This window comes from Amblyraja radiata, chromosome 10 (genome assembly GCF_010909765.2).
Source record: "Amblyraja radiata isolate CabotCenter1 chromosome 10, sAmbRad1.1.pri, whole genome shotgun sequence".
Classification (NCBI taxonomy): domain Eukaryota; kingdom Metazoa; phylum Chordata; class Chondrichthyes; order Rajiformes; family Rajidae; genus Amblyraja; species Amblyraja radiata.
The window spans coordinates 48,595,690-48,667,778 of record NC_045965.1 but is presented as its reverse complement, the minus strand read 5'-3'; the positions used below and the strand labels follow the sequence as shown (position 1 = coordinate 48,667,778).

Sequence of the window (72,089 nt, the reverse complement as noted above, 5' to 3'; positions counted from 1 at the left end):
GAACTCGAAAAGGCCGAATGGTGTTATGATGGCCGTCTTGGACACGTCGTTGGGGTGGATGGGAATTTGATTGTAGCCGCACACCAGGTCGACCTTGGAGAGCACTGCAGTCCCGGCCAGGTGCGCATTGAAATCCTGAATGTGGGGGACCAGGTACCTGTCAGCGATGGTGGCATCATTAAGCCGACGATAGTCTCCACAAAGGCGCCTTGGGAACCATATGGAACAGGGATGCCCATGGGCTGTCTGAGCGGCACACGTAACCCAGCGACTCCATAAGGCGGAACTCCTCCCAAGCTAGACGGAGATTGTCCGGTGGAAGACGCCGCGCTCGGGCTTGCAGGGACGGGCCAGCAGTCGGAATGTGATGCTCCACCCCATGTTTCGGGGCGGAGGAGCAGAACTGCGGGTCGAGGATTTCAGGGAAGTCTGCCAGTACCCGCGAGAATATACCATCATTTTGTAATCAATGATTAGGTTTAACAGTATTTATTTACTTTAACTCAAAACCCCCTTAAATTCGACACTCGTTTTATACAGAACAACTTCAAAAAGATTTGTATTTATATCATGTATTTAAAATTATAGTGGGTTCATATGGTTGTAATTACCCTCACAACTGAGGGTAATTACAAAAAAAAACTAAAGGTTATTTGGTTGCATTCACTTTCTATTCCAATTTTAAATGCCAGGGCTTAAAAAGGAACATGCGCATTTCTTGACCACAACCTTGGAATCAAGATTTGTAGACCTAAATGCTTTGTTCTTTTTACCATTTGAATATATTGGAATATATGTCTCTTTGTTTATTGTATCTGCAAAACTATATTTCTGCATTTCCTTGTATATTCCTGCATTTGAGTGGACATCTATCTGTCCAGTATTGGTAACTCAAGACTCAATTGCATAACGCGGGGTGATCAGAATCTTTTTATTTACAATTACGCCAGAGACTTGGAGCATATTGTCATGGTCATTTTTAGGACACTCGAGCTAGGCCACTGGTCTTCATCAACAATGAAACATTTTACCCCCTACCTACAATAATGCATCAAAAATGACCCTAATTACTCCTTGATAAGGAGAGCTCATTTCACAATCTCATGAATCTAAGACACTAGTCGCCATATTAACCTCCAACCCATAACATTTTATGGAAACACATGAAACTGCCGATTCAACTCTTTAATTTGCAGCTATGGTAACTATGATCCAATGATAAGTCATGTAACATTTGGGTGGGAGATTGCAACCTTCACGTGGTCCGCCCTGTTTCGACGAATGCAATCAACCTGGCGTGCACAATCAAATAAGATCAATTAGAACAAGTTGTCCTACAACTTTAGACTGTGCACGCCATACGCAAGAAGAAAATGTAACATTCTCCTTCAGATGATAACACCCTATCAGCCTGAAAATAATAGTTACCTTTGCGACTGGTGTGGCATTCTAATATATTAAGTGCTATGTTATGCCCTTGGGAATAAAATCAGGAAACACTTTCTGACAGATATACCACCCTCTCCTCTAAAATGCGGATCCTAAGAAGAAATGGAAATGAAAAGTGAGACGGATTAAATTTATCTGGTAAATGTATCCAGGGATTGTACAGAAGCTAAGGCAGAGGTTAGTGATAATCCATTTGAATTCAGAGATTAGTGATAATTCAAATTAGAACAATCTGTAAGGCTTAATGGTCTTGCCCTGTCTCTAATGCCCCCATATTCCCATACCCTCCCATATACTCCTGAAGCCACATACATTTCTTCACAGTTAATCATGCTGCCTATTGTTGAGTCATATGCAGATTTTGATGTTGTGCCTTGTTTCCGAGCCCAGGTTATTTACCTATATTAAGAGCAACTGTCCCAACACTGACCACTCAGGTACATTTGAGGCAGCATGGTGGCGCAGCAGTAGAGTTGCTGCCTTACAGTGCCAGAGACCCAGGTTCGATCCTGACAATGGGTACTGTCAGTACAGAGTTTGTACGTTCTCCCTGTGAATGTTGGGTTTTCGCCGGGTGCTTCTGTTTCCTCCCACACTCCAAAGAGGTTCTGGTTTGTAGATTAATTGGCTTCAGTAAAAATTGTAAATTGTCATTAGTGTTAGTGTACGGGGATTGCTGCTCGGCGCAGACTCGGTGGGCCGAAGGGCCTGTTTCTGCACTGTATCTCTAGACTACACTAAAACTAAACATTGCCATTATGTCACTCCAATCTTGGTCAATCTCAGCTCAGCACAGTTTCAAGTAGTTATAGAGATCACTGCAGAAGACCTTAATTACCAAACTAAGAGATATTATTGAGACACAAAGAGCTGCAAATGTTGGAATCGTGAGTAAAACCCAAAGTGCTGGATGGAGGTGCTGGGGCTCTCTTAGAAATAGAGGCACACCCTCATTAGGCTTCCCTGATATTAATTTTGGGCAACCAAAATGTCATTTTTTAATGGTAATATCATACATGTCAAGGTATTTATTTTCCAGTAATGCAATAAGGAGATGAAAATGTTGTAAGTACCCGGTATATGTAAAATTAAATGCAAGCTTAAGGAACATTTCCTCAATTTCAGTCTTTGGGCATTTTAATGTTATTTCTAGTCATGTTGTAAAATGAAATCTGATTATTAGAGTGGTATTTGATATAATTTAATCAGTTCTTGCATCATTACTGATTCCTTTCCTCTATCTGTAACAGTGTCTTCAAGGTTTGGATCATGACTTGCCTAACAAACTGATCAAGAGGCTTCAACTCACCACATGTCAGGCTTTTGGCTCAATCTGACTTCCAGCTTTGTACACAATATAAATGGCACATACCCACAAGCGTAATAAACTCACAATCGGAGGAGGCGTCCTTCTTATGTCCGGAGCCATTTGTTTTGCCTGGTGGAGTGAAAAAGAACCACATCCTACAATAAGTCCAGAAACGTCAATCAATGAACACGTGGAGAGCAAAATCCCACCATCCACCTGGTGCCTGTTCCTGAGATTAATCAGTGTGCTATTCTGCTTGATTGGAGGATTCTTGCTGTTTTCTGGCCTCCTGTTGTCTGGAAAATTCAATAGGCAAATGTCCAGGCGAGGCAGACAGATTAATAGACCAACCTCATTTGACAACTCAATGGAATGGAGAGCCATGTATGTGCACAGGTAGGGTAAACAGCAGATTGGTCCGATTTCAGAAAGAAAAACATTCAATAAGTTGATTGCCATTATTTGTGAGGCACTGGTTTTTTTCAACAGTCAAAAATGATCAGATATAAGCAATAATAAATGCTAGTCTTGACATTGGAGCAGAAAATAAACAATTAATAAATCAATAAAAAATCACCCTCAAAGAAATACGCAGAACTTGCTACAAATGCTTCTTTAGGGTATAATGATGATATCTACAGAGTAATTGCTCAAGTAATAAAATACTTAATATAATACTTAATAATTAATAATAAAATAGAATACTTATTTTATTGCTTCACTTTCTGAAGTATATGATAGAATAGATACCTCAGAAAGTGAGGAACATTCATCACTTTCATTAATAGGAGAGGCATTGTGACACATAAGCACAAAGAATGATAGTCTACAAGCCCCAATAAGTTTTCTGAACTGGGAATAGTCAACTGTCATAGAAATATATAAAATGCTCACTTTATCTGTTTGGATCAGAGCTTTTAATTAATTATTTGGCCACATGCGGGTTTTGCTGGAAGTTACTGGTAGCTTCAGTGATAAGTATCCCAAGACCTAAATTTTGAAGAATTGTCCAAGAAAGTCATTGAGGGTGGTAGATGTTGTCTATATGGATTTCAGCAAGGCCTTTAATACGGTTCCGCATGGTAGGCTGCTCTGGAAGGATAGTTTGCTTGGGATGCAGGGAGAACTAGCTTATTGGATCTAGACACAAGGAGCTGCAGATGTTGGTTTACATAAAAAAGACACAAAGTGCTGGAGTAACTCAGCAGGTCAGGCAGCATCCTCTGGAGGACAGGAATAGGTGATGCTTAGAGTCGGGACCCTTTTTTAGGCTGATTGTAGTTGGAGCAAGAAAGCTGGAAGAGAAGTAGGGGGAGGGCAAAGCAAGGCAAGTGATCGGTGGACACAGGTGAGCAGGTTCCCCGTACTTGATCTCTCTGCCTCCATAACAGGTAACATACTGTGGATTGACATCCATTTCAAAGGCACTAACTCCCACAGTTAACTGGTCTACACCTCCTTCCACTCTGCCTCTTGCAAAGACACCATCCCTCGCCTCTATCCACTTTGGAGAGGGGCAGGGGCTTTGTCCTACTGGTAACTCCCCTCCACCTTTCTGTCACCTACTCCAATCAATGTGAAGAAGGGTCCCGGCCCAAAACATTGCTTATTGTCCTTCAGCGATGCTGCCTGGTCCACTGAGTTACTCCAGCATTTTTGTGTCTTTCTATAGTTAGTAAGGTTGCATATGATATGAAAATTGGTGGTATCGCAAACAGTGAAGACGGTTATCAAGAATAATAGCGACATCTTAATTAGTAGTGTACGTGGGCCGAGGAATGGCAAATAGAATTTAATTCAAGTAAGTGCAAGATGTTGCATTTTGAGAAGTCAAACCAGGGTACAACTATCACAATGAACGGTAGTGCCTTGGGGGGGTGTAAAATAGTGAGACTGAGGAAAACAAATCATAGTTTCCTTAAAGTGGTGTCACAGGTAGACAGAGTGCTAATGAAGACTTCTGCCCTTCAAGATATTGAGTACAGAAGTTGGGATGTTATGTTATGAAAGTAAGCATGCAGGTACAGCAGGCAGTGAAGAAAGCGAATGGCATGTTGGCCTTTATAACAAGAAGAGTTGAGTATACGAGCAAAGAGGTCCTTCTGTAGTTGTATAGGGCCCTAGTGAGACCACACCTAGAATATTGTGTGCAGTTTTGGTCCCCTAATTTGAGGAAGGACATTCTTGCTATTGAGGGAGTGCAGCGTAGGTTTACAAGGTTAATTCCCAGGATGGCGGGACTGTCATGTGCTGAAAGAATGGAGCGGCTGGGCTTGTATACTCTGGAGTTTAGAAGGATGAGAGGGCATCTTATTGAAACATAAGATTATTAAGGGTTTGGATAAGCTAGAGGCAGTTAACATGTTCCCGATGTTGGGGGAGTCCAGAACCAGGGGCCACAGTTTAAGAATAAGGGGTAAGCCATTTAGAAAGAAGACGAGGAAACACTTTTTCTCACAGAGAGTTGTGAGTCTGTGGAATTCTCTGCCTCAGAGGGCGGTGGAGGCTGGTTCTCTGGTTACTTTCAAGAGAGAGCTAGATAGGGCTCCTCAAGATAGCAGAGTCAGGGGATATGGGGAGAAGGCAGGAACGTGGTACAGATTGGGGATGATCAGCCATGATCACATTGAATGGCGATGCTGGCTCGAAGGGCCGAATGGCCTACTCCTGCACCTATTGTCCATTGTCTATTGTTGCAATTTTACAATACGTTGGTGAGGCTGCACTTGGTGTATTGCGATCAGCTTAGGTCTCATTGCTGTGAAAATATGTCATGAAGCTGGAAACAGTGCCAAAATGATTTATCAGGATTTTGCCAGGCCACAAGGGACTTTACTCGTTAGAACATAGTAACTGAGCGTTAGAAAATCGTGAGAGGCACAGATATGGTGCAAACACATTGTCTTTTTTTGCCAGAGTTGGATGATCAAGAACTAGAGGCAATAGATTTAAGGTGAGAGGGGAAAGATTTAATAGTAACCTGAGGGACAAATGTTTTGAACAAATGTTATGTTTCAATATTATGGAATGAGCAGTTGAAGAAGTGGTTGAGGCAAGTACAATAAAAGAGCAAACATTCTTATAAAACTTAGCACAATTAATAACATGTTTGTGGCTGCAGGAATCAATACTTTAGAAGCTATCCTAAGAAATCATATGTATAAATTCATTTGCAGGATAAATGACTCTAAAAATGTGATTATTGTGGCCTTGTCAAACATAAGGTTTAGCACTACACGCTACGAATCCCAGTTGTGGAGACACTGGAATTGCAGTCTCGTCGTAGGACATTGATCATTCTTTTTTATTCTGGATTTTAATTCATGTATTGTGAGTTTTTTAATATATAATTTATGATTCTTTTATGTGATATACTAAGATTTTATACGTATTTTATGATGTTTTTATATGCAATGTATTTCTATGTAATGTTGTCTGAACCTTGAGTACGAAATAAGGTTTATTATTATTATTATTATACCAAAACACTGTATGCGTACAATTTGTCCAATAGTTTAAACCCCCATTGTGGTTATGTACCCACATATAGGATGTATATGTGTCTCACTCAGTCCGAAGAAGGATCTCAACCCAAAACATCACCCATTCCTTCTCTGAATTGAGAATTAATTACTCCAGCATTTTGTGTCTATCTTCGGTGTAACCCATCATCTGCAGTTCTTTCCTACACCCACATATACATACGGTGTCTTTATCCGTATATTGTAACACTAACAGTCAATTTATTTTCACTACAATATTCCCAGATTATTAATATAAAGACCAATAAAACTATTTATTCACACATCATTATTCCATTAAATTACCGATGTATTACAAAGCAAAATCTCAATTTTCGTCACAAACATTTTTTGTTTATGTACGTATATATATTTATTGCTCATATTCTTATGTACGTATATATATTTATATTTATTGCTCATATTCTATGTTCGCTCTTCTGGGGAGATGCTAACTGCATTTCGTTATCTCTGTACTGTACACTGCACAATGACAATAAAGTTTGAATCTGAATCTGAATCTTGTTCTTTCTTTTCTAGAGCTTCTTTGTACAATCCGGCACTCGACTCCAGATCAGTGATGGTGATGCCATCTGACAGTCGTCTGATTCCTGTGGCTCCCAAAGACCTAGATCTTCCTCCATCGTACGAAATGGTATCGGAGATTGGCAGGGTTCAGCTTTTACCCTGCACGCACACCCTGTCTGACAGTGCACTTCCACAGAGAGCGCCAACTCAGACTGTGCAGAAGGAGGAACGTTGGTCAGGCTCTCGAACATCAGACACCAACAACACCCCTCCGCCCAGTTACAACAATCTCGATTTACACGTTTGATGATGCCTGGATGGGCAAAATTCTCAGTAACCTTAAATAAAGCATTTCAAGGATTTCATTGAGTAGTCTTTTCACTTGGACATTCAGTAAGGATTTTTTTTCTCTACCTTAGCCATTTATAATTCCAGTTTCAGATCATCATTAAAAAAGGCACAACATGGTGGCATAACTCAACATCTCTAGAAGACAGAGGTAGACGACGTTTCAGGTCGGGTCTTTCTTCAGACTCTCCAGTGTCATAATTGTCTTTTCTTTACAGTTAAAGCTGAAATATTACTTAGGGTAGACACATTAGGGAGGTCACGGTGATGCAACGGTAGAGTTGCTGCCTTGCAGCGCTGGAGCTCCTGACTACGGGTACTGTTAGTATGGAGTTTGTACGTTCTCCCCGTGGCCTGCGTGGGTTTTCTCCGAGATCTTTGGTTTCCTCCCACAGGCCGAAGGGCCTGTTTTCAGCGCTGTATCTCTGAAACTAAAACTAAAATGCTAAAGTAACCCAGCAGATCAGGCAGCATCTCTGGAGAAAAGGTAGACAAAGGAAGATCAGGTAGACATCACTGGAGAAAAGGAATAGGTTTTCTTTCGGGTCGATACTCTCTTCAGACCCAAAATGTCTTTTCTCCAGAGATGCTACCTGACCCGCTGAGTTACTCCAGCATTTTTTGCCTATCTTCAGTGTAAACCAGCATCTTGCAGTTCCTTCCTACACATATTAATTAGTGTGTTTTTTTCCTTCACAATGTTTCACTGCCATTGGTAACGCTAACATAACTTGGGTATCTTGTTAGATGTAGGTATTATGCTATATGGTCATAACATAGCTAATTGTATTCATATGATGTGTAGTGGAGTAGCATTTTGTCCAGAATTTATTTTTACCTTTTGCTGTTTTAACAGTTCGTTGTGAGAAAATGTAATTGCTATTTGTCTTACAACAGTTCAACCTGACTTCAATGAGTAGTCCATTGAAGTTCATGATGAACACAGTCAGGAATGACAAAATGACCAGTCAGCAGTTTGAAGCTCCACAAAGCTCTTACTTCTACAATCCAGCATCACGCCCGCAACTTCCTGTTTTCCAATAAGAAGCTTAAGGCTGAATGACTCCCAATGAGTCCACTTCTGGCGGTTGACTTGGCATATCATTTAAAACATTCAACTCTCACTAAATGGATGTCTCGCGATTACCATGCCTCTATTTTCTCTATTTTCTGAGGTATTGACATTACCTTATCCATCAAACTTAGATTTTTATATGCTGCTCCTCAACATTTCTCTTTAGAATGTGAAAATGAAGTTATGCTATATTCTTGGCGAAAGGCCACAACATCAGAGCGGAGGACATTGGTGGTCGAGGAGGTGCGGCGACAGGAGGAGGCCGCAAGAAGTGCAAAGGCGGTCTCTCTTGCCAAACAGGGGCAATGGATGCAGTGGGAAGGTGTGGAGCGGAGGAAGATCAGCTGGAAAGAACTATGGGAAATGGAAGCAAGCAAGATCAGCTTCATCATCAGAGCGACTTATGACGTGCTTCCATCACCAAAGAACCTCCATCAGTGGTACGGCGAGGATCCAACCTGTGCTCTCTGCCCAACTCCAGCGACCCTCAAACACATCATGGTAGGCTGCAAGACCAGCCTCACGCAAGGGAGATACACGTGACGGCATAATCAGGTACTAAAAAGCCTGGCATCAGCCCTTGAGAACAGGCGGTGTGCGACCAACTCCTTGCCTCCGAGAGCAAGCAACCCCCCCCCCCCCCCCCCCCCCCCCCCCCAAGGGCAACAACCTTTGTCCGAAAAGGACAGAAAACATCTAAACATCCTTCCACCAGATCAGAAGAAGGAAACCTATGCAGGGCCCGCGACTGGAGGATGCTGGCGGACATCGGCCGACAACTAATTTTTCCACCTGAAATTGCTTCAGGTCAACCTCAGGCCAGACTTGGTATTCTGGTCCCCTTCACAGAAGACTGCTTACATCATAGAGCTCACAGTTCCATGGGAGAACTCTGTTGAGGAGGCCTATGAGCGTAAGAAGCTGCGCTACGCAGAGCTTGCAGCAGAGGCAACGCAGCGTGGCTGGAACACCAAAGTCTATCCAGTTGAAGTGGGATGCAGAGGATTTGTTGCGTCATCTACCATCAGACTGCTGAAGGAGCTTGGAATCCACGGTCAGGCTCTGCGGAAGACCATAAGATCACTCTCAGAGGCGGCTGAAAGAAGCAGCCGGTGGATTTGGCTCAAGCGGAAAGACCCATGCTGGGCCCCAAGTACGTCAGGGTGAATCTTTGGGACGGTTTGACACGGGACACGCACTGAGGGCTGATCATCCTGCAGCGGGCCGCCCTTGTGGAGGGTGTATAGTGTTAAAAGGCCGAAACACCCAGTGATGCAAGGGTACACTACTGATGATGTGTCCTGTGCCCAACTGTCCTGAAGGTTACCCAGGCCTAGATATACGTATCCCCCCCCCGCCCCCCACTGATGTTGAGCGTCTATCACTCTCAACAATCAACGAATGTCGTGAAATGCTCCCCACCTATTGGCACAAGGGACTTCTTAACATCTTGTCCTGTGTATTTGATTCTTTGATGGCATGATGACTAAAATAAAATAAGGTAATATGATCAGATAAAAGTAAACGTTTCATTTAAATATCTTTTATTTTCCTCTTCCAAAGCACTTGTGCATTTTACACATTGTACATGATTTCACGTGTATTTATATTATGTCTAACAGTCAGTGTGTATACATAATAGTTTAACAATGAAAGGGACTTAAATTTTGGAAATTTTGGTGGTTAAGTAAACAAATATATTAACCATGAAGAGTCCACTTAGAGTAAATTATTTCCCAGAATAGAAGGATTCAGCCATGATCATATTGAATGGCGGTGCTGGCTCAAAGGGCCAAATGGCCTACTCTTGCACCTATTTTCTATGTTTCTATGAATAAGAAGTGGGGACACATATCTAAAGTAATTGGCTCAAGTATTCACTTGGTGAGCCAGAAATCCTCCTACGATTTAAGATTTCCAGGACAAGGGGTCACAGTTTAAGGATAAGGGGGAAATCCTTTAGGACCGAGATGAGAAAAACATTTTTCACACAGAGAGTGGTGAATCTCTGGAACTCTGCCACAGAAGGTAGTTGAGGCCAGTTCATTGGCTATATTTAAGAGGGAGTTAGATGTGGCCCTTGTGGCTAAAGGGATCAGGGGGTATGGAGAGAAGGCAGGTACAGGATACTGTTGGATGATCAGCCATGATCATATTGAATGGAGGTGCAGGTTCGAAGGGCTGAATGGCCTACTCCTGCACCTATTTTCTATGTCTATGTCTATGTTAAGCAAACCTTAGATGAGGATACAACTGTGCACAACAAGAGCTGGAAGGCTGGGAGTTCTTCATCTATGGGCTGAAGGGCATCATTATGTCCCATAAGTCTTCTATAATTCTAATAACAATTTTAAAAGCAGTTCTTCAACCACTGGAAATCACCTAAGAATGTTTTACCTGTGTGACTTTCTCAGGATCTCAAGGAGAGGTCAGTGGTGTAATGTACTAGATTCCTAAGGCAGGCTCAGAACCCCACAACATCTGTCCAACCGTATCAGATATATTGATAGATTGGTTGAAAGATGCAGCATGGAAACAGGCCCTTCAGCCCATCGAGTCCATGCTGACCATCGATCACGCAATCAAATGAGTTCTATGTTATCCCAATTTCTCCTTATATACTGCGCAATAAGGGCCGTTTACAGAGGCCAAATAATGTACAAACCTGCACATCTCTGGGATGTGGGAGGATACGAGACACTCCGGAGAAAGCCCATGTGGTCACAGGGAGAACATGGAGAGTTAAATTTAGCTCTTAGAGTTAAAGGAATCAAGAGATATGGGGAAAAAACAGGAACGGGGTACTGATTTTAGATGATCAGCCATGATCATATTGAAAGACAGTGCTGGCTCGAAGGGCCGAATGGCCTACTCCTGCACCTATCTTTGTGTTTCTAGGTAAACTCCACACACACAACACCCAAGGGACAGGTTGAACCGAGGACTCTGGTGCCGTGAGGTAGCAGTTCTACCAGCTACGCCACTGAGCCGCCTAGTATTGTCTAAGGGACGTATAAGAAAATCACAGCATCCAGGAGGAAAGCAGAGAATCCAGGGGTAAACTACTACTGTCATGGGAAGAACATGCAAACTCCACACAGACAGCACCAGTGGTCAGGTTTAAACCCGGTTCTCTGGTGCTATGAGGCCGTGGCTCTACCACTGCGCCACTATGTTTTACTGAGTCTTCTACCTCTCCAACTATTGAAGGGTTTGGCAGAGGTTATCAATAAACAGATACATTCTGAAAAATGCGTCGCAAGTATTTAACATTTTGTATTTATGATCTGTCTTTTCCACATATTGCATAATATTTCAAATAAATAATAATTTGCAACAGCAATTATCCAAGTCAATCATTGATATGAGCCAACTCTTCTGTGCCTTGTTTAGATTTCCTCTGTGATTAGAGACCACAGTGTTATAAAAATTCAATATTATAAAAAGTGCATGGAAGTGATGCAATAATATTGCAAGAATGAATCAGGATCTATGCAGTTGTAGGTGTATACTATTTGTACTTGTACCGCATCACTTAATATTACATTATATTCCGTATAGTAAACACATTTCAGCACTGGGCAGCACAGAGTCTGGCATCTGAAAATAAATATGAGTTAAACCACAGATTTCTGTCTTTTGGTGCAATAGGGAATGACAAGACGCAACAATGTGCTGCAAGTGATCTTTCAGCTGGGATAGACTTAAAGAACTTACATGGAAATTGTGTTTAGAACTATTTTGATCACTTTAATATTAATCACATGGTATCTACAGTTGGGTGGGGGATACCAGCACCACCATATATATCATCACCTATCCCACACCGTTGTCTTTGAAAAGAAGTTGTAGACATACTATATGGTATTTTGTTGTTTACTGGAGTAGACAACTTTTAACCAGTGTGAAGAATAATATTGCAAGAATGAATCAGGATTGTAGGAGCAAAATGGAAAGGACACCTGGAGTTTTTTGGTGGGCACCAGTTTAATAAATTGCCCGTTACATGGAAAACCAACTCCACATGGTCTTTCCATTTGGCTCCCACAGTAGTTGTAAACAATTTTAAACGTTTGATGCTGAAGTCATTTCATAAAATAAAAAAAACTTGACCACAATAGCAAAATCAGTGTATACATAACATTGTTTAAATAGAAACATAGAAACATAGAAAACGGGTGCAGGAGGAGGCCATTCGGCCCTGTGAGCCAGCACCACCATTCATTGTGATCATGGCTGATCGTCCCCTATCAATAACCCGTGCCTGCCTTCTCCCCATATCCCTTGACTCCACTAGCCCCTAGCGCTCTATCTAACTCTCCCTTAAATCCATCCAGTGACTTGGCCTCCACAGCCCTCTGTGGCAGGGAATTCCATAAATTCACAACTCTCTGGGTGAAAAAGTTTTTTCTCACCTCAGTCTTAAATGACCTCCCCTTTATTCTAAGACTGTGGCCCCTGGTTCTGGACTCGCCCAACAGACAATGTTCATGAGAAAAACACTAACCATAGCAAATTTAAAAGAAAATTCTGCCCAAATATATATGTTTAGTTTAGTTCAACCTGAACTAGCCGTTTATCAGTTCCAACATGGATAAAGTAAAATACAAAATTTATGATTAACTCAACTATGTAACTCAGTAGCAAATTTTAATCATCTGTGGTTTGAACGAATAAGAATGATAGTCCTGAAATAAATACTGTAGGTAAATGTGTACCCAAAGGGCAAAAAGAGGAGAGCAAGGTTAAAAATGTTAAAGTGTTCCAATAGTTTTAATGGTTGCTATAATGAAAGAGGCAGTTACAAAATATGCAGCACAAACCTGGCTGTTGTAGTCAACGGCAATAGAAATCATTCAAAGCTCTGGAGCACTAGAGAATGTATAAGTCTGCATTCTTAATACAGCCCGTTAATAAAATGCTAGGAATGTTTTACAAATGCTGTTCGACCCACCTGAGCATTTCGAGCATTTTCTGTTGTAACTTGGATTTCTGGCATCTATAAGTTTTGATTTTCACCAAAGGCTGACTGCCCTCATTTCCAGTTGAGTCTATGAAGTCTGTATTGTACAGTTGCTCTTCTAACATTCAGATGAAAATGAGGGTGGAATCAGTGCGTAAAGAAACCCTAAAAACATGACTATTCTTTGCTGATTCCACTATGGCAATTACGCCTTAAACCAGTGATACAAAAGGTCACTCACAGAGCATGTGACAAACTGTTTCAGATAATAGTCGGTGTACTCTAAGTCAATTGTTTACCATTAAGGGCCTATCCCACTTGGGCGACCTATTCCACGAGTTCTGGCGAGTTTGCCCTCGACTCATACTCGCAGCATGGTCGACACGAGGTCGTAGGAAATCTTCATAACTCTCCTTCATGCTCGAGAGTGGTCTCCCAGTGTACTCGAGGTCTCAGCTAGGTTGCGGCGTTTTTTTCAATATGTTAAAAAATGCCCGCGAGTAAAAAAAGGTCGCCATGGAAAAAATCGATACTTTTTTTACTCGTAGGTTTAGTCGTAGTAGGTCGTAGTAGGCCGGCATGTTAGTCGTAGGTAATCGAGGGTAGTCAAAGGTAGTTGTAGATAGTCTTGATCATAGTCGAAGGGAGGTCGAAGGAGATCGAAGGAGGTCGTCTTCACTCTCCACTATATAGTGTTCAATTTTCCCGAAATTAGTCGTAGCTAGTCATAGCTAGTCGAAGCTGGTCTTCTACATAGTCGAAGGAGGTCGAAGGAGGTCTTCTACATAGTCGAAGGAGGTCTTCAACATGTCATTTTTTTTAACTCTTCCAAACTCGCCAATTAGGTCGCCCAAATGGGACAGCCCCTTAACACCAGGCAATTTACCGCTGTGTAGATGCCTCACAGATGCAATCTGGGCTAGCATTTGGTGCAATTTAGAAAACTCTCTATTAAAACCACATGCATGTAATCTCTGAAATGGAACCATCCCAGTACCTTTAACACTTCTAAACTACCTCAATTATAGCTGTGGGGCTTATATTTAGTGTGAACAAACAATAATTGGAGAGAAGATTGTCAGAGGTCTTCAATAGCCATTATGAATGTTTGGTTTTGACTGCATTTATCTCACTGTTGAAAAAGAGAAAAAATAAGAAAAAATAAGAGGATCATTCCATACATGCATTAAATTACCATCTTGAAGCAAAGGTGCGCCAGAAGCAAAGAATTATTCACAATGCAGCTACTTGCAAAACCCAGCTAATCAAACAAATTCTCCCACCTGTGGAAACATCCTTTCCACATCCACTCTATGCCTCATAGATATCAGACTCATGTCTCTGACCTCTGTTGAGGTCAAATTCGGAATATTGCGTCTAGTTCTGATTGCCACATTACAGGAAGAATGTGGGGACTTTGGAGAGGGTGCAGAAGAGGTTCATCAGGATGTTGCCTGGATTGGAGATCATTAGCTATAAGGAGAGGCTGAACAAACTTGAATTGCTTCCACTGGATTCAGATTCAGATTCAGATTAGCAACCAGGGAGCAATGCAATTCCTTGTTCATATGAACTCAAGAGCAAAAGGGCAGGAGACAGAGTGGCAACCTGACAGAAATATATAAATTGATGAGAGGCATAGTTAGGGTAGGTGATCAGTGTCTTATTCTCAACTTTGAAATGTCAAATACTCAGGACAAAGGTTTAAGGGAAGAGGGAGCAAGTTTGAAGAAGATATGCATTGCACGTTTTCCCACAGAGTATAGGGAGGTTGCACGGCAGTCAGGTCACAACCCATGACCCGTACTGTTGCTACGCTACGCCAACTGGAGTACACGCGATGAACTGCAGGTAAGCACTGACCATTGTTTCCAGCGTAGCGGGTCCGTTAAAACCCGCCGAAATGGTCAATTTTTGCGCTGTAACTAATTATGGAAATCGGGATAAGCGTGAGAGACATGTATCCTCCTTCAGAATTCCGAAAGTGAGGAGAAATGATGGTAGAATAGAAGCGAGAGCTGAAGGGACAACAACAACCAGAGTGCTTAGCGAACATTGGCCGTTTGCTCACTGCATTTCATCAGCAGTAAGGCATTATTTGTGTTTTTTCTTGATTCCTTTGGCATCTAACAAGTTTCAGAAGTGACAAATCTGACTGTAAAATTTAAAAATCGCCCATGGTTCACAAGTGGGTTTTAACATACATAAATCTGGCTGTAAATTTTGCTTCAGGGGCGTTTTCTTTTTGTATGTTAAAACCCACTTGAGAACCATGGGCAATTTTAAAATTTTACAGCCAGATTTATCACTTTAGATACCAAAGGAATCAAGAAAAAACACAAATAATGCCTTACTGTTGATGAAATGCAGTGAGCAAACATGATAATTCCCAATATTTTCAATTTCGATATCTGCACGGCCAATGTTCGCGAAGCACTTTAGCTGTTGTTGTCCCTTCAGCCTCGCTTCTCTTTACCTTCATTTTGCTTCAAGTTTGGAATTCTGAAGTTGGATACGTGTCTCTCACGCTTACCCCGACTTCCACAATTTTTTACAGCGCAGAAATGGAACATTTTGCTGTTTTTTAACAGGTAGGAAAGTACGCATTTTGTGTATTAACAACATACACCGGAAGCTGCGATGTCCTCCAGATGGATTGAGCGGCTCCGTACGTCAAGCCCTATGACCAAGTGACCTTACGTGCAACCCCCCCCCCCATAGATGGTTCTGAAATATGTTGCGAACGAGGTAGAAGCAAATATAATAGCAACATTTAAGAGGTACTTAAACATGAACATGGACAGACATACATTAGACGGATATAGACCTTGAGCAGATAGATGGGATTAGTGGCCAGCACAGACCTGGTGGGCTGAAGGGCCTGTTCCTGTGCTGTGCTGAGATGTGCTAAGTTGTATGTTTTCTGTTCTTTGCTTGGTTGTGGGCTCAAACCCATAACCTCCCTTCTCTCGGCAGTTTTAAAAGGGTAAGACATTTAAAAATCGCTTTGGGTTCAACATTACAGCTCTTAAGCAATCGGAGATGGTCTGATAAACATACGGCAGCTTTATTGTTATTATAAATACCCAGCAATGGAAAAAAAGTAAAATCAACCAATTCATCTCTTACCACGGTACGTAATGGGAAATATCTTATTCATTAAATTATACAAAACTAGCAATAAATCAGGCATGAGTTGCATGGTTGTAATTTTTGATTCAGATTGCTGGGCATGCAGCACGTACATTAGAATTAGAAGTTTGAAAGGTTAAATATTTTGAATGCAAATAGCTTATTAGCGACATCAGGCCATTTACACTTCCGCAAACCTGGGCACTGAATATGTTTTCTTTTCAAATGTTTGCTCCAGATAAGTAAACATTCATGAAACAAAAGTGTAAAAACTCTATACATTTGTAAAGCTGAATTTGTTCATTTGAATGTTACATTTTCAATTTTTGTTTGGAAACGTGGAGAGTAATTGAATACATTTCCAAATGGTGAAAGCCTGCTGGGAAGGTTATAGGTACGCGCAATAAAGCTCCAGTGGTATGTATGTAAGCTCACAGAGGTGTTTGTGTTCATTGGAGCCGACCGGACCAAACCGGAGAGGAAACCAGTTGTTTAATTTAAACTTGTAACCCAATCAATTTAAAGGTGGGAAAATCATCAACATCTGCCCATTGTTGAGATTGGAGTAAGCCAGATCATGCTGCAGGTTCTTAACCTCGGACAGGCGTAGTCTATTTGTGAACGTGAAGACAAACTACAGGCTTCACTGAAGTGCTTCCGACACCCCACCCACTGGCCAGTTGAAATGGCAGAGGACAAGACGTTTTGCTACAGTCTTATCGTTCTGGGATTCTTCCTGATAATGGTTGGGATGTTCATCATGAATGTGGATAAGCCTGGGGTCTATGCCACCTTCTGTTCCATTGGGATCTTGATGATCATCGTCGGGATCATCTGGAGCATTTGCCAGTGTTATGCTAAGGTATGACAAAGATCTAATCCTTCAAAAACAGTGTGGGGTTTTTAAATGGAAGACCAGGAGTTGCTGGAATATTTCCACCAAGAGAGAGGACACATTTTGGAGAGAAGGTTAATGAGGATAGGTACAAGAAATAATGAGTTTAAAGAATGAATACTTACGGTAATGGTGTAAGGAAAGTTAGCAAGCAAAGCTTTTTCACCAGGATGAAAATTATCACTGTTCTGACTATTTATTTATTTAATTTGCTCTGATTATTTTTTTGAGGGGTCGTATTATCTAAAGGCTGTTCCTCAAAGAAATGAGACCAGCAATTGGTGTATTATTCCAATAGCTAAACCCTTACTCTTATAGTTTTTGCTTCCCATATTGACAGTGATAAAGCTTGTTATCCTACCTCTACAACGAAGGCTTGTTTAGTATAAACTGTCTCTTTAAGACTCAAATGTTCAAGTGCAAACAGGGGCAGTTTTAGTTGGGGCATCTGGAAAAACTTTGTACATTACTGTCTGAAGGACAAAAAGCATGTTCTGTTTCTTTGTATTCAAATATTTCAGTAACTACATGCAGTAGCTTTTTAAATATTGGAAAACATCCTATTTAGATTGTTTTTGGTATGACAATTGAGTATGATTTGCCTTTTTAAAGAAATATTTGCATGACTAATTCTTCTAAGTTGGGGGCTGGGGAGAGCAACAAAGCATTAACAGCACCCACTCACAGCAGTCCAAATGCCATCTTATACATCTAATTCCCATTCCCATAAGTACATTAAATAGTGTTCACATTTTCATCTTGTCAGATCAATGGGATCAATGCCTGTTATGGCAGGCCACCCAGAGGAGCTTCCTGAGACTAGGAAGAGCAGGTCCTGTGGTTTAAGGATAGCTGCTTGGCTCTTGTTGAGAAAGATATTAGGGCGGCACGGTGGCGCAGCAGTAGAGTTGCTGCTTTACAGCTCCAGAGACCCGGGTTCAATCTTGCCCACGGGTGCTGTCTGTGCGGAGATTGTACATTCTCAATGTGACTGCGTGGGTTTTCTCTGGATGCTCCCACATTCCAAAGACATGCAAAATGGTTTGTAGGTTAATTGGCTTATGTAAATTGTCCCTCGTATCGGTGATCTCTGGTCAATGTGGACTCGGTGGGCTGAAGGGCCTGTTTCCATGCTGTATCTCTAAACAAAACCAAACTAAACTAAATATTGGGATTGGGAACATTCTGGTGTTGGCAAGGTACTGACTGGATGCCAAACATCTTATCATTCCATCCAAGCAGTGAATCACATGGACATCCTTAATCCCAAAGGGATGATGATCATCATTCAGTACTTTTGTCACCCACTCTCCTCAGTCCCTCTATAGCACAAGGAAGGAATCAAGGTCAAACCAATAATGAAGGTCAAATGACATGAGCCTAGGAGCTGCCTGAAAATCACCATCACTCCTCCAGCAGCAGGGCCTAGGCCTTCATGTATCCATCTTATACCATAACACTGATGATTAATAAGTTAAGAGTTTAATTCAGGCTAGTCTTGCATCGTGTTACATTAACACCAAGACTGGAATAAGTGAGTGGCACTGATGTTCTTGATCTTAGGGAGGAACAGTGGCACAGCTGGCAGAGTTGCTGCCTCATGGCGCCAGAGACCCGCGTTTGATCCCGACGTCGGATGCTATCTGAATGGAGTTTGCACGTTTTTCCTGTGACTGTGTGGGTTTCCTCAGAGTGCTCTGGTTTCCTCCTGCATCCCATACACCTGCGGGTTTGTAGGCTAATTAGCAATTTGTACACAAATTGCCCCTTGTGTGCAGGGAATGAACAAGATACATAGAACTAGTGTGAACAGGTCGGTGTGGACTCAGTGGGCTGAAGGACTCGTTTCAATGCTGTATGTCTAAACTAAACTAAATTAAACCTCCTAACATAATGAAAGGTGAAAGTTTTTAATTTAAGCAGAATATTGGTTTAAAATGACTTTTATTTGTGATTTTCTGATAGCCAGTTTTCTTTTGTAGATCAAGCCTTCCGCAGCCTTCACACCAGACACGGAGCGCTTGTTCCAGCTAAAGCATCAAATTCCAGGCTCCATGTCGGAGTGTGGGGTGCCTCTCAAAACAAGGTAATTCATCCTGAATGCTGACCATCAATGTTGAAATTCTTTGCTGCAGATTTCTGTAGTAAATCTGGAATTTGTGCAAAGGGGGAGAAAAACTGGCAAATGAGTTCCTTGTATTGATTTTTCAGCCACAGTTAGTTTAAGTGGCAGCATACTCATAATTTATGTTCTGTAACTTAGTGCAAGAGAAGGCAGCACAGTGGCGCAATGGTAGAGTTGCTACCTTACAACGCCAAAGATCAGGGTTCGATCCTGACTAAGGGTGCTGTATGTATGCAGTTTATATGTTCTCCCTGTGGCCACGTGGGTTTTGATCCGGGTGCTCTGGTTTCCTCCCACACTCCAAGAGCGTGCAGGTTTGTAGGTTAATTGGCTTTGGTAAATTTGTAAATTATCTCTAGTGTGTGCAGGATAGTGCAGGCATATGGGGTGATCGCGGGTCTGCGCGGACTCGGTAGGTCGAAGGCCGTGTTTCGGCACTGTATCTTTAAAGTCTAACGACAGTTAACAAAGCTTTGTGTATTTATGAATGCACAAGCTATGGAACTATATAATCTATATTACTAAAAGTCTGATCTTGACCACTTCCTGTTGTTCTGTATATTGATTTTAGAAAAAACGCTGCCACTTACGGCTGTGATTTTTGACCATCTTACTCAGAGTCCCCCTTCGCTGCCCAGGACAAGAGGATTTTTCCCATCAATGAAAAATAAAAGAGTTATTAGTGTTTAAAAAATGTTGAGATTCTCTCTCCTGAAGGCCACGCCCCTTCCGGAGGGACTATAAAACCCGGAAGTGTTGAGTGCCTCAGTCAGTCTCTGCAAGATGGGGGAAGCGAGAGGATCACCTCTCTGTCTGAGCAGTGAATAACACTGAACACATGTCTACTAAAATGTGAGTGTGGTTTTACTGACCTTGAGTGCCCTTAATGTGGTTTGAAAATGAAAATGTGGTTGGTTTGAAAAAAGCACAGCAAATGGTTGGTGGTGGTTGGTTTGAAAAAAGCACAGCAAATGGTTGGTGGTGGTTGGTTTGAACTAAAGCACAGCAAATGGTTGGTGGTGGTTGGTTTGAACTAAAGCTCAGGATTAGAGGACATGACTTCAAACAAGAGGACATGACTTCAGAAATAAGGGACAGAAGTTTAGGGGTAACATGAGGGGGAACTTCTTTACTCAGAGAGTGGTAGCGGTGTGGAATGAGCTTCCAGTGGAAGTGGTGGAGGCAGGTTCGTTGGTATCATTTAAAAATAAATTGGATAGGCATATGGATGAGAAGGGAATGGAGGGTTATGGTATGAGTGCAGGCAGGTGGGACTAAGGGTAAAAAGTTGTTCGGCACGGACTTGTAGGGCCGAGATGGCCTGTTTCCGTGCTGTAATTGTTATATGGTTATATGGTTATATGATTATTAAAAGTCTAAACTTGACAACTTCCTGTTTGCACTGTATATTGATTTTAGATAAAACGCTACCACTTACGGTTGTGATTGTTGGTCTTCTTACTCAGTCTCCTTCCGCTCATCAGGTGCAGAGGATTCTTCCTATCAATTAAAAATAAAAGTGTTATTAGTGTTTAAAAAATGTTGAGAATCTCTCTCCTGTCAATCATGCCGTGAAGTGCCACGCCACTTCCGGTGGGAAGGGGGTGGGATTATAAAACCCAGAAGTGTGGGTGTGGCTCAGTCTCTGCAAGATGGGGGAGGGAGAGGTCATGACTGTCTGAGCTGTGAATCAACTGAACACACTGAATGTCTACTGAACTGTGAGTGTGGTGTTTATGTGGTGTTTTGTTGGTTTTATGGTGGTTTCACACTGCTTGAAATGGTATGAAACTGCATTTGAATGTGGTGGCCTTGCACGCTGCATGAAATGGTATGAAACTGCATTTGAATTTGGTGGCCTTGCACCCTGCATGAAATGGTATGAAACTGCATTTGAATTTGGTGGCCTTACACCCTGCTTGAAATGGTATGAAACTTCACTTGAATTTTGTGGCCTTGCACCCTGCTTGAAGTGGTACGAAATTGCACTTGAATTTGGTGGCCTTGCACCCTGCTTGAAGTGGTATGAAATTGCACTTGAATTTGGTGGCCTTGCACCCTGCTTGAAGTGGTACGAAATTGCACTTGAATTTGGTGGCCTTGCACCCTGCTTGAAGTGGTACGAAATTGCACTTGAATTTGGTGGCCTTGCACCCTGCTTGAAGTGGTCGGAAACTGCACTTGAATTTGATGGCCTTGCACCCTGCTTGAAATGGCATGAAACTGCACTTGCATTTGGTGGCCTTGCATCCTGCTTGAAGTGGCATGAAACTGCACTTGAATTTGGTGGCCGGCACCCTGCTTGAAGTGACATGAAACTGCACTTGAGTTTAGTGGCCCTGCACCCTGCTTGAAGTGGTAGGAAACTGCACTTGAGTTTGGTGGCCCTGCACCCTGTTTGAAGTGGTAGGAAACTGCACTTGAGTTTGGTGGCCCTGCACCCTGCTTGAAGTGGTAGGAAACTGCACTTGAGTTTGGTGGCCTTGCACCCTGCTTGAAGTGGTAGGAAATCGCACTTGAATTTGGTGGCCTTGCACCCTCGTTTGAAGTGGTATGAAACTGCACTTGAGTTTGGTGGACTTGGACCCTGTTTGAAGTGGTATGAAACTGCACTTGAGTTTGGTGGACTTGCACCCTGCTTGAAGTGGTATGAAACTGCACATGAATTTGGTAGACTTGCACCCTGCTTGAATTGGTAAGAAACTGTACTTGAATTTGGTGGCCTTGCACCCTGCTTGAAATGGAATTTCAAGGAATAGCCGTGAGTCAACTGCCAGCCTACCAGCCGTGAGTGAGCTGCCAGCACAACAGGCTTGAGGGACTGAGCTGCCACCCCAATAATCCATTTGGCCCACAATGTCCATACTAGCCCTCTGGAAACCAGTCCCTTCAGCCCACAACACCCATACTAGCGGTCCAGAAAGCTCCCCCCACTGGCCACAATATTGGAATTGCTGGCGAGGTGGAATATTGCGTTGGGGGACCAGCCCTCCCATGTGAACATGGGACCAAACGGGTCCCACTTAGTCTAGTATTTATATAAAAGCCAATCAAACCATTATCAGCCTCTTTAAAGATAAATCTACTCAATCTAATTGCTGTCTCATTTCCCATATCTTTAAGGGCCTGTCCCAGTTGGGCGTCATTTGAGCATCCTGTAATCCTGGGACGCCGCGAGCTCACCGCGTGTCACTGCCTACGTCACCAAGTCTTACTACGCGCATGCGCACGTAATGCACGCAATGCGCGCGTCACAACGCTCGCGTCTTGCGTCGTGACGCGTAAATTATGTCGCTTAAATGACGCGCAAATAACGCCCAAGTGGGACAGACCCTTTACACTTTTTTCTTCCTTTATAAGACTGCGGTTAAATCTGAATCTATCATTCTATTGGGCAGTGTTTTACAATTGCAGGTAAACCATTGGTATCCATGCATTGCCTTAAGTTATTTTGCCAAGTACAAAGGAATGGGGTGTTAAAATGGTTAGAAACCTGAAAGCTCCATCAGGCTTTGGTAGACAGGTGAGCAAGTGTTCAGCGAAACGATGGCCTGGTCTACAAATAGTCTCGCTGATGCAGAGGAGGCCTTATCGGTAGCACCGAATGAATTAGATTTTATCTCTTCTCCATTTTAACTCCCCTTCCTATTCCCACGCTGACCTTTCTTCCAATTTCAAGTGATACAGGAAAAAAAGGAAAAATTCTGGAGTAACTCAACGGGTCGGACGGCATCTCCAGAAAACACAGATAGGTAATATTTTGGGTCTGAATCTATCCTTCAGACTTTGAACATTACTTATTTATGTTGTGCAGATTTTCCTGATATCAGTCTGAAGAAGGGTCCTGACCTGAAACATCACCCACCCATGTTCCCCAGAGATGCTGCTTGACCCGTTGAGTTACTCCAGCACTTTGTGTCCTTGTACCCAGATATCATTGTTCGTTTTGTTTTTTTCCCCCATTTTTTCTTGTAGATCTATGATTAAATTTTGTGATTTAGACCAATGAGTGGACTTACATTATTCATTATTTTTGTGTCCATTTATTAGCCCTTTAGGACTTGAATTCTATTTCCACACAGTGAGTTTGCTCACTCCGGCAATCATAGAAACATAGAAACATGGAAAATAGGTGCAGGAGTAGGCTATTCGGCCCTTCGAGCCTGCACCGCCATTCAATATGATCATGGCTGATCATCCAACTCAGTATCCCGTACCTGCCTTCTCTCCATACCCCCTGATCCCTTTAGCCACAAGGGCCACATCTAACTCCCTCTTAAATATAGCCAATGAACTGGCCTCAACTACCTTCTGTGGCAGAGAGTTCCAGAGACTCACCACTCTCTGCGTGAAAAATGTTTTTCTCATCTCGGTCCTAAAGGATTTCCCCTTTATCCTTAAACTGTGACCCCTTGTCCTGGACTTCCCCAACATCGGGAACAATCTTCCTGCATCTAGCCTGTCCAACCCCCTAAGAATTTTGTAAGTTTCTATAAGATCCCCCCTCAATCTTCTAAATTCTAGCGAGTACAATCCGAGTCTATCCAGTCTTTCTTCATAAGAAAGTCCTGACATCCTAGGAATCAGTCTGGCGAACCTTCTCTGCACTCCCTCTATGGCAATAATGTCTTTCCTCAGATTTGGAGACCAAAACTGTACACAATACTCCAGGTGTGGTCTCACCAAGACCCTGTACAACTGCAGCAGAACCTCCCTGCTCCTATATTCAAATCACCCTTCTTCATTTTGTTTTGGCATTGCTTTCAAGTTTTAAAAATAATCACTGCATTAAGTGACTAGAATTGGTTACAGTACTCTGGGTAATGAATATCTCAGTATTTACTCTCTTAGTTACTGGAGAACAGATGATAATTTAAACTAACAAACAAAGGTACTTTATTCATAAAAAATAACTTAGATTGAACAAAGCAGTGTTTCCTACAGTAGATTTATCTGCAGAAAGGAACCTCTCAGTTTGATCCTGACTAGGGATGCTGTCTGTATGGAGTTTATATGTTCTCACTGTGACAGCGTGGGTTTTCTCCGGATGCTCTGGTTTCCTTCCACACTCCAAGGACATGCAGGTTTGAAGGTTAATTGGCTTTGGTAAAATTGTAAATCGTGTCTAGTGTGCTAGTGATGGCTGGTCCGCTCAGACTTGATGGGCCGAAGGGTCTATCTCTAAAACATAGCACTTGCCGCAAAGGGCAGTTGCTCACATTGTTATGTTACCAACCAATATTACACGTTATGATATATATTTAACAAAGACTCAGCTATTTATTTTTCTTTCAGCTCTCAGCCTCCGTATACCTCTTGTGATGAGGCAGCACAGTGTGAGCAAACCCTTCCTATTTATGAGATGAATCAGCTGATAGTGAGCAGTGATGTCCGCGATGTGCAGTCACCTCCCACCTCACTCCAGCCACAGCACTTGGATGCAGACGGGCACTCATCTCTGAATGCAGAAGTCCAGGTCCACAAAGACTCCGCAAACAACAGGGCAACATGTTCCAGCTGGAGTGACATCACGTTTTCTGATGGAAAGTAAGTTCTTCTATTAAGATGCATTTTACTTTTCATTTCCCTTTCCTCCAAGTTTATTTTAAAGAGGCAATCTGGTCCAAATCATTAAGGACACCTCACACCCCAACCATGGACTGTTTGCCCTCTTCCCATCAGGGAGGCGGTACAGGAGCCTCAGGTCTCGCACCAGCAGGCTAAGGAACAGCTTCTTCCAAAACACCATTACCCTGCTGAACTCTCAGGCCCGGCTCTAGCCCCCCCCCCCTCCCCCCTCCCTCCTTCTCATCAGTATTATTTATAGTTTATATAATTTACAGTTAAGCTCTATTCACCAGAATATAGCACATGTCAATCTTTTGCACCTTAACAATTATCTGTATATATGTATATGCCTATGTACATACATCAATATATCCTCATTTGTATATATTGTTTTAATCAGCATTTTACTACTTTGCACTCTGGTTAGATGCTAAACTGCATTTTGTTGTATCTGTACTTGTACTAGTACAATGACAATAAAGTTGAATCTAATCTAATCTAAAAAATTATAGTATCGGTTTCAAAAGGTCATAAGTCATAGGTGCAGAATTAAGCCATTCAGCCCATCACGTCTACTCCGCCTGATCTATCTCTCCCTCCTAACCCCATTCTCCTGCCTTCTCCCCATAACCCCTGACACCCGTAAGATTTAGAATTTTGGGGAAAAAAGCAACTCTCAGGCAATTGTTATGTATCATCACTGATAGAAGCATCGCTCATTCCAAAAACCGATTGACTGCTCGCTGCAGGAGTTACACTGGTCAACCTGAGGAGTATCTTCAGCAACAAACTGGTTCCACCAAGATGCAGCACAGAACGCCACAGGAGATCCTTCTTTCCTGTAGCTATCAAACTGTACAACTCCTCCCTCTTACAGTGTGTCGTGGGGTAGACTGACTTCCCTCCCCCATCCTCCCATCCTCCCCCACATCCTCCCCCCTAAATCTTTACACATCCCCAAATCTGGACTTTCCACGTGTCACTTTAATTTCACGTATCTTGTGTCTTGTTGTGTTTTTTATGAATGCTGACAGACCAATTTCCCTCCTCGGATAAGCAAAGTTCTATCTTATCATACCATAGTGATTGGCTACTGCTATCTATAAATGTACTTGTATGGTGTTATGATGAAGAGGTGTTGCTTGTAATAATAATACTCTTGAGATCTAGGGAATGCATTTGTATTACATTTTTAATTTATGAAATTAATTCCTGCTGAGGTATCAATTGGCAAGTTCAAAGTTCATGTTGGGCTTTGTAACTTTTTTCTCCGTCCATTTGCAGCAGTGAAGGAGGGCACACGGGGGCACCTCTTGCCACCTTCCAAGAAGGCAATGGAATGATCAGCCCATCTTCCTCGGAAAACGTGTCCCCCCTCAGGTACAGGTCGGAGCACCCGATTTCTTCCAGAAACAAAGGACAGAACCTCCCAACTAGGAGCCAGAGCGTTACCTTCATTGATGCAGGGTCCGGCGACGGGCCAAGACTCTGCGACCAGCCAGCTTCTAGCGCTGCTGGGAGTGATCAGAGAGATGTTGCAAGCAATGAAATGCCACTACCGTTTAAACTCGAACAATCAACAACCAATGAAGGTCAGAAGAGAGAGGAACTTGCAGAAGATGAAATGTGTTATGGGATTTATGACAAAAGGAATCATATATTTGAGGAATCCCACCAAGAAGAATATTGCTCCGATGAAATTCCCATGTAACATCCAATATCGCCTTCAAGATGTTTTTAAACATTTACATATATTGAAGATCAGTTGAACTTTTAAGTTTTAAACAGGCCGTGCCACCATCTAGAGAAACTTAAGAAAATCCAGGATTTTTAAAAAACCTGCGGAATTCTGTATTGGCAATCTATTTTGTAATGTCAACCATACTTTTTGCATTATGAATTAGCTTTGCAAAATGTTGACACTGCATAGTCTACGGACCAATTATAACTGTTTATGGATATGCAACAGGTTGGGTTAGTTTCAATCACAGATTCACATAATGTCTGCATCAGGAAGGAAATGTATACCCGCACAGAAAAGAAAGGGGTAGAAATGAAGAGTTTTGAACATCCCAATATTATTACTGTCAATAGCAATTTAATTGCAAGTTAATATTGTAACTGAAAATTGGTATTTTAGTCGTATTTTTTTTTGCTCATTGATTAAGCTCAATATTGCAACAGTTATAATAACCTAAAAATACCCTCCCTGAACTGAAGACTAAAAAAAAGAAAAACTAATTCAAGCCTCAATTAGAATAAACTGGCAATAGAGATAAGACCATATGACATGGGAGCAGCATTAGGCCATTCGGCCCATTGAGTCAACTCTGCCATTCAATCATGGCCGATCTAGTTTTCCTTCTTGCCCCTATTTTCCTACCTTCTCCCCGTAATCTTTGACGCTCTTATGATACAATTTTTTTAAAAGAGTTTATTTGCATCCTGAAATCTGACAAGGCCAGGTTCTATTGCACATCCTAAATGCCCTGGAACTGAATGACTTGCTAAGCCTTTTCAGGGGCATTTGCAAATGACCCACACTGATAAGTGAGGGCAAGCAAGGAGAGGCTAATGTTCATACTGTTGGGTTGTAGACTACCCAAGGGGAATACTGTATGTGCTGTTCTTTCAGTTAGGCTATGGCTGGAGGCCTGGGGCTTGCGTGGATCGGGCACCGCTCATAAGAACTAGAGCGTAAACTGGACTTTGAAAATAGTGCCAAAACATGGCGCCTCTTGCGTGTGGGCTCAGTAGACTATTTCTGTACGCTTGCTAATCAACGATGTGCTTAGGTATGGGAATAATGTCCTGGACTGTATGTAAGAAAATAATTTCACTGTGCGTTTACACATGCAACAATAAAAGCACGATTACACCATTGAGCCTCTGTCTGGCAACGGAGGAGGCCAAGGACAAAAATATCTGTATGGAAATGGGCAGGGGAGTCACAATGATGAGCAACCAGAAGCTCCTGCAGGCCTTGGCAGACAGAGTGCAAGTTTTCGGTGAAACAATTGCTTCGGATTGGTCTTGCCGATGCAAAGGAGGCCGCATTGGGAACACCGAATGCAGTAGACGAGGTTTAAAGAGGTGCACAAACATCTGTATCATCTGGAAGAGCAGCGAGGGCTCCCTGGCTGGAAGTGAGAGAGGAGGTGGAGGTGGAGGGACAGGTGAGAATATTCATTCACAAAGATTATAAAATGAATTGCCAAATCTCTCGCCTGTTCCTTTTCTCCAATAATGCTGCCTGACCCGCTGAGTTACTCCAGCATTTTGTGTCTATCTTTGGTACAAACCGGCATCTAGAGTTCCTTCCTACACATCTGCAGAGTTTTTGTTTCATTCCCATTCTAATACTCTTGGCACCAGCAATTTGCTTCATGTGTCATTAAAAACTCGTGAGTCCTGGCATTAATGCGTTTTGCATTAAAAACAGTGCACATACAGTCTGAAGAGGGTCTAACTTTGTAATCCTTGCTTTCCCTTTCTCTCCATCCCTCCCCCCTTCCCCGTTCTCTGACTAGTTTGACTATAGTTTACATTTTATCCTTGTTTGCTTTATTGCTACCCTCTCCTAGCTAATAATGATCTATTCTATATTTTCCTTGATCCACATCCCCCTTTTCTCATTTTCACACCTTACAGTTCCTTATCTCTGTACCTCCCTCTCCCCTTACAGTCTGAAGAAGGGTCTCGACCCAAAACATCACCCATTCCTTTTATCCAGAAATGTTGCCTGTCCTGCTAAGTTACTCCAGCATTTTGGGTCTATCTTCGGTGTAGACCAGCATCTGCAGTGCAGTTCCTTCCTGTACACAGCATTAACGTTTGTGCAAACTCATCACTGGAGTAAGAATTACAAAAACAATTTTAACAGCAGAAAATATCCGACTGCTGATCAACGTGATAAATTAATCACAAGGTCAATTGGACGTCACACATCATTGTTTTCCAAATCCTCCAGATAACTAAATTAGCTTGCCTACCTGCCATCTGCTCAACAAATAGTGCTGTGAGCCCAAGCAAATATCCTGTGTGTTTAATTTCCTCCTGGCTAGTTAAAGGTCACAGGTTAATTAGATAATTAAAATGAATGCAGAACGACCCACTGAGTGATTCAATATTTCTTCCCAGGAACTTGTTTACATGTTTCATGGTTTACTTCATTCCTGCTGTTAGGTTTCTCTAGTACACATTTTCTCCAGGGAAATCACCTTGCTGTCAGGACCATTCGAATGATCACACTGCATTACTTGCGGCTTGGCATATCATCGCTTGAAAGAAAAAGCATGATTTTTTACATTTAGTTTAGTTTAGAGATACAGCCTGGAAACAAACCCTTTGGCCCAACAAGTCCGCGCCGACCAGTGATCACCCGTACACTAGTTCTATCCCACACACCAGGGACAATTTACAGAAGCCAATTACCCTGCAAACCTGCACGTGTTTGGAATCTGCCTTGCAGCTGCGGCTCGCCTGCAGTCCATTTGTCTTTTCTTTTTTTGTTTTCTTTTGTCCCGTTGTTACAGTTTATTTAGGTTTATTTAGTTGTGTATGTGTGGGGGGGGGGGGTGAAACATGTTTTTTGACTTCCTTCGGGGGGATGCGACCTTTCTTGCCATATCCCCCATCTCCGTCTCCGTCTGCACTGAGGCCTATCACGGAGCTGGCGGCCTCCAACTGGGACTGACCTCGAGGCTCTGGAGGCAGAGCCAGCCAGGACTTACCAGCGCGAGGCTGGCCGACTTCGGGGCTGTGGTGGCGTTACGACCCAACTTCCGACCCGACTTTGGAGCCTCGGAGGCTTGGCCACGGGCCAGTAGACGACATCGTCAGGAGCTCGCAGGTCACAGGTTGGTGACCTGTTTTTCCAGAGCTCCCGCAACAACAGCTTCGTCCGCTGGACTGGAGGGCGGCAGCTTCGGCAGCTTCGACCGCCCCGGGCCATGGAGTTTGAACCGGCCCATTCGCGGAGCTCGGATTCAGCCGTGGGACTTGTTCACCATCACCCGGCGGGGTCACAACATCGGAGGCCTGGATTGCCTCAGCGCAGAGGGAGAGCAAGGAGGGAAGAGACAATGACTTTGGGACTTTAAACTGTGTTGAGTGTTGGTTTTGTTATTTATTCTATGTTATGACTGCAGGCTAAACCATTTCGTTGCACTGAAAAGTGCAATGACAATAAAATTGAATCTAATCTAATCTAATGTGGGAGGAAACCGGAGCACCCGGAGAAAACCCACGTGGTCCGAGGGAGAACGTGCAAACTTGGTACAGACAGCACCCGTAGTCAGGATCGAACCCAGATCTCTGGTGCTGTAAGGCAACAGCTCTACCACTGCGCCGCCCTCTGTTCTGTGGCACAGACCATTTACGTTCCACTGATCCACCATAAGATTGCAGGTATAATGAGATATTGCTATTGAGGGAGTGCAGCAAAGGTTCACCAGGTTAATTCTTGGGATGACGGGACAGACATGTGATGAAAGAATGGACCGACTGCTTATCTATATTACTAAAAGTCTGATCTTGACCACTTCCTGTTGTTCTGTATATTGATTTTAGAAAAAACGCTGCCACTTACGGCTGTAATTTTTTGCCATCTTACTCAGTCCCCCTCCGCTGTGCAGGACAAGAGGATTTTTCCCATCAATGAAAAATAAAAGAGTTATTAGTGTTTAAAAAAGGTTAAGATTCTCTCTCCTGAAGGCCACGCCCCTTCCGGAGGGACTATAAAACACAGAAGTGTTGAGTGCCTCAGTCAGTCTCTGCAAGATGGGGGAGCGAGAGTCACGTCTCTCAGTCTGAGCTGTGAACAACACTGAACGCAAGTCTACTAAACTGTGAGTGGTTTTACTGACCTGTCAGTGCCCTTAATGTGGTTTGAAAATATGGTTTGGAAATGCTAAAGCTGTGTTGCCTTTGGTTTGGAAATGCTAAAGCTGTGTTGCCTTTTTGGTTTGGAAATGCTAAAGCTGTGTTGCCTTTTTGGTTTGGAAATGCCAAAGCTGTGTTGCCTTTTTGGTTTGGAAATGCCAAAGCTGTGTTGCCTTTTTGGTTTGGAAATGCTAAAGCTGTGTTGCCTTTGGTTTGGAAATGCTAAAGCTGTGTTTCCTTTGGTTTGGAAATGCTAAAGCTGCCTTGCCTAATTAAAGTTGCCTTGCCTAATTAAAGTTGCCTTGGCTAATTAAAGTTGCCTTGCCTTCTATATATAATTAAAATAATCTTGACCACTTCCTGTTTGCGCTTTATTTTGATTTTAGAAAAACCGCTACCACGTACAGCTGTGATTTTTGGCCATCTTACTCAGAGTCCCCCTCCGCTCACAGGTGCCAAGGATTTTTCCCATCGATGAAAATTAAAAGATTTATTAGTTGTTGAGATTCTCTCTCCTGTCAATCATGCCAAGAAGGCCACGCCCCTTCTGGTGGGAAGGGGGGGAGAGAGACTATAAAACCCAGAAGTGTGGGTGTGGCTCAGTCTCTGCAAGATGGAGGAGGGAGAGGTCACGACTCGTTGTCTTTGGTGGCCTTGCACCCTGCTTGAAATGGTATGAAACTGCACTTGAATTTGGTGGCTTTGCACCCTGCTTGAAGTGGTAAGAAACTGCACTTGAATTTGGTGGCCTTGCACCCTGCTTGAAATGGAATTTCAAGGAATAGTCGTGAGTCAACTGCCAGCCCACCAGCCGTGAGCGAGTCAACTGCCAGCACAACAGGCTTGAGTGACTGAGCCGCCAGCCCAAGAATCCATTCGGCCCACAATGTCCATATTAGCCCTCTGGAAACCATCCCTTCAGCCCATAAAATCCCCTACTAGCGCTTCAGAAAGCCCCCCCACCCGAAATTCACACGGTGCAAAGCCAATGTGACACAGACACACACTGCGATGAACAGGAAGGTTGGCACTGTAATTAAGACAGCTAGTGTACGGTAAGTCCTTTAAAATGGGGGGGGGGGGGGGGGTGAGACGGAGTGGAGACACCTTTTAAGAAGCCAGAGATACACAGCTGTGAAGCTCGGCGGACATTTAACTTTACCGGTCAGTTATCCTTGGTTCTGAAAACTACTGCTTACTTTTTTTTTCCCCAATGAGCCAATGAAATTTATCGGTCAGCACCGGCTACAACCTTCGAGAACCTTCAACCTCCTGGCGACCCACCTACAGCACGAGAATTATCGCCACTCTCCATGGCGGCTTCATTCTGGTCGCCGCTAATTTTTCAACATGTTGAAAAATTTGCGGCGACCATAATGAGGCGGCGACTAGTTCTGAGAATGCGGGAACTCCTCACGACCATGAAGGCGACTCCCCGCCAACCACCCGCGAACATGTGGCGACCGCATAGTCTCCTGCAGTCGCCTAAAACGTCGCCTAAGTGCCAATCCCTAGCTCACTCCTCTCCTTTTGATTACAGACATAATCTGTTTAAAACTCATTTGCTATCCAAAAGTTATTTGTTACCAGCTACTGATACACAATTTACACGCGAAAGCTAGTTTTACATTAACCAAGGAATAGGGCAAAAAAACAAACAGCTTTAATTTTAAAGAAAAGATTTAGAATTTTAATCAAATTTACAAGTGTCACAGAATCCTTCATTGTTCAGCATTTCTTAATCGTTTTCAGTCTGTTAAACTCTAAATACCGTTCAACCTTTTGATTTGTCTAAATCTGGTCACCGTTTCTCTGTAACACAAATAGCTAATCTCAGAGACTGCTGCTGTCTCCTTTCCTTAAGGCCCAAGAGTGAGCTGATCCAACAGCAGGTTCACAGTTGTAAAGGGCCAAACAATGGTGGCTATATTTACCACAGGCCTAACCAGGTAGAAGTGCCTTGAAGTGCACCCCAGTACTTACAGACAAAAACATTTAGTAATGATTGCAAGAGGTGCCTTGGTTTTACTCTAAGTAGGCTCTTGACAAAAAAATGTGGAACTTTTTTTTTTCTTCTCACCTTAATAAGAACTTGTCCTTCAGAGAGAAGGTGACCTGCTGATATGGAAAGTCAGGCTGGTTGCTGAGTGTAAATATTGGGTAGGGCAAAGGTTTATCTACAAAATGGGAACAGGATTACCAGGGCAAAGGTTTATCTACAAAATGGGAACAGGATGTGTATCTTATTTACAGCATGCCAATATAAATGTTCCTTTGCTATAACCGCAATATCTAACGCCGCTGCTGTGCAGGGACAATGGACTGACTGCATTTGTGCAATGGTAACTTTTGAAATGTTGCTGGACTGCAGTGTTCTGTCTTGGCAGCAATGCGTGTGAGTGTGTGAGTGTAGCACTGTGAAGTTACTGTTGCAGGTCCCTGAGCTAGTACACAACTAAGTTGACACGGTAGTGCTGGAGTAACTCTGCAGGTCAGTGACCATGTCCAGAGGCGATTCTCAGTCTGAAGCCTCATCTATCCACGTCTTCCAGAGATGCTGCCTGACCTGCTGAGTTACTCCAGCATTTTTGTGGTCTACGCAAGATTACAGCATTCGCAGATCCTCGAGTCTCTAAGTGGCGAGGACACCGGCATTATATTCAATGGCAAAAATCAGGGCATCAGCTTCCTGCTTAATGCATTTTTGGAGGGGCACCTGATGTCTGTCTGTTTTACAGAACAGGAAGAGCCAGTGGTGACTAAGTGTTGAGGTGATTTTGAAAGCTGCTGACTATGCAGGACTTCCCGCTCCACCAGGAAGTCAAACCCCTATAAATGAGAATGCGGATGTGAAATGAAAACAGAAAACGTTGGAAACACTCGGCAGGTCAGGCAGCATCTGTGGAAAGAACTGTCAACATTTCAGATCAGAGACCATGCAAATCTGGTTTGCTCGGCATCTGCAGGTTTTTGATTTTTCACACAGAAATGAACTTATATGGCCCAGAGAAACTCCTCCAAATAAACAGTTCTTCAGTTAGTGTCAGAGGAACTGCCGATGCTGCTTTAGGATGTCTGAAGAAGGGTTCCAAACTGAATTGTGACCTATTCCTTTTCTCCAGAGATACTGCCTGACCCGCTGAGTTACTCCAGCATTTTGTGTCTATCTGCTGCTCTTCAGACGGATCGAAAACATGGTTAAAATGCAAATTTAAAACACAAAATGTCGTGAACAGCCAGCAGGTCGGGCAATGGCTGTGGAAAGAGAAACAAAGTTAAAGTTGCAGGTCAAATACCTAACTGAAAAATTGAGGAAGTGCTTTAGTTTTAAGTTATAGAGAGGGGGGGGGGGGGGCGGAAAGATGTATAGAACATGCTGTATGACCCTGTGACTCGGAGAACATCACTAATAAGGTGAGGCCAGGGTTACGGAGATTCAAATGTTTATGGAGCCATCGTGTTGATAGATTAAAGAGAGCAGATTGAGGGGACAACGCACAGGGACATGCAAATGCTGACCTGAAATCAAAAGGAGAATGACACAAAAATGTGGGAGTAACTCAGCATCTCTGGAGAGAAGAAATGGGTGAAGTTTCAGGTCGAGACCCTTTTCCAGACGAATTTCTATCAGATTTAAACCAGCATCTGCAGTTCTTTCCTGCACATCAAAAGTAGAACGTTGGAAATGTCCAGCACGCCAGAATGTGTCTGTGGAGGCAGCAGTTTGTCATTTCATTCACCCTGCTGAGAGTGTTTCCAGCATTTTAGTATGGGAGCCTGAACTGTACATCCCAGAAACTAGCAATGATGGAGAAACAAGGGACTGCAGATGCTGGAATCTGGAGCCTAATAATGGTGGGGATCTTGCCGAGTATTGACATCTTTAATGCTGATGAAACTAAAACCATACGTGACTTGGAAAATGGGAACTGATCCAACATCCAACATATTTTGTGTGGCAATAACACAATAGCAAGAATATAGGACAAATTGTCCTATAGTGGACAACTATGACACGACACACCCAAGTGTAATGGGTGGGATGAAAAATATCCCCCCCCCCCCAAAGAATGCAATATCCTTTATTGAAGCTGTAAGACAATGTGATTTCTGCTCACATGCAGGGCATTTACTGAGAGCCCTTGACACGCCTGTGACCTAAGCCACAATACAGTTCATGGAGCTTTCACGCTATTGCATGCTGAAGCATTGTCCCACTGAGTTATAGGGGAAGTCGATTTTCCCAAGAGAGGTTCATTGGAAGAGAAAACATAAACATTGCAGAGGTCTTCATTCAGGCACGGCATTCAATAGTTCCACTGCTGGATCTCCCCTTGTGTCACTGCCAAGGTCTCCTTTCCCTGCTTCTTCCTGAGGTCGGGCTTGAGAGTTAGAATTTCCCTTCTCATTTCCTGTGCTTTGACCGGAATTCTGCCCATAAGTTGTGAAGTAGTCGGTGAGGATGAGAAAGAAAGTTGCAATCAACATCCCTCCTCCAGCAAGAAAGAACGCAGTGCTGTATACTCCAGTCCAGTCCACCAGTAACCCTGGAACAGAACACACACAGTAACCACCAATCCACAATAAACTACTTTTATGGCTTGTGGAACGAAATTTGCTTTGGCGCACACACACACCGTAGGGTTTGTGGAAAAAAATAAAAAATAGTGAAGGTGTTTCAATGACGAGGTTCCACCTCCGGGTTTTATGCTCACTCTCTGGGTGGCAGGGAGAACGTACAAACTCCGTACAGACAACACCCGTAGTCGGGATCGAACCTGGGTCCCTGGCTCTGCAAGGCAGCAACTCTACCGCTGTGCCACCCCAATGCCGATGGGACTTGCCTGTCTAACGGAAGATAACAGGGTCTTCTTATAGCAACAATAACCCCTCAACCTCCAGTCATCGCAGATACAGAACTAATGGAAAATAAGTTAAAACAGTGAAGAGCATTACCTGCCAGGGGTGGTCCGAGAAGGCAGCCAACACCTCTGAAGAGCATAATTAATCCGAGTGCGCTGCTCAGCCTCTCAACTCCGACCACGTCAGTAATGAGTGTGACAATGAGGGCCATGATGGTTCCGAGAAAGAATCCACACACGCAGCTGAAGATGATAAGCGAGGTATAATTCTTAGCTAAAGGGATAAGCAGCAAGAGTATGCTAAGAGCTACCATCATTATTATCGAAAGGCGGATGGACTTCAAGAGCCGCAGGTTGGCAAGCCAACCGCATCCGAGCCTTCCGATGAGGTCAGCTGCCGACCAGTAGGACATCAAAAGAGCTCCTTTAAAGTCCTCAACCCCAATGTTTTGAGCATGTGGAATTAGATATACGACTGGGATGAACAGGCCCATCACAGAGAAAAACCCAAATAAGATCAGACAGATGAATTGAGGCTGCTTCAGAAGGGTTAAATAGGCCGATATCTTCTCTTGCACCAGACTTTTCCGACACAAACCCGTCCTGGAATGCATGGCAGATAATGGCGCAGAATTCTGACTTTTCTTCTGTGAACGATACGGCCTCATGAGGGCTCCGCAGACACAAATGTTGAGAGATATAGCGGAGATGATCATCATTGCTTGTCGCCAAGACATAATGTCGATAAGCCACTGGTAAAATGGTGTGAGGATGAAGACAAATATACTGTCTCCAGAGCTGGCGAGGGCGTTTGCTAATGGCCTCCGGTCTGTGAAGTACTGATTGACCAGATTTACAGAGGAAATCCATGCAAATCCATTGCCAAGACCTGAAAGAACAAAAAAAAACACAAGAAGTAGTAGATCTGTAAACTAAAGATTTACAGGCAGCAGGGTTGCGCAGAGTAAGAGTTGCTGCCTTACAGTGCTTGAGACTCGGGGTCAATCCTGACTACGAGTGCTGTCTGTACGGAGTTTGTATGTTCTCCCCCTGACCTGCGTGGATTTTCCCAGGGATGTTTGGTTTCTTCTCACACTTCAAAGGCATACGGGTTTGTAGGCTAATTGGCTTGGTATAATTGATATTTGTCCCTAGTGTGTGTATTTGGTGTTAATGTGCGGGGATCGCTGGTCGGCGTGGATTCAGTGGGCCAAAGGGCCTATGTCCGCACTGTGTCTCTAAACTAAACTAAATTCGTAAACGGAAAAGCAGATTAGTCAATTGAAATACAAGTGAGAGATCAGGAAAATCGTAGCAATTAGAAAAGGATAATGTTATATGTAGAAAAGATTGCGAGGCATAATCCATAAACATCTTACAATAATACATAATTGTATCTGCTTCAAATGATTCCAAGGTTTATACACTTTCTTTCCCATTTTTTTTCCACATGTACTGATCATGTTTTCTGTGAAGAAATTCCTGACATCATGTAAAATTGTCCCTAGCATGTAGGATAGAAACTTAGAAACATAGAAAATAGGTGCAGGAGTAGACCATTCGGCCCTTCGAGCCTGCACCGCCATTCAATATGATCATGGCTGATCATCCAACTCAGTATCCTGTATCTGCCTTCTCTCCATACCCCCTGATCCCTTTAGCCACAAGGGCCACATCTAACTCCCTCTTAAAATAGCCAATGAACTGGCCTCAACTACCTTCTGTAGCAGAGAATTCCAGAGATTCACCACTCTCTGTGTGAAAAATGTTTTCCTCATCTCGGTCCTAAAAGATTTCCCCCTTATCCTTAAACTGTGACCTCTTGTTCTGGACTTCCCCAACATCGGGAACAATCTTCCTGCATCTAACCTGTCCAACCCCTTAAGAATTTTGTACGTTTCTATAAGATCCCCCCTCAATCTTCTAAATTCTAGCGCGTACAAGCCGAGTCTATCCAGTCTTTCTTCATATGAAAGTCCTGACATCCCAGGAATCAGTCTGGTGAACCTTCTCTGTACTCCCTCTATGGCAAGAATGTCTTTCCTCAGATTAGGAGACCAAAACTGTATGCAATACTCCAGGTGTGGTCTCACCAAGACCCTGTACAACTGCAGTAGAACCTCCCTGCTCCTATACTCAAATCCTTTTGCTATGAATGCTAACATACAATTCGCTTTCTTCACTGCCTGCTGCACCTGATAGTGTTAATGTACGGGTGATCGCTGGTCGGCGTGGACTCAGTGGGCCAAAGGGCCTGTTTCCATGCTGTATCTCTGAACTAAACCAAACAAAGGTGTGTGATTGACTTCAGGAAGCAAAGCAGTACACACATACATTGATGGCGCCAAAGTAGGTTTGGTCGATTCAAGTGCCGATTAATAAATATCACCAGCAATTTGTCCACAATTCTCAACACAATGAAGGTCGGTGTTGACAGAGATGTAAACATCACTAACAGGTATCACTCACTCACCAATAAACTGCTCAAAGATGTCCACAGCCAAAGTCATATCTAACTCATGGTAGTTGGAAGCCAGCATCTCAATCCCAGAACTACACTGGGGAGCTCCTCAGTGCAGTCTTCACTGATAACCTTCCTTCCAGCATACTGTAAGGTCAGAGGTGGGGTGCCAATGATTGCCCAATGTACAATTCCATTCACAACTCCTCAGAAAATGAAGCTATCCACATGACATGCAACAACATCTCGACAATGGGCAGGCATGGGCTGACGTGGTAAGTAACAATCAAGAAACACAAGTGCCAGCAAATGACTATTTCTAGCAAAGGTCAGTCCAATCAAGATTCTAAAATCTGATGGGATTACCAGCAGATTAATCCCCCATCTGAGATCACTAGTGGAAACTTGATCTGCATCAATACTGTAGCTGCAAGAAAAACTCAGTCAGAGTCATACAGGACATAAAACAGGGCCCCCGCCAAGAAGCCCCTTCTAAGCTTGTGCCATTTGCCTGGGTTTGGCCAGTACCCCTCTAAGCCTATCCTATCCATGTCCTAATTACAGTATATTTTTAATGCTGTTATAGTATCTACCTCAACTACTCCCTCTGGTACTCTCCACCCTCCAAGTGAAAGAATTACAGCTCAGGTTCCTGTTAAAGTTTTCTTAAAGACTGAGTGAATTCACCCCATCACTTCCCCCTCGTGATTTTGTACATAGAGGCTGAGCTGTCCATGGCAAGTCATTCACCAGCTGACTTTACAAACCTTTTCTGCCTTCCACAAGTCAGTGGTTTGCTAGAATGCTTTCCATTTGCCTAAATGTGTTGTGGCAACAGTGTTGACTATATCAAGAACTACAGCACTAACCAGGACAAAGCAATCCACATATTATTGCCTGAACCATTCACCCTAGGTGTGCCTTGACTGCAATGCATACCATTCACCACATCAACTCAACTCATTAATAACATCTCTAAAACCCATCACCTGTATCACCTCGAAGGACAACATTAGCAGCAGGGGAACATCAACTCCTACAACCCCTCCATGCCTTGCAGCATCTTGACTTGGAAATGTATCCATGTTAAATATATTGGTGTTCCTTCAAAGAGAGACACAAAGTGCTGGAGTAACTCAGCGGGGCAGGCAACATCCCTGGAGGTAGACACAAAACGCTGGAGTAACTCAGCGGGTCAGGCAGCATCTCTGGAGAGAAGGAATGGGTGACGTTCCGGGTCGAGACCCTTCGTCAGACTAATCCTGACGTTTCAGGTCAAGACCCTTCTTAAGACTGATCATCCCTGGAGAACATGAATAGATGACGTTTCGGGTTTCAGTTTTTAGATTTTGTGTCTATCCTTAGTATAAACCAGCATTCCTAGTTATTACATGTTGGGTGGTCTTTCATACTTATTATGAGAACACATTCACTACATGGAACGCAGTGCTTCAAAGTGGTAGTTCACTTCCTCTGGGCTCAAGGGCAATTGAAGAGGAGCAATAAATATTGGCAACAACCACATGCCAGGATTGAAATTTAAAACAAAAGAGGAATTGGAATTCAAATCCAATTAAGATCAAATTTAATTACATCAACTTAATTACATCAATTTAATAAAGGTTTCTGCAAGACAAACAAATTCATTACAAACCTATGTGTTAAAGGAGTGCAAATGAGGTTAGAGTGTATTGGGAGTGTTATCTAGCCTTCATCTGAAGAAGGGTTTCGGCCCGAAACATTGCCTATTTCCTTCGCTCCATAGATGCTGCCGCACCTGCTGAGTTTCTCCAGCACTTTTTGCTACCTTTGATTTTCCAGCATCTGCAGTTTCTTCTTGAACATGTTACCTAGCCTTCATCTGAATGACAGGTTTAATGTATACAACTACTGATACAGGCTTAACTCAGTTACCTACAAGAGTGCCCAGGAGTTTGGATAACCTTATCATTTAATGGGATTGTTTTGTAGCTGTTATCTGAATGACAGAATACAGAATCAAGGGATATGGAGAAAAAACCAGACCAGGGTACTGATTTTGGATGATCAGCCATGATCATATTGAATGGCGGTGCTGGCTCGAAGGGCCGAATGGCCTACTACTGCAGTTATTTGTTTTGTTTCTATGACGGGTTTATGCCTACCATCAGTGATAGAAGCTTAACTCAATCACTTACCTGTGTAAGAAGGAGTTCAGATGACTTTATGGTGTAATGGGGGTGTTTCCTTGCAGTTGTCTTAATGACAGCATTTTGCACGTGATCGAGAGTAGAAGCTTAACTCATTCAATTACCTACGAGAGCACCAGTAGTGAGGTACATCCAGGACAGGCTTAAGGCAAAGGATCCCAGGAGCAGCCCAAGCATGGAGAGGATGCCACCGATGATGGTGATGACCCTGAGCGATAGCTTGAAATTGATGGCACTGGCTAACGGAGCTGCAGGAACAACAAAGCAACAGTTACACAGCAAGGTGTAAAGAACTGCACATGCTGGTTCACACCAAAGATAGACACAAAATGCTGGAGTAACACAGGCAGCATCTCTGAAGAGAAACGGGTGACATTTAAGAAGGGTCTCGATCCAAAACGTCACCCATTCCTTCGCTCCAGAAATGCTGAGTCACTCCAGCATTTTGTGTCTAACTTCTAGTTAGACAGCAATGTTTTCCCTAAAGGAACTGCAAGGCAATAGTTTCAAATGAGTTTGAAATTAATACCAACATTTAGGATTACCAACAATCAATCCTACTACTAAAGTGGTGAAGATTTATGTGGTATAAGGAGTGCAAACTTGACAGACATAGGGGCAAAAACTGGCCTGACAGCACCAGACTTCTGGGTTCAATCCTGACCTCTGATGCTATCTGTGTGCAGTTTGCTTGTTCTCCCCGTGACCGCTTGGGTTTCCTCCGGGTAGTCTGGTTTCCTGCCGCATACCAAAGACGGGAAGATTTGCAAGTTACTGTTAATCCTGTGGCCTGGAATTACTACCAGGTTAACAGCTCACCTAGACCTACAAATTCTGGATGTGGTAGGCGTGGGCATAAAAATGGAGTATCCAAGCCGGAGAGGTGTACCATGAGGCAGGGCAGGCTTCAAGTGGTCAAATAGGCCTCAGGTTGTTGACGATCAAGGGCTTTGTGGAGTGGAGTGATACATCGAACACGCATTCATACTAGTTTTATGTTATCCCACTTTTGCACCACTCATTACACATTAGGGGCAATTTACAGAGTCTAATTAACCTACAAACCCACACAGGTGTACTGATTTAGGACGATCAGCCATGATCATATTGAATGGCGTTGCTGGCTCAAAGGGCCAAATGACCTACTCATGCACCTATTTTCTATTTTTCTACATCTTTGGGATGTGGGAGGAAACCAGAGGAAACCCAGGTTCCCTCCCACAGGTATTCTGAACTTAAAGAAAGGTAACTTTGAGGGTATGAGACGTGAATTGGCCAAGATTGACTGGCAATTAATTCTAAAAGGGTTGACGGTGGATATGCAATGGAAGACATTTAAAGACTGCATGGATGAACTACAAAAATTGTTCATCCCAGTTTGGCAAAAGAATAAATCAGGGAAGGTAGTGCATCCGTGGATAACAAGGGAAATCAGGGATAGTATCAAAGCGAAGGATGATGCGTACAAATTAGCCAGAAAAAGCAGCATACCGGAGGACTGGGAGAAATTCAGAGACCAGCAGAGGAGGACAAAGGGCTTAATTAGGAAAGGAAAAATAGATTATGAAAGAAAACTAGCAGGGAACATAAAAACTGACTGCAAAAGTTTTTATAGATATGTGAAAAGAAAGAGATTAGTTAAAACAAATGTAGGTCCCTTGCAGTCAGAAACAGGTGAGTTGATCATGGGGAACAAGGATATGGCGGACCAATTGAATAACTACTTTGGTTCCGTCTGCACTAAGGAAGACATAAATAACCTGCCGGAAATAGCAGGGGACCGCGGGTCAAAGGAGTTGGAGGAATTGAGTGAAATCCAGGTTAGTCGGGAAGTGGTGTTGGGTAAATTAAATGGATTAAAGGCCGATAAATCCCCAGGGCCAGATAGGCTGCATCCCAGAGTACTTAAGGAAGTAGCTCCAGAAATAGTGGATGCATTAGTAATAATCTTTCAAAACTCTTTAGATTCTGGAGTAGTTCCTGAGGATTGGCGGGTAGCAAACGTAACCCCACTTTTTAAGAAGGGAGGGAGAGAGAAAACGGGGAATTACAGACCAGTTAGTCTAACATCGGTAGTGGGGAAACTGCTAGAGTCAGTTATTAAAGATGGGATAGCAGCACATTTGGAAAGTGGTGAAATCATTGGACAAAGTCAGCATGGATTTACAAAAGGTAAATCATGTCTGACGAATCTTATAGAATTTTTCGAGGATGTAACTAGTAGCGTGGATAGGGGAGAACCAGTGGATGTGGTGTATCTGGACTTCCAGAAGGCTTTCGACAAGGTCCCACATAAGAGATTAGTTTACAAACTTAAAGCACACGGCATTGGGGGTTCAGTATTGATGTGGATAGAGAACTGGCTGGCAAACAGGAAGCAAAGAGTAGGAGTAAACGGGTCCTTTTCACAATGGCAGGCAGTGACTAGTGGGGTACCGCAAGGCTCAGTGCTGGGACCCCAGCTATTTACAATATATATTAATGATCTGGATGAGGGAATTGAAGGCAATATCTCCAAGTTTGCGGATGACACTAAGCTGGGGGGCAGTGTTAGCTGTGAGGAGGATGCTAGGAGACTGCAAGGTGACTTGGATAGGCTGGGTGAGTGGGCAAATGTTTGGCAGATGCAGTATAATGTGGATAAATGTGAGGTTATCCATTTTGGTGGCAAAAACAGGAAAGCAGACTATTATCTAAATGGTGGCCGACTAGGAAAAGGGGAGATGCAGCGAGACCTGGGTGTCATGGTACACCAGTCATTGAAAGTGGGCATGCAGGTGCAGCAGGCAGTGAAGAAAGCGAATGGTATGTTAGCTTTCATAGCAAAAGGATTTGAGTATAGGAGCAGGGAGGTTCTACTGCAGTTGTACAGGGTCTTGGTGAGACCACACCTGGAGTATTGCGTACAGTTTTGGTCTCCAAATCTGAGGAAGGACATTATTGCCATAGAGGGAGTGCAGAGAAGGTTCACCAGACTGATTCCTGGGATGTCAGGACTGTCTTATGAAGAAAGACTGGATAGACTTGGTTTATACTCTCTAGAATTTAGGAGATTGAGAGGGGATCTTATAGAAACTTACAAAATTCTTAAGGGGTTGGACAGGCTAGATGCAGGAAGATTGCTCCCGATGTTGGGGAAGTCCAGGACAAGGGGTCACAGCTTAAGGATAAGGGGGAAATCCTTTAAAACCGAGATGAGAAGAACTTTTTTCACACAGAGAGTGGTGAATCTCTGGAACTCCCTGCCACAGAGGGTAGTCGAGGCCAGTTCATTGGCTATATTTAAGAGGGAGTTAGATGTGGCCCTTGTGGCTAAGGGGATCAGAGGGTATGGAGAGAAGGCAGGTACGGGATACTGAGTTGGATGATCAGCCATGATCATATTGAATGGCGGTGCAGGCTCGAAGGGCCGAATGGCCTACTCCTGCACCTAATTTCTATGTTTCTATATTTCTATGTATCACAGGTCTTGGTCACAGGTATTGAAAAGTCTCTGGCAGTCAAAGGCATCTTAAAAACACAAGCACTTCCCTGCATCTGCTATTTGTTTGAGTCTGTGGATGAAATATCATCACCGTCCCAATGCTAACTCTCCCTGGTGTGGAACGGAGGGCCAGATGAGATTGCAGTAGCGGACCAGGGGGTCCAATGCTCTGACCAGCTCGGCTCTCAGCTTGCAGGGAACTGCGACAACCAGCTATCGTTGCCATAGGCACAGCTGGCTGCCGTTTAGTTCCAGCTGGTTCACAAACCTATGGTTCAACGGTGCTGTATTATCACATGTACATAGGTACAGTGAAATTCCGTTTTTTACATACAGTTCAGTCAGCAAAGCTCTTAAGGTACACAGGCACAACCATACTTGTACAAGAGTGCAAGAAAAGTAGGTTACACCAAGGTAGTACGCAAGAGTCGCCACATCGCCGGTGCCATACAGGCACAAGCTATAAGAGTCGGAGTCATACAGCATGGAACCAGGCCCATCAGCCCAACCTGCCCACACCGACCAACTTGTTCCACCTGTGGCCCATTTCCCTCTATACCCATTCCATTCACGTACCTGTCTAAATGTTTCTTAAACGTCGCAATAATCTCTGCCTCAACTACCTCCTCCGGCAGCTCCTTCCATACACCCACCACCCTTTGTGTAAAATGTTACCCCTCAGGTTCCTATTAAATCTTTTCCCCCTAACCTTAAACCTATGTCTTCTGGTTCTCTATTCCCCACTCTGGGCCAGAGACTCTGCGTTTACCCAATCTGTTCCTCTCACGATTTTGTACACCTCTATAAGATCACCCCTCATCCTCCTGTGCTCCAGGGAATAGAGTCCCAGCCTACTCAACCTCCCCCTATAGCTCAGGCCCTCGAGTCCTGGCAACATCCTCACAATATCTTCTCTGCACCATTTCCAGCTTGACAACATCTTTCCAATAACATGGTTCCCAAAACTGAACATGATACTCGAAATGTGACACCCCCCCACTAAAATAAAAATGCTGTTTTCACAGGAACTCAATGACGTGTGAGTGGCTCAGAACTCAGAGGGAACGCAGCATCTGCACAGTTACATGACCGAGACCAGAAACTGACACTTACAGCCAAAATGAAACGCAGCCACTGTGATCGCACTGATCCACGAAACCTTAAAGGCAATTGTGTCGAAGTAATTCTGGACATCGAGGAAAAAAATCCCAAACGATCTCACAAAGCTTGCCGTCAGGCCAGTTATAACGAAGCAGGAGGCTAGAATTACCCATCCGTAGCCACCGTCCGCATATTTCCGAGTAGGGGCACTGTTATTTGGCTCCTTGACAGGAGAGTCAACATCTCCAGGTTCCTCTAAAGTTGCACCTTCCATTGAGCCTAATAGATACAAACAAGTTAAAGCTAATCATTTACTTCTACTGAACTCATTTTAATGGCACATCAAACCCAAGACATCTCAATTTTAATTATCTAGTGTATTTCTGATTTTCACAATTCCTTATATTTATTTAAGTTAGATAATACAGATCTGATATCTCCTTGATGCCAGTGATCATAAGGTCAAATGTGATAGGAGCAGAATTGGGCCATTCGGCCCATCAAGTCTACTCCACCATTCAATCATGGCTGATCTATCTCTCCCTCCTATTCCCATTCTCATGCCTTCTCCCCAGAACCTCTGATACCCGTGCTAATCAAGAATCTATCCATCTCAGCCTTAAACATATCCCATGACTTGCCCTCCTCAGCCTTCTGTGGCGCCATTACATTGTAAATCCATATTCTCAATAGATTTACACATCTCCAAATGACTCGTACCAATTTCTACAGATGCACCGCAGAAAGCATCCTATCGCGATGCATCACAGCTTGGTATGGCATCTCCTCCGCTCAAGATCGCAAGAGATTGTAGAGTGGTGGAAACAGCGCAGTTGATCATGCAAGCTAGCTGCCACCCCATCCCCCTATCAACACTTCACACTCCCTCGGGAAAGCAACCAACATAATTAGTGACCACTCGCACCTTGATCATTTTCCCTTCACCCCTTTCCCGTCGAGCCAGATACTAAAGGTTGAAAGTACATGTAACCTGATTCAAGAACAGCTTCTTCCTGCTATAATCAGACCTCTCATATGCTAATGATGTATCCTGACATTCCACTCTACCTTTTTGCTGCCCTTGTACTTTTTAAAAAAATCTGCATTTTCTTCAGCCAAGGGTCCCTACCCGACACGTCGCCACTCATTGGTATAAGAACATATGGTAATGAGAAATGATGCAGCATGTCACCATAACCTTCACAAGGGCAGTTAGGGATAGGCAGTAAACGATGAATGAAAATGAACTAAAGTTGAGCAATAACGAGAGTCCTTGTCAATTTGTATGCCCTATCCTTGTACCACCTTGTCGAAACAAGGAACTGCAGATGCTGGTTTACAAACATAGACACAAAGTGCTGGAGTGTCACCTACCCATGTTCTCCAGAGTTGCTGCCTGACTCGTTGAGTTACTCCAGCATTCTGTGTTTTCCTCAATAGACAATAGACAATAGACAATAGGCAATAGGTGCAGGAGTAGGCCATTCGGCCCTTCGAGCCAGCACCGCCATTCAATGTGATCATGGCTGATCATCCCCCTCAGTACCCTGTTCCTACCTTCTCCCCATATCCCCTGACTCCGCTATCTTTAAGAGCCCTATCTAGCTCTCTCTTGAAAGCATCCAGAGAACATGCCTCCACTGCCCTCTGTGGCAGAGAATTCCACAGACTCACCACTCTCTGTGATAAAAAGTGTTTCCTCATCGCCGTTCTAAATGGCTTACTCCTGTTTTCCTGAAGATTCCAGCATCTGCAGTTCCTTGTTTCTACACTATATTTTGCATTTTTTTCCCCTTCATCTTTTTGTAGTCATATACAGCATAGTCTACTGGCATTGTATGTATCTTGGGACATGTGATAATTATAAAGCGATACGTTACATCAGAATCAAGAAAGAAAGTAGTTAGTCTAGGTAGCAGTGAGTATGGGGGAGGGCGCTGAGTGGACAAAAGGAGTGTCCCCATTCAGCACGAGATGTGCAACATTAGTTCAACTGGCTTCTGCGACGAAACCCTCTTCCAAGAAGTTAAAAAAACAGGAACTTCACATTTCCTGGCCATTCAGCAAACATTGCAGCACATTCAGCCTGCACCAAACTCCCTCAAATGCAGGAATTACTAATGGAGCCGACAGAAGGTGAATTACTTTATAACAGCAGGCAAGCACAGCAGGCCGGAGTGTAGTGACTTTTGGTGGTGGTGCACGGATGTGCTGTACGGAGGGACGGGATGATCCCGCCGTCCTGCTCTTCAGCTTTACGCTAGGGAAGGCTGGCAAGAAAAGCTGGAGCTTGCTCAGTTGAATGGTGTCACCATTCAGGCACTGGGCCAGCATTTGACAGTACATGTCGGAACCTTCGCGCCTTCCTTTTTGGAAAACAGGACAAGGTCACTTAACTGTTGGCAGCTGTTCCATCATTCAATAGGATTCCGATTCCATCCAAAAAAAAGAGACATAAAATGCTGGAGTAACTCAGCGGGTCACGCAGCATCGCTGGAGAACATGGATGTGTTGTGCACCCTTCTTCAGACTGAAGGAGGTCCCCGGCCCGAAACGTCACCCAACGTCATACTGAAGGGTCCCGACCCGAAACATCCCCTATCCATTTTCTCCAGGGATGCTGCCTGACCCGCTGAGTTATCTCAACATTGTGTGTCTTGGCAATTCAGCATCTCCAATTCCTCTTTTCTATTATCTGCAGTTCCTTGTTTCTACATCCCAAATCCACCCACCCACTTGGCCTCCACATTCTTCAGTATTCTCGCCAGCCAAAATTCGATCATCATGGTTTTTTAAATTATCTACGCGAATGAAGGTGCCTCTCATCCACTAATTCCACTAGGTGGAGCTGCACTCGCCCTCACCAACTTTATCAGACTCAAAGATTCAAATTTGATTCCTCTAGTTTTAGAAGAATTAATTAAAATGTAACTTTAGCTAAGCATTAGACGACCAGCTGCCCTTTAAGCACCTGGATTCTGTTGGTTTTTACTATCTTTTGCCCTGGCTGAAGTAAATTGTCCAAATTCCAATTTAACATTGTCATTCATAAACAAAAAGAACCTCAATTTCTGGGCCTTAGTGGGAAAAAAAATTACCAAAACAAGATAAAATCATGTGGTGATCTCTGGATTAATCGCATTGGACAAATGCATGAAACATTTACGTGACGTTCTAGTTGAAGCATTAACCCAAGCTTCTAAATGAAATAAATGGTTATCGAGGTAAGTGTTCAGAGATACACTATGGAAACAGACCCTTTATCCAACCAACGATGGACACAAAATGCTGGAGTAACTCAGCGGGACAGGCACCATCTCTGGAGAGAAGGAATGGGTGACGTTTCGGGTCGAGACCCTTCTTCAGACTCCAGCATATTGTGTCTATCTTTAGTGTAAACAGCAACTGCAGTTCCTTCATACACCTTTGTCCAACCAAGGCCATGCTGACCATCAATCACCCGTTCACACTTGTGCCGTGTTATCCCAATGTCTAATCCACACCCTCCACACTAGAGGGCAATTTATAGAGGCCAACTAACCTACTACTCACAAGTCTTTGTGACGTGGGAGTAAACTGGAGCATCCGGATGGAACCCAGTCACAAGGAGAACGTGCAAATGGCAATGTAATGGCAATCTTTAGTCCATAAACACTTGCAAAATCATATATCAAGCAGAGTGGCACATGATGCAGCGGTTAGTGCTCCTGCCTCCCCAACTACAGGGACCTGCGTTCAACAGATCAGACTATGGCCATATTAAGTTTGTATCATCTTCCCATGACCGAGTGTCATTCTTCTTCTTTGTGGTGGTTTCTCCTACATCCCAAAGATATGACTTGTGGATTAATGGGTGATGGTAAATTATACTTTAGTGCAGGTAAACAGCAAAAGAATGGAAGGGGAGTTGATGAGGATGCAAGATAAATTTCAGGCTACGAGGAAGTCGGGAGATGGAAAAGGAACTGATAGGATTGCACTGCTGGGAATCAACATGGGACTGATGGGCTGAGTGTCCTCCTCCTATTGTTGTTGGAAGTGGATAAAGCAAATTAAAAAAGTGACACCACAAACATTTCTCTTTCTAGAATTCGGACAATTAAAACATGCCTAAATCATTCCCCATTGCTTCTGTTCACCTCCTGAGGTTATAGAGGATATGGATGGGTCAGAGTTCGAAGAGCAATACTTCTCGCAGGTCAAATGTGTTACAAAGGAATGTTACCAGTTGAAGCTCTATTAAAACCCACCTGCTTAAATCAACTAAAAAATAGCTTGGGGTAAATGTAAATAGCTCTCTCATTTAAACAGTCTTTTTCTGCACTTTTGATCTTACCTGCACTTAGTCACTCCAGTTGAAAGCTTTCAATGCAAGTTCTCTGGATATGAAATTACTGTCAAGTTTCTCTGCAAATTCCTGCATTAAAAAAAATATTATAATGCATTTATCCCATCTCCCTTAATTTCCACAAAATATCTCTAAGCAATTCGCAATCAAGGATGTAATTTTATGTACAATCATAGTTGTAATGTAGAAAAAACAGAAAACAGAGAACAGCAATGTGGCACATAGCAAGACAATCCACATTACTAATGCTGGTTGAAGGATACACGTTGGGGCCAGACTCCAAGAGAAGCTCCTCTGCATCTCTTTCGAATGATGCCTCAAGGATCTTCACAACTCTGCATCCTTCCAAGTGGCAGATTTGCTCTAATATCTCCTCGGAAGGGCAGCACCCACCATCGGTGTAGCTTTCCCTCAGCACTGCTCTTCGGCCCAGGAGATCTTTGCAATTACAGTCAGGACAGTCCATATCACCACGGATAATAAGCCCTTGTGCATTACCTGCAGAAGCCGCCTGTTGTATGAACTGAATCCTGCGCACAATGGAAGTGGCTCTGTTCTGACTCTGGTTGTTATCAGATGAATCTATTTTTAGCAGGCATTCTATTACCCGAGTCAATTGAAGGAAACTATTCTGGTTGGGGAGGAGTTATTGGCGGAAGAGAGGGGGCAGGAGTCTAGGGTGGAGCAGAGCAGAAATTACAAGAACAATAAATGTCAACAAGTGATTAAAAAATTGCTGGCAAATAGTACATGTTGCTGACTTCTATTTCACCCTAATGCTGCTTCCTTATCAGATTCACGTGTATAGTTTAATTTACCCAAATCTGCTTCAAGGTTAAATGCTTCCAGCTGCTGGGTGCACCATTCACTCCTGGCAGCTATTCATGATCAGATACCAAATTCGGGTCCGTGCAAACACATAACCCCAGCTCACGGACAGCGCACATAAATACTGCAGGCAATTCAATGCGCCTTCTTAGGCAGCGTTTTTGGGTTGAAGACGACTCGTTTCCACTGCTGTATTAGGTGCTGAAATGGCTAACGGGGCCAAATAGGAACAGCAGGCCTTTCACCAGATGGGGCTGGAAATGGCCAAGGGATGGACTCATGGGCAAGGTTAGTGTGCGACTTTCTTTGCCCACCCGGGGCTTCCGTGCAAGGCCTCAACGCGCCCAATACTCTGCGCAGTCACAGACACAGGTTCCCAGGAGAGAGCTCTGCACACACTTGATGTGACGCACCCTCACCTCTCAGAAGCAGCAGAAATATAAAGTGACGGACCTACGCGTCAGCAGCTTGCCACTCACCACGTCGAGTCTTCACAGTTGCCTTGTGTGTCCTTCTGCAGTCAACGAAAACACCTGCTGCCTACAGCTGTAAAATATCAATACATTCCTTAACAATGCATTAATTTAGAAATGTTTTTGAGGTCACAGCGACAAAAGAAAAATGTGCAGTATCACAGTGCATGATAATCCACTTACAAGATTTGAATTATAGAGACAGTCATATTTGGTTCTACTTTCTACTATGTCAAATGAGTAACACAAGTGACTGAGGAAGATATTCAACTCCAATGTACATGTGATTGCAGAAGGATATCCCCAATATTACTTGTTATTTATTTCGCTGATGAAGCGAAAGAAACTTTGTACATAGACTTTGTACAATTTAAAGAAATATTTTTAAAGTGATATCTGCATCACATTTTGTTCGTCCGGCTTCCTTGATATGTTAAATCTATTAGAATCGGAGGGAACTGGATCAGTTATGGGGAACTCACCTGTAATGAAGATGTTGTCTGACGTCTCAAGGATTCATGGTTATCATTTATTTGAGCAAGCAAAAAACAATCTGCTGGAGGGACTTCATGGGTCAAGCAGCATCTGTGGAGGGAAATGGACAAGTGACATTTTGGGTTGGGACCATTCTTTGGACTTTAGGAATGCAAGAGGCTGCAGAGAGGGGTGGATTCAGCCTGGTCCATCACGGGAACAACCCACCCAACATCAAAAGCACCCGCATAGGCCCTGCCCCAGAGAGACAGCATCTAGGCCTTGCCCCCTTCTCACTGCTGCCACTGGGTAGGAGGAACAGACGTCCACAGTCCAACACCACCAGGTTCAGGAACAGCTCATTGATGCAATTATAAAGAAAGCCTATCAATTATAAAGAAAGCCACATCCTTAGAAAATGAAGAAGAATCGGTATATCGACGAATACTCTCTTGAACTTCTAGAGCTGGACAGTAGATAAATCACTGACTGCTTACATCACAGCCTAGTTCAGCAACTTGAACACCCAGGAACAAAGGAGATTGCAAAAAGTGGTGAACACTGCCCCGTCCCATCACGGGTACCGACTTCCTCACCATCGAAGGGATCAATAAGAGGTGCTGTCTCCAAAAGGCAGCCAATACCATTAAGGACCCACACCACCCTGGCCATGCTGTCATTTCACTCCTGCCATTGGGAAGTTGATAGAATAGTTTGAAAATGGTAACATCCAGGTTCAGGAACAGCTTCTTCCCAACAACCATCATCAGACTATTAAATACTACAAACTGCCTGGGTTGCACGAGGAAATTTGGCCTTTCTTTTGTATTAACACTATGTTGGGTTTACACACAAAAAATGAATGCTGGAGTAACTCAATGGGTCAGGCAGCATCTCTAGAGAACATAGATAGGTGATGTTTCGGGTTTTGACCCTTCTTCAGATTTTAATGTCTGAAGAAGGGTCCCGACCTGAAACGTCACCTGTCCATGTCCTCCAGCAATGCTGCCTGGCCTGCTGAGTTACTCCAGCGCTTTGCATGGAATAAGGTTTACTGACCAGTAGTTGGTGCTTTGGCATGTTGTATCCAGGAAACATCAGCAGCTCAACTGATTGGGAGCACACCATCTCAGGAAGTCCATTTGCTTGCCAGTCAGCAGCTCGACATCTACATTACACGATCGGACAAAGGAAATCACAGCGAGTCCAAAAATCTTTCAGTGAAAAGAATACATTGGCAAACTATGGCCCGAGAAACAAAAGTTCAGAAACTGCTCAAAAGGCCAAAGCTATTGATATGTGAACGGGTGTGGGGAATCTGGAATCAAAGGTCATTTTATTGGCTTCTGCTTTATATTTGATCAACCTCCAACAGACATAATGTGCACATGGAGGTAGTTCATGAATTTCATGAAAGATAATGAGGTTTTCCACCACAATCTGGGAACATTCCAAGCAAGTAAATTATAGGATATGCTCAAACCACAATGACCTGACTTAATCTCTCGCTGAATACTAAAATGTTAATTTCAGCTCATTGAACTATCATTCACATACATGAGATATACTAGTTTGAAGAGCTGAATTGCAAAACCTTCACATTCTTTTCAATTTAATTTACCTATTCTGTAAAAATTATTTGAAGAAACATTGAACAGTTCGGGCAGCATGGTGACGCAACCTTACAGCGCCAGAGACCTGGGTTCGATCCTGACTATAGGTTCTGTACTGTTCTGTCTGTACGTTCTCCCTGTGAATGTGTGGGGCAGCACCGGGTGCTCTGGTTTCCTCCCACACTCCAAAGATGTAGGCTAATTGGTTTTGATAAAAAAGTTTAAATTGTCCCTAGTGTGTAGCTAAGTTAGATGATGACAATTTGAGATGGAAGGATTAACGGATATACAAAAAGTATTTCCCATTTCAGGCTGGTAGCACGTCATTCTTAAAAAAAAAACATTTATTTATTTATTTGTTTGTTTATTTTTAGTTTTGTTAGAAGCAATTGTACAAAAAAGTGATCGACACAGCAGTTATACAATTTTCGTACATTTTAACATTTTATAAACTATTAACTAGATAGGAAATAAAAAAGAAAAGAAGAAATAAAAAAGGTAAAAAAACCCAGAACTATAGGTAAAAAGAAGTAGAGATATAACTACCCTTCCGTAAGCCCGCTCACCCAACACTACCATCGGTTTTGAATTTGTGTTCAACCATTATGTTGTTGACGAAATTCAATAAAAGGAGACCATATTTTTGAAAATTGATGGTTTGTCAGTCAGGCCCGGGGAGCCGTTGGTGCGAGGAGGAGTTACCTGGAGCTGTGAGTATAAAAACAGCGCAGGGCTTGCTTCTACAGAGGCCCGGGGAGCCGTTGGAGCGAGGAAGAGTTACCTGGAGCTGTGAGTACAAAAACAGCGTGGGGCTTGCTTCTACACAGGCCCGGGGAGCCGTTGGAGCGAGGAGGAGTTACCTGGAGCTGTGAGTATAAAAACAGCGCGGGGCTTGCTTCTATAGAGGCCCGGGGAGCCGTTGGTGCGAGGAGGAGTTACATGGAGCTGTGAGTTACCCAAATCTGCAACGTCCCATCTCACTTCCAGAGGAGTCTGGTGGAAGCCTCTGATTGGTCGAACGGACTAGAGGAAGCAGCTGATTGGCTTGTATCCCGGGTAAGGCTTTATTGTATTTGGACAAGGGGGAGAATGAGGGCCAGGGCAGTTTACTGTTCTGGATGTCAGATGTGGGAGGTCATGGAGTCTGAATGCCCTCCAGACGTCCACATCTGCGCCAGGTGCATCGAGATGGGGCCCCTAAGGGACCGTGTTAGGAACCTGGAGCAGCAACTCGATGACCTCTGTCTGCTCAGGCAGAGGGAGGAGGTCATAGAAAGGAGTTACAGGGAGGTGGTCACTCCAAGACCACGGGAGACAGAAAACTGGGTCACAGTTAGGAAGGGCAATGGGCAGAGGCAGGGACTGGTGAGTACCCCGGTGGCTGTACACCTTGAAAATAAGTACTCATGTTTGAGTAATGGTGGGGGAGACAGCCTACCTGGGGGCAGCGACAGCGGCCGGGCCTCTGGCACAAAGACCGGTCCTGTTGCTCAGAAGGGTAAGGAAAAGAAGAGGAGGGCAATTGTAATAGGGGACTCTATAGTCAGGGGGTCGGATAGGCGTTTCTGTGGACGCAGACAGGAGACCCGGATGGTAGTTTGCCTCCCTGGTGCCAGGGTCAGGGATGTGTCTGAACGTGTCCACGAAATCCTGAAACGGGTGGGAGAGGAGCCTGAGGTTGTGGTACATATAGGTACCAACGACATAGGTTAAAAAAGAGAAGAGGTCCTGAAAGAAGAATTTAGGGAGTTAGGTAGAGAGTTAAGGAGAAGGACTGCAAAGGTAACAATCTCAGGATTACTGCCTGTGCCACGCGACAGTGAGAGTAGGAATGGAGCGAGGTGGAGGATAAATGAGTGGATGAGGGACTGGTGCAGTGGGTATGGATTCAAGTTTCTGGATCATTGGGACCTCTTTTGGGGAAGGTGCGACCTGTACAGAAAGGATGGGTTGCACTTGAACTCGAGGGGGACCAATATCCTGGCGGGGAGATTTGCAAAGGCTACTGGGGAGACTTTAAACTAGTATGGTTGGGGGGAGGGACTCAAATTGGGAAAGCTAGCAGTCAGTGTGTGAGGCAGGAGGCAGAGAATGGTAGCACTCTGACCCAAAATGTAGGGGAGAGAGAAGAAAAAGACAATAAACAGAGAATAAGAGAGGGTGGGTTTCTTAAATGTGTATATTTTAATGCTAGGAGCATTGTAAGAAAGGTGGATGAACTTAAAGCCTGGATTGACACCTGGAAGTATGATGTTGTGGCGATCAGTGAAACATGGTTGCAGGAGGGCTGTGATTGGAAACTAAATATTCCAGGATTTTGTTGCTTCAGGTGTGATAGAATTGGAGGGGCAAGAGGTGGAGGTGTTGCATTGCTTATCAGGGAAGATATTACAGCAGTGCTTTGGCAGGATAGATTAGAGGGCTCGTCTAGGGAGGCTATTTGGGTGGAACTGAGAAATGGGAAAGGGGTAGCAACACTTATAGGGGTGTATTATAGACCGCCAAATGGGGAGCGAGAATTGGAAGAGCAAATATGTAAGGAGATTGCAGATATTAGTAGTAAGCACAAGGTAGTGATTGTGGGAGATTTCAATTTTCCACACATAGACTGGGAAACGCATTCTGTAAATGGGCTGGATGGGTTGGAGTTTGTAAAATGTGTGCAGGATAGTTTTTTACAGCAATACATAGAAGTACCTACTAGAGAAGGGGCGGTGCTGGACCTCCTGTTAGGAAATGACACGGGTCAGGTGGCAGAGGTATGCGTTTGGGAACAGTTCGGGACCAGTGATCACAATACCATTAGTTTCAATATAATTATGGAGAGGGTCAAAACTGGACCTAGGGTTGAGATTTTTGATTGGAGAAAGGCTAACTTTGAGGAGATGCGAAAGGATTTAAAAGGAGTAAATTGGAACAGTTTGTTTTATGGGAAAGATGTGGAAGAGAAATGGAGGACATTTAAAGGTGAAATTTTAAGAATCTTTATGTCCCTGTTCGGTTGAAAGGAAATAGTAAAAATTGGAAAGAGCCATGGTTTTCAAGGGAAATTGGACATTTAGTTCGGAAAAAGAGAGATATCTACAATAATTATAGGCAGCGTGGAGTAAATGAGGTGCTTGAGGAGTATAAAGAATGTAAAAAGAGTCTTAAGAAAGAAATTAGAAAAGCTAAAAGAAGATATGAGGTTGCTTTGGCAAGTAAGGTGAAAGTAAATCCAAAGGGTTTCTACAGCTATATTAATAGCAAAAGGATAACGAGGGATAAAATTGGTCCATTAGAGAATCAGAGTGGACAGCTATCTGCAGAGCCAAAAGAAATGGGGGAGATATTGAACAATTTCTTTTCTTCGGTATTCACCAAGGAGAAGGATATTGAATTATGTGAGGTAAGGGAAACAAGTAGAGTAGCTATGGAAACTATGAGATTCAAAGAAGAGGAAGTACTGACACTTTTGAGAAATATAAAAGTGGATAAGTCTCCAGGTCCGGACAGGATATTCCCTAGGACATTGAGGGAAGTTAGTGTAGAAATAGCAGGGGCTATGACAGAAATATTTCAAATGTCATTAGAAACGGCAATAGTGCCGGAGGATTGGCGTACTGCGCATGTTGTTCCATTGTTTAAGAAGGGGTCTAAGAGTAAACCTAGCAATTATAGACCTGTTAGTTTGACGTCAGTGGTGGGCAAATTAATGGAAAGGATACTTAGAGATAATATATATAAGCATCTGGATAAACAGGGTCTGATTAGGAGCAGTCAACATGGATTTGTGCCTGGAAGGTCATGTTTGACTAATCTTCTTGAATTTTTTGAAGAGGTTACTCGGGAAATTGATGAGGGTAAAGCCGTGGATGTTGTATATATGGACTTCAGTAAGGCCTTTGACAAGGTTCCTCACGGAAGGTTGGTTAAGAAGGTTCAATGGTTGGGTATTAATGGTGGAGTAGCAAGATGGATTCAACAGTGGCTGAATGGGAGATGCCAGAGAGTAATGGTGGATGGTGGTTTGTCAGGTTGGAGGCCAGTGACTAGTGGGGTGTCACAGGGATCTGTGTTGGGTCCACTGTTGTTTGTCATGTACATCAATGATCTGGATGATGGTGTGGTAAATTGGATTAGTAAGTATGCAGATGATATTAAGATAGGTGGGGTTGTGGATAATGAAGTAGATTTTCAAAGTCTACAGAGAGATTTATGCCAGTTGGAAGAGTGGGCTGAAAGATGGCAGATGGAGTTTAATGCTGATAAGTGTGAGGTGCTACATCTTGGCAGGACAAATCAAAATAGGACGTACATGGTAAATGGTAGGGAATTGAAGATTGCAGGTGAACAGAGGGATCTTGGAATAACTGTGCACAGTTCCCTGAAAGTGGAATCTCATGTAGATAGGGTGGTAAAGAAAGCTTTTGGTGTGCTGGCTTTTATAAATCAGAGCATTGAGTATAGAAGTTGGGATGTAATGTTAAAATTGTACAAGGCATTGGTGAGGCCAATTCTGGAGTATGGTGTACAATTTTGGTCGCCTAATTATAGGAAGGACGTCAACAAAATAGAGAGAGTACAGAGGAGATTTACTAGAATGTTGCCTGGGTTTCAGCAACTAAGTTACAGAGAAAGGTTAAACAAGTTAGGGCTTTATTCTTTGGAGCGCAGAAGGTTAAGGGGGGACTTGATAGAGGTCTTTAAAATGATGAGAGGGATAGACAGAGTTGACGTGGATAAGCTTTTCCCACTGAGAGTAGGGAAGATTCAAACAAGGGGACATCACTTGAGAATTAAGGGACAGAAGTTTAGGGGTAACATGAGGGGGAACTTCTTTACTCAGAGAGTGGTGGCTGTGTGGAATGAGCTTCCAGTGAAGGTGGTGGAGGCAGGTTCGTTTTTATCATTTAAAAATAAATTGGATAGTTATATGGACGGGAAAGGAATGGAGGGTTATGGTCTGAGCGCAGGTATATGAGACTAGGGGAGAATACGTGTTCGGCACGGACTAGAAGGGTCGAGATGGCCTGTTTCCGTGCTGTAATTGTTATATGGTTATAAGACGTGCCTTATTTTTTCTAGATGTAGTGTCTCGGTCATTTCTGTGATCCACATCTTCACTATGGGGACTGTTATCTTTTTCCAGAATTTAAGTATCAGTTTTTTCGCAGTTATTAAACCGTAGTCAAGGAAGCGTCTTTGAAATATCGTTAGATTAGCGACAGAAATAGCCACAGAAAAATTCAAATATTTGGGAATTGAAATTACTAGAAACTACCATGATATGTTTAAAGCCAATTATAATCCCTTACTTATGAAACTAAATAATTTGATTAAATTCTGGAAAACACTTCCGATGTCCCTAATAGGCAGAATAAACGCTATAAAAATTATCTTTTTACCACAAATCCTATACCTATTTCAATCAATACCTATATATCTCCCAAAAAAGTTTTTCAAAAAATTGGACTCAGACATTACAAATTTTATATGGGATTATAAATCCCATAGAATACAAAGAGCACACCTTAATAAACGAAAAGAGTTGGGTGGTCTAGCGCTCCCTAACTTTATGTATTATAATTGGGCAGTAAATATTAAAAATATGATTCACCTGCTGGACAATTCTGCCCAGCAGGTGGGCTGGATTGTAATGGAAAGAGAGGACTGCTCTCCGTGCAATATAGGAGCGACTCTCCTCTCACCAATACATCTGAATAACAAAAATTATAATAAAAATCCAATTATACATAGCACAATTAGAACATGGAAACAAATAAAACAGAATCTAAAATTAAGAAACCTATCTCTTTTAATACCAATAGTTAATAATCCATCGTTTAAACCATCAATTATAGACAAATCATTTATACAATGGTATAGAATGGGAATCAAAACGCTCAGAGATCTGTATGAATTGGGAAAATTACTATAATTTCAACTACTACAACTGAAATATAATTTGAAAAATAATCAATATTTTAAATATCTTCAAATTCGTGATTATCTGAAAAAATACACAAAAGACTATCATAATATGCCTACAGACTTACTGGATGAAGCAATGAAGACAAAGGCGGAATCAGCTAATCTAATATCGTACTTATATAACATCATCTTAAACATAGAAATACCCACAACTGATGGAATTAGAAGAGACTGGGAACAAGAATTAGCTATAAAAATTTCAAAAGAGAGCTGGGATAATCACTTACTACATACAGGTGCATAAATGTTCGATCAACGTACGACATACTCTCATCCAATTCAAAACATTACATAGACTATATTATTCAAAAACTAAAATAAATAAACTCTTCCCTAATGTCTCACCCATCTGTGATAAATGTCTGTGTCAAGAAGCTACCATAGCGCATTCTTTTGTTTTTTGTACAAAAATTCTGGTATGAAATATTTGACATCTTTACAAAATTAATTAAAATAAAACTGGTACCAAAACCAGAATGGATTATTTTTGGAATATCGGAAGGTAACCCTGAACTAAACGTGTTTCAGAAGAATTTACTCAATTACGGGCTAATAATGGTGAAAAAAGCTCATACTTAAATTCTGGAAAAATGCGCCTACACCAACAATAAAAATGTGGATATCAAATATGTTTGAAACACTACATCTGGAAGAGATGAAATTCCTCTTAGCAGGCAAAGCAGACCACTTCCAAAAGACGTGGTCTACGTTTTTGGAACTATTACATGCATAAAATGCAATAGTAATTTTAAAAATAAATAAATAAATAAAAGGTACCAGGATCTGGCAACGGGGAGTAAAAAAATTTAAAAAACAACAAAAACAGACTTGGTTGGTAGTCCCCTTTCTGCGGAGTTTAATGTTATAATAGAGCGATTGTTTCTCCTTTCTTTTTCCTTCTTTTCTAGGGTCTACTTTCTTTCTTTACTTCCTTCTCTAACTTCTTTTCTAAGGGGCTTTTTTTTCTCAACACCCTCCTGCACCGTCACGACTCTTGCGCACTTTCTTTACTTTCTTTACTTCTATCTTTTTCTTAAAGCTCAAAAAATGAAGCGGTACAAAAATGTATTAAGACATATGTGTTGTATAGTATTGTAACTTACCGTACTTCTAATAAAAAGAAAATTAAAAAAAAAGATTAGCGCAGCCCTCTGACATTCCTAATATTATTAGTTTTGGATCTGGCTCCAACGGAGTTTTAAAAATAATATTGAATATAGAAACATAGAAAATAGGTGCAGGAGTAGGCCATTCGGCCCTTCGAGCCTGCACCGCCCTTCAATATGATCATGGCTGATCATCCAACTCAGTATCCCGTACCTGCCTTCTCTCCATACCCCCTGATCCCTTTAGCCACAAGGGCCACATCTAACTCCCTCTTAAATATAGCCAATGAACTGGCCTCAACTACCTTCTGTGCCAGAGAGTTCCAGAGATTCACCACTCTCTGTGTGAAAAAAGTTTTTCTCATCTCGGTCCTAAAGGATTTCCCCTCTATATTTAAGCTGTGACCCCTTGTCCTAGACTTCAGCAACATCGGGAACTATCTTCCTGCATCTAGCCTGTCCAACCCCTTAAGAATTTTGTAAGTTTCTATAAGATCCCCCCTCAATCTCCTAAATTCTAGTGAGTACAAGCCGAGTCTATCCAGTCTTTCTTCATATGAAAGTCCTGACATCCCAGGAATCAGTCTGGTGAACCTTCTCTGCACTCCCTCTATGGCAATAATGTCCTTCTTCAGATTTGGAGACCAAAACTGTACGCAATACTCCAGGTGTGGTCTCACCAAGACCCTGTACAACTGCAGTAGAACCTCCCTGCTCCTATACTCAAATCCTTTTGCTATGAATGCTAACATACCATTCGAATATTTCCATCCTGACGTTTTGTATTTTTATACAGGATACAAAAGTATGTTAGGGTGGCTTCTTGAGAGTGACATTTATCACAAAGAAGAGAAACAGTTGGGAAGATCTTGTTCAATTTGGTCTTTGAGTAGTATAACCTAAGCAATACTTTAAATTGTATCAGGCAATGCCTGGCATTTAAAGAACAGTAATGTACGTATTATAGGCTTTCATCCCATATATCTTTCGAAATGGGTTGACCTAGCTCGTCCTCCCATGCTTGCCTGTAAATCTCAGAAGGTGGAGTGTCAATATTTAGAAGGGTATTATAAATGTAAGATATCAACTTGCTTGTATCGACATGTCTATTCAAACAGTCATCTAGTATATTAGGACCCATAAGAGAACAATCTTGTGTATATGTTTTCACGTAATCTCGAAGTTGGAGATATCTAAAACAATTATTGGCATTCAAATCATATTTCTCCTGCAGTTCTTGAAAAGAGGAGAGAGTCCCCTTCTGATAGAGGTCTCCCACAGTATTGATTCCTTGATTCTTCCATTGAGCAAACACCACATCTAAAGTAGACGGTTTAAAAGAGGGATTATTTGCATTGGGAAGAAGGAGAGACATGTTTCTCAATTTAAGTCAGCACGTCGTTTTTTCCCTCACAAATTTTGTCAACTTTTAAGCCACGTAATAGTGCTCAGAATAAATACATTGGAAATTCAAGATTCTTTGTAGATTCCAAAGTGCTGTTTTTTATCTCAAAGCAAAGAATGGCAGATGCCGGCTTATACCAAAGATAGACACAAAGCGTTGGAGTAACTCAGTGGATCAGGCAGCATCTCTGGAGTAAAAGGCGGGTGATGTTTCGGGTCGGGACCCTTCTTCTCAGATCTTTTTTCCCCCCGAGATACTGCCTGGCCCGCTGAGTTACTCAAGCACTGTGACTATCTTTACTATTTTTACTTTGCAATACCTCTTAATGGCAGGAGATGGCACCATGGTTCTTGATAAGCTATTGATTGCATAGATCTCCCCCTTTACTGATAAAACATTGTCCCTCCTGAACACCTTAAGCAATTTTATTTTCAACTTTTTTACATTCTTGACATTCAACTGTTCTTTAATTATATATTTCAGATTTTCATCTCATTTCAAGATACATACCCTATTAAATAATTCACAGGGGGAGATGATAGATGTTACATTCACAACATTTAATAGGTTTTCCAATGAGCCCATATTAAAGGTCACGGGCCAAGTGCTGGTAAATGGGATTAGTATGGGTAAGAACATGATGGCCAGCATGCACAGGGTGGGCTATCGGCATAATCATGTGTTCTGATCACATCTCTCAGCTCTTTCACTATTGAGGACACTCTTTCGCTAGTGTCCTCATCCCACACCAAAACCGTGCCATCTTCCACTGTTCTTCTCAGAGTGCTTTATCTCTGCAAACTCAACTGCAGCTCATCATCACTTCGAACTTCTTACTCTCCATCTACCATCCCGCGACGGTCTGTTTCGGCAGCTCTGGTTATCTCTTCCGCCCAGCTCCCTTATCTAACCATCAGAAACAATGATGAGACAGAGCACAAGAAGGCGATCGAAGGCTTAGCAACCTGGTGTCAAGATAGGAATGTTTCCTTCGAAGTCAAGCAAATGAAGGAGCAGGAAAGGGGTTGATGAACACACCCTAGACCGACCGCATCAATGGTGCTGAAGTGGAGATGACCAAGAGCTTCAATTATTCCGAGCATAAATATCACCAATAATCACTGAATCCAACCACACTGACACTGTGGTCACAAAAGCACTTCCCTATAAGACTAAGGAAATTCAGCATAACGGCTCTTATCAATTTCTAAGAAACGCCATAGAAAGCTTTAGTCCAGATGCATCATTACTTGGTTTGGCCCATGACCACAAGATGCATCATGCAAACCATTCTCTCCACCCTCCACAAATCAACGCCATCTACACTTTTCGCTGCCTCAAGAAAACAGCAAACATATAAGGATCAATTACACCCATGTCATTCTCTCTTCTCTCCCACCAGCTGGCAGAAGAAACAAAAGCTTGAAAGCATGTACCATAAGGTTCATGGACAATTCTTCCCCGCTGCTGTCTGACTATTGATCACATCCTCTTGAAGCTAAGGATGTTGTGCCATTCCTCCAATCTATCTCATAGTGGATCAAGCACATTTTTATCTGCACTTTTCTGCAGCTGTAACACTATATTCTGCACTCTGTTTATTTTCTCTTTGCACTACCCGTTGTGTTTGTGTATGGAATGCGTAAGAAAGAACTGCAGATGCTGGTTTATATCGAAGGTAGACACAAAATGCTGGAGTAACTCAGTGGGCCAGGCAGCATCTCTGGAGAGAAGGAATGGATGACTTTTCGGGTCGAGACACTTCTTCAGACTATGGTTTGATGGCACTCGTCTATAAAATGATGAGCACATTGGACAGCATGCAAAACAAAGATTTTCACTGTATCTCTGCACACATAACAATAAACCAATACCAATAATGCTGGTCGGTCTCCTAGTTGTGTGGGATCATCTCCTTAAGTAAGCACTGCATTCCACATTCTGACTTTTCTTCCTCATTGCCAACCAACTCCTCCGCTTGAACCAAACCCAAGTCTCTCATAGAACTATTCCCCCATCCTTTCTGCTTTTAAAAGGCCTGTCCCACTATACGAGTTCACCCAAGAGCTCTCCCGGGTTTAAAAAAAAAATCAAACTCATGATAAGTACGTAGAATGTACGTAGCGGGTACGTCGGAGCTCGGGACGTCTCTTAGCGGCTCGTAATGCTCACGACAGGTACTTGGGAAACGCGGTAAGCTCGTGAAGTTTTTTCAACGTGTTGAAAAAACGTCCACGAGAGCCCTGAGTACCTACGAGCGGCTATTACCGTAATTCACCGAGTTCGAATCAGGGGAACCTCAGGAGAACTCTTGAATTACCTCATACAGTGGGACAGGCCCTTTACACTGATTGCATTCTCATTCCTTGGGACACATTCTGTCCACAATGCAAGGTACCCGTGCAACTGTAGCAGGACATCTTTACTTTGGTACTCAAATCCTCTTGTGACAAAGGCTACCATTTAATTTGCCTCCGTAGTCGCCTGCTGTACTTGCATGTTAGCATTCAATTCAATAACTTGTGCACAAGGACGGTTGATTCTTTGTAACATCCACATTTCCCAATCTCTTACTGGTTCTAGTATAACAGATAATGTCACATATTTTTCACGTTCCACACCAGCCTCACTCACTCAACTACTTCATGTCCCCTTGCAACATCCTTACATCCCCATTAATACTCACAATCCCACTTGGCTTTTGTGTGCTTGGAAAAGAGCTGAATAAAAGGAAATGTCCTATAAATACAGAGATCAAATAAGGATAAGGATCAAATACAAGTGACAAATAAACTGTATTGTGTATTGTGTAGGATTAGAAACATAGGAGACTTAAACATGATGTTTAAGAAGGAACTGCAGATGCTGGAAAATCGAAGGTAGACAAAAGTGCTGGAGAAACTCAGCGGGTGCGGCAGCTTCTATGGAGCGAAGGAAATAGGCAACGTTTCACGCTCATTAGATAGTTCTGGCAGAAAAGGTAAAGGAGAACCCAACAAGATTATACAAAGATATTAAGGGCAAAGAATTAACTCGGGAGAGAATAGGGTCCCTTAAAGATCAAAGAGATGTTGCCTGACCCTCCGAGACACCGCAGCACCCCAGCCGGGTGCATCCCCGCCGATGACCGAGGGGGCCAACCGACAGCCACTGGACAAGGCAAGAGGCGCAGCCGACGGTCCCCGCCCCGCCCCGCCGGGGAACGGCCCCCCCGGGAGCTGGAGCTGGAGCCGAGCCGGAGCCAGTATCTCCCCCCCCCCACACGTCCGCGCCAGCGCCCTGCCAGTTCAGAGCTGCCGGCCAACCCGGCGGGACAGGCAGAGCTGAGCTAGAGCCAGTGCCTCCCCCCCCACGACGGCTGCAAGCGCGGGGCCACCTCTGCCGCAGGCCAGCGCCCCGCCAGCCCAGGGCCACCCAGACACCTCTGGCAGCCCCCCGACAGGGACGGTACACCCGGAAGGGGACAGGGACGGCCCAGCAGCAACTCAACAGCGCCCGCAGCGCCGGAGACCCGGGCCCGACCCCGACCACGGACGAAACGCAAGCCTGCACATACGCAGCAGCACAGCTACCGAGAATGTTTATAGCGAGTGACCTATGATCTGGGCATGTGCAGTCGGAATACCAAACTCACTTATAGGAGGTACTGGAGATCTTACAAAACATTTAGATAGGTAAATCCCTGGGATTTGATCAAAGTGTATCCTATATATCAAAAATGTTTTTGTTATATACAAATGATGGCACAGTGATGACACAACCCTGATTGGACTGATCCAGGATGGGGAGGAATCTGCCTACATACAGGAAGTGACACAGCTGGCGTCCTGGTGCCTTCGTAACAACCTGGAGCTCAATGCTCTTAAGACAGTGGAATTGATAATAGACTTTAGGAGAGCTCCCCCTCCCCTCTGCCCACTCACCATCAACAACACCACAGTCACATCTGTGGAGTCTTTTAAGTTCCTTGGAATCATCATCTCCAAGGACCTTAAATGGGGGGCCACCATCAACTCCACTCAAAAAGGCACAATAGAGGATGTACTTCCTGCGGTAGCTGAGGAAACACAATATGCCACAGGCAACGAAGGTCCAATTCTACACGGCCATCGTAGAGTCTGTCCTCATCTTCTCCATCATGGTCTGGTTTGGCTCAGCCACCAAGCACGACATCCAGAGGCTGTAGCAAGTCGTTCAATCTGCTGAGAAGGTTATTGGCTGCAACCTTCCCCCCATTGACGAACTGTACGCTGCAAGGGCCAGGAAGCGAGCGGGTAAGATAATCTCTGACCTCTCTCACCCTGGTCACAAACTCTTTGAATCACTCCCCTCTGAAAGGCGACTCCAGACATAAAAACAGCTTTTTTCCCCCACAAGTAGTAGCTCTACTCAATAACCCAAAGTCTGTAGCCTCCTTTTACTCTGGTATTTTATTTCATTCACATGTTTAAACTATTGTTTACTGTATGTCGTGTTGTTATTTACGAGCGGAGCACCAAGGCAAATTCCTTGTATGTGTACATACTTGGCCAATAAACGTATTCATAAACTTCATAAAAACGTCAACATCACCAATAGTAAAATTAAACCTTCATTAAACAATGTACTGAACAAGAGTTGTCAATTGTGGATTGCCTGCCATGGATTTTTAATCACAGCCCACAAGCTGGAATATTTGTACTTCTAGGCTTGTTTATTCCTATGTGTTTCGGCTAGTTTCCAGCTTCAACACCCAAGCTCATTAAAAACGTTGCGTATGTCCAAGTCTTATTCACTTATGAGCCTCTCCCGACACCCACACAGCCCCTGGCCCCATACATAGATTGGCTCAATCTACCTCTTTCAGAAATCTGGAGAGTGAATAAATAAAGGTCAATACATTATGAAAGGCAAAATTTCAAATGAAGACACAAAGATTTTGTCTGGAGAAGGGTCCCAACCCGAAACGTCACCTACCCATGTTCTCTAGGGATGCTGCCCGACTTGCTGAGTTGCTCCAGCACTTTGTGTCTTTTTTATTGTAAACTAGCATCTGCAGTTCCTTGTTTCTAAAGTTTCAATCGAGCTTTGATAAAAATAGAAACAGCATTGCCTCTCCTGGGGAAGAGCTGAAGTAATGGCCTTCTGTCTAATTTAAGAGTGGCACAAGGAACTGCAGAGTGAAGAAGGGTCCCGACCTGAAACAATGCCTATCCATTTCTCCAGAGATGTTGCTTGGCCCGCTGAGTTACTCTAGCTGCTCTAGCACATTGTGTTTTGTTTTTTTTTAAGATAATAGTGAATACCACAAAAACTGCTTTAAGCAATCAGTGGTGAGAATTTGGGGACTTGCTTGCTCAGGGAATAGGCAAGGTGAATACCCCAGAGATGTTAAACGGGGTCGCTAGTTCATAGGTGGAAAAAAAAAGAAAAATGAGTTATTACGTTACACTGGGAGACTCAATTAGGGGCATAAATAGCAGATTGGGCATATTCTGTGCCATTACTCATGATTAAGTATTTTTTGAATTGGCGAATCTTTCCCAAATGCTTCATTTTCACAAACTCCCCCATGCAGTCCACAATCCTTCAACATTATCTCACATTGCCCTTCCCTGTTAACTATTCTCGAAGGAGGGATAGGTGATTTATACACATTTGAACAGGGACTTTCGTTGTCCAAGTACAGTACTTTCATCAGAGATTGTGGAGCAGATAAACGGCCTGGGCCCTGTGCTTCTCGCGGCCGGAGAACGATACAAACCCTGACAAAAGACATTGCCCACTTTATCCCAAGTGTTACAACTGAGTTGCAACTTCCCCTCGCTGTGGACTTGTGTGGGTTCGTGTATTTAGGACGTGACTCTTAAACACACATTTGATTGTTTTTTTTTAAATCGAGCATGGAACCTAATTAGATACAAAAATATATAGTCATCATCAACTCTATGTGCGCGGGCTAATGCAATCTGATTTTTTTTTTAATGTAAATTTGTCCAAATGTGTCCAATCTGTCCAAACAATTGAAAGCCTGTAATACTGGGTGCATGATTGGTAATATTTTAGTGAACCATATTATGTATGCAGATGATCTTGTGGTCTTTAGTCCATCTAGCGCTGGTCTCCAGCAGCTCCTTACTATATGTTCTGTGTATGGTGTGGAACATGATATTAAATATAATGCTTGTAAGAGTGCTGTTATGATCTGTAGAACCAAAGAGGATAAATGTCTAAAATTTCCTGATTTTAAATTGTCTGACAATAATCTTAGTGTCTGTAATAAGGTAAAATATCTAGGGCATTTTATTACAGAACAAATGACAGATGATGCGGATATTTACAGGCAACGACGCATGCTGTATGTACAGGCGAATATTCTTTTGCGTAAATTTGGTGCGTGTGCAGATGTGGTGAAGATGTCGCTATTTAGAGCATACTGCACACCACTCTACACTGCGCACCTCTGGTCGAACTATGGAAAGACAAGTTTGCAGAGACTAAAGGTGGCCTATAATGATGCCATGAGAACACTGCTAAGGAAACCTAGATGGTGTAGTGCTAGTAACATGTTTGTGGCTGCAGGAGTCAATACTTTAGAAGCTATCCGAAGAAATCATATGTATAAATTCATTTGCAGGATAAATGACTCTAAAAATGTAATTATTGTTGCCTTGTCAAACATAAGGGCTAGCACTACACGCTACGAATCCCAGCTGTGGAGACACTGGTATCATTGTAGGACATTGATCATTCTTTTAATCTGGATTTTTAATTCATGTATTGTGGGGTTTTTTTAAATATATAATTTAGGATGCTTTTATAAGTGATATACTAAGATTTTATATGTACTATGATAGTTTTTAATATGCAATGCATTTTAATGTAATGTTGCCCCTTGTCTGGACCTCGAGTCCGTAATACAATTTATTATTATTATTATTATTATTATTATTATTATTATTATTATTATTATTATTATTATTATTAAATATCCCATAACAGCTAACACATGTTTGAATTGGTTCCAGAAAGCTTTGACATATTCAGTATGGCTTTAGGCGATTTAAATTTCTGCACCAGCTCTGAAACATAGAAACATAGAAATTAGGTGCAGGAGTAGGCCATTCGGCCCTTCGAGCCTGCACCGCCATTCAATATGATCATGGCTGATCATCCAACTCAGTATCCCGTACCTGCCTTCTCTCCATACCCTCTGATCCCCTTAGCCACAAGGGCCACATCTAACTCCCTCTTAAATATAGCCAATGAACTGGCCTCGACTACCCTCTGTGGCAGAGAGTTCCAGAGATTCACCACTCTCTGTGTGAAAAAAGTTCTTCTCATCTCGGTTTTAAAGGATTTCCCCCTTATCCTTAAGCTGTGACCCCTTGTCCTGGACTTCCCCAACATCGGGAGCAATCTTCCTGCATCTAGCCTGTCCAACCCCTTAAGAATTTTGTAAGTTTCTATAAGATCCCCTCTCAATCTCCTAAATTCTAGAGAGTATAAACCAAGTCTATCCAGTCTTTCTTCATAAGACAGTCCTGACATCCCAGGAATCAGTCTGGTGAACCTTCTCTGCACTCCCTCTATGGCAATAATGTCCTTCCTCAGATTTGGAGACCAAAACTGTACGCAATACTCCAGGTGTGGTCTCACCAAGACCCTGTACAACTGCAGTAGAACCTCCCTGCTCCTATACTCAAATCCTTTTGCTATGAAAGCTAACATACCATTCGCTTTCTTCACTGCCTGCTGCACCTGCATGCCCACTTTCAATGACTGGTGTACCATGACACCCAGGTCTCGCTGCATCTCCCCTTTTCCTAGTCGGCCACCATTTAGATAATAGTCTGCTTTCCTGTTTTTGCCACCAAAATGGATAACCTCACATTTATCCACATTATACTGCATCTGCCAAACATTTGCCCACTCACCCAGCCTATCCAAGTCACCTTGCAGTCTCCTAGCATCCTCCTCACAGCTAACACTGCCCCCCAGCTTAGTGTCATCCGCAAACTTGGAGATGTTGCCTTCAATTCCCTCATCCAGATCATTAATATATATTGTAAATAGCTGGGGTCCCAGCACTGAAATTTTGCATCGGTTGCCCAGATTAAAGGGAGATAAAATAGAAACACGGAACGGATGCATTTAACAACACAATGTTGTTTAAAATGCATTGCAAACAGCTCAATGGTAGACGCAAAAGATAAGACAGCATCTCAGGAGAAAAGGAACAGATGACTTTTCGGAGGTAGACACAAAATGCTGGAGTAACTCAGCGGGTCAGGCAGCATCTCTGGAGAAGGAATGGGGGACGTTTCGGGTCGAGGCCCTTCTTCAGACTCATCCTCCCCACAACTATTGGAATACCCAGTTTAATGCCAATGTTTACAGCCAACACTCCCCTCCCTCTCTACCCATTTGCGCATCTTACTGCCGAGAGATGGTAATTAGTCTGCAGGGAGATGGGCAACGGCGGCTGCGATCCGCAGTGTTTGAGCAACCAGGAAAAGCACAGGCAGCAGAGGGAGAGAGAGAGAGACGGAGACGGAGACAGAAGGAAGGAGCTGCAGATGCCGGAATCTTGAGCAAAGCACAAGGTGCCGGAGGAGATGAGTGGGTCTGTGGAGGGAATGGACAGACGGACCCGGAGGAGGGGAGGAGGGGGAGGTGCAGACCCACACGGCAAACCTGAAATCTGTTCGTATAACGATGGCAAACACAACAACAACAACAACACTGATAAATAACCGACCGCCCGCAGGAATGGAGTCTGGCTCCAGGAACAACAATGGATCTCCTACGGTTCCGACCGAAACACATGCGATGCACATTACTGAGCCATTCCCTCACTCTGTCCAATTTAACATTCTTCGTGGGCAATTCGCCGCAAGATATGGTTCTGTCTCTCCACGTCTGTCTCTCTGAATCTCTCCCCCTCTCCCTCTCCCTCCCTCCCTCTCCCTGCCCCTCTCTCTGTGACTTTCTTGTATCTCTCACTTTGCCCCCCTCTGGTATCTGTCTGTCTGTCTGTCTGTGTCTGTCTGTGTCTGTCTATCTATCTATCTGTCTATCTATCTATCTGTCTATCTATCTGTCTATCTATCTGTCTACCTATCTGTCTACCTATCTGTCTATCTATCTGTCTATCTATCTGTCTATCTATCTGTCTATCTATCTGTCTACCTATCTGTCTACCTATCTGTCTACCTATCTGTCTATCTATCTGTCTATCTATCTGTCTATCTGTCTATCTATCTGCCTATCTTCTCTATCTATCTACTCTATATCTCTCTCACCCTCACACACACACTGCTTGAACCCTACCTGCTTTAACCGCCCGGATGCATTCTCTTGCTTCCTTCAGTGGCCCAGGAAATTGGTTGCAATGACGAGTAAATAATTCCCTGTTGAGTTGAGCTCAGACACATCGGGTTATTTCTTCACTTGAATGGTTGACGCGCTTTCAGTGGATACTTTATCATCTGCCAAGTCTAAATTTAGCCAATTGATTCCATCACCAGCCCATCGCTGCTATTTTACATTTGCATTTGACTGGACAAATCAACAGGCTGTGCCTCTCCAGAACTTATAAAGGCCCAGATCAACTCTGACTTTCTCCTTTAACTTTTGCCATTCCAGCCGTCGGTCGCAGCTTCGCAACTATGTTGGCAAGTTCCCCAATCCTGTTTCAATGCCACGTGTTAACGAAAGTTAACAAACACAGCGAGCGACTGTCTCATTGCCGCTCCTCGATTCAACGCCGTTCCTCAATTGCAGCCACTCGCTTCTTGACTCTTTACCGCCCCTCTGTTCTCCGCTCGGCGCCACTCACTTCTCGGTTCCTATCTATAAATCAAAGATCCTATATAGCTCCGCTATAGGATCTTTGCTATAAATGGCTTGAATCAGAGACCTCGAGTTGCTAACCCTCTCCAGGGGAAACAGCTTCAACACGGTTTATGATATTCGCGCCCTTCATAATTTTGAACACTTCAAATTAATTCACCACGTCATCTCTCTTGCCTCAATGAAAACAACTCCAGTCCACTCGTCTCCCCATTGCTTCGTGGTACAAAACATATTAAAATGTATAACTGTTTTTCGTAACATTTTCCCATTTTACGAGATATATAAATATACAAAGGATCTGTATATTGTATAGTGTTTCATGACATGCATTTTACAGCCCATCATGTGCTTCTGAAATAAAATCACATGCATTCTCAGATAATACGTGCATTTAAAAGACTGGAAAAATTATTGGATTTGCTTAACCACGTTAATAATAATAATGATGGATGGGATTTATATAGCGCCTTTCTAATACTCAAGGCGCTTTACATCGCATTATTCATTCACTCCTCAGTCACACTCGGTGGTGGTAAGCTACTTCTGTAGCCACAGCTGCCCTGGGGCAGACTGACGGAAGCGTGGCTGCCAATCTGCGCCTACGGCCTCTCCGACCACCACCAATCACTCACACACATTCACACACAGGCAAAGGTGGGTGAAGTGTCTTGCCCAAGGACACAACGACAGTATGCACTCCAAGCGGGATTCGAACCGGCTACCTTCCGGTTGCCAACCGAACACTTAGCCCATTGTGCCATCTGTCGCCACGTTAGACCTATTGGACCTCAAGGTTCAAGTTCAACACTAATTGTGCTCAAATCCTTCCATATTATCATCCCTCCATATCTCTGTAACATCCCCCAGTTATACAACCCTCCGAGATCTTTGTTAATATACACAAAATGAAAGTTAAACGTTTTCTGATAGGATGTATTCATCTTCTTTATTACAATCTGTTTCACTGTTGGATGGAGTTTACTCAACATCAAGTCATCAGTATTGCCAAGCTTGGTCAAGACATCTATCTATCTATCTATCTATCTATCTATCTATCTATCTATCTATCTATCTATCTATCTATCTATCTATCTATCTATCTATCTATCTATCTATCTATCTATCTATCTATCTATCTA

General features: G+C 43.2%; 2 protein-coding genes across 7 annotated transcripts; one reads left to right on the top strand and one right to left on the bottom strand.

Moving 5' to 3' along the window:
- Positions 1-24,646: 24,646 nt before the first annotated feature.
- Positions 24,647-26,653, top strand: LOC116978147. The gene is made up of 2 exons (XM_033029161.1): positions 24,647-24,892; positions 26,198-26,653. The coding sequence occupies exons 1-2, from the start codon at positions 24,708-24,710 to the stop codon at positions 26,622-26,624; spliced, it is 612 nt and encodes a 203-aa protein (XP_032885052.1). The 5' UTR covers positions 24,647-24,707; the 3' UTR covers positions 26,625-26,653.
- Positions 26,654-32,993: 6,340 nt separating this feature from the next.
- LOC116977897 (monocarboxylate transporter 13-like) lies at positions 32,994-70,933 on the bottom strand. Of its 6 annotated transcripts, XM_033028762.1 has the most exons (9): positions 70,426-70,933; positions 52,076-52,184; positions 51,025-51,127; positions 50,549-50,615; positions 49,230-49,310; positions 44,906-45,172; positions 40,413-40,556; positions 35,753-36,547; positions 32,994-35,343 (listed from the first exon to the last, which is right to left on the bottom strand). In XM_033028762.1, the coding sequence occupies exons 6-9, from the start codon at positions 45,165-45,167 to the stop codon at positions 35,087-35,089; spliced, it is 1,458 nt and encodes a 485-aa protein (XP_032884653.1). In that variant the 5' UTR covers positions 45,168-45,172; positions 49,230-49,310; positions 50,549-50,615; positions 51,025-51,127; positions 52,076-52,184; positions 70,426-70,933; the 3' UTR covers positions 32,994-35,086. The 6 variants fall into 6 exon arrangements, with proteins under 6 accessions (XP_032884653.1, XP_032884654.1, XP_032884652.1 ...); XM_033028763.1 differs by lacking the exon at positions 51,025-51,127 and having other exon boundaries at positions 50,523-50,615; XM_033028761.1 differs by lacking the exon at positions 51,025-51,127.
- Positions 70,934-72,089: the final 1,156 nt, after the last annotated feature.

Coding starts and splice junctions, on each gene's coding strand:
- LOC116978147 (XM_033029161.1), top strand. CDS start 24,708: ATGAATCAGCTGATAGTGAGCAGTGATGTCCGCGATGTGCAGTCACCT. Junction 24,893..26,197: donor ATCACGTTTTCTGATGGAAA/GTAAGTTCTTCT, acceptor GTCCATTTGCAG/CAGTGAAGGAGGGCACACGG.
- LOC116977897 (XM_033028762.1), bottom strand. CDS start 45,167: ATGGAAGGTGCAACTTTAGAGGAACCTGGAGATGTTGACTCTCCTGTC. Junction 40,557..44,905: donor GGCTGCGTTTCATTTTGGCT/GTAAGTGTCAGT, acceptor TTGTTCCTGCAG/CTCCGTTAGCCAGTGCCATC. Junction 36,548..40,412: donor CACTACTGGTGCTCTCGTAG/GTAATTGAATGA, acceptor TTGTTCTTTCAG/GTCTTGGCAATGGATTTGCA.